This window comes from Labrus bergylta, chromosome 11 (assembly GCF_963930695.1).
Source record: "Labrus bergylta chromosome 11, fLabBer1.1, whole genome shotgun sequence".
Classification (NCBI taxonomy): domain Eukaryota; kingdom Metazoa; phylum Chordata; class Actinopteri; order Labriformes; family Labridae; genus Labrus; species Labrus bergylta.
The window spans coordinates 25,468,523-25,539,503 of record NC_089205.1 but is presented as its reverse complement, the minus strand read 5'-3'; the positions used below and the strand labels follow the sequence as shown (position 1 = coordinate 25,539,503).

The 70,981-nt window shown below is 40.9% G+C and overlaps 4 protein-coding genes across 6 annotated transcripts; 3 read left to right on the top strand and 1 right to left on the bottom strand.

The window, feature by feature from the left end:
• The first annotated feature begins 12,262 nt into the window (after positions 1 to 12,262).
• bcl9l (bcl9 like) lies at positions 12,263 to 39,421 on the top strand. Of its 2 annotated transcripts, none has more exons than XM_020658727.3 (9): positions 12,263 to 12,629; positions 30,264 to 30,339; positions 31,017 to 31,433; positions 33,383 to 33,505; positions 33,869 to 34,043; positions 34,203 to 34,287; positions 34,729 to 37,123; positions 37,218 to 37,472; positions 37,754 to 39,421. In XM_020658727.3, the coding sequence occupies exons 3-9, from the start codon at positions 31,106 to 31,108 to the stop codon at positions 38,941 to 38,943; spliced, it is 4,551 nt and encodes a 1,516-aa protein (XP_020514383.1). In that variant the 5' UTR covers positions 12,263 to 12,629; positions 30,264 to 30,339; positions 31,017 to 31,105; the 3' UTR covers positions 38,944 to 39,421. The 2 variants fall into 2 exon arrangements, with proteins under 2 accessions (XP_020514383.1, XP_020514384.1); XM_020658728.3 differs by lacking the exon at positions 12,263 to 12,629 and adding an exon at positions 29,212 to 29,365.
• A 57-nt stretch (positions 39,422 to 39,478) lies between these two features.
• Positions 39,479 to 42,204, bottom strand: LOC110003036 (C-X-C chemokine receptor type 5). Its single transcript, XM_020658732.3, has 2 exons — positions 41,801 to 42,204; positions 39,479 to 40,805 (listed from the first exon to the last, which is right to left on the bottom strand). The coding sequence occupies exons 1-2, from the start codon at positions 41,831 to 41,833 to the stop codon at positions 39,720 to 39,722; spliced, it is 1,119 nt and encodes a 372-aa protein (XP_020514388.1). The 5' UTR covers positions 41,834 to 42,204; the 3' UTR covers positions 39,479 to 39,719.
• Positions 42,205 to 45,298: 3,094 nt separating this feature from the next.
• On the top strand, positions 45,299 to 56,556 carry ddx6 (DEAD (Asp-Glu-Ala-Asp) box helicase 6). Of its 2 annotated transcripts, none has more exons than XM_065959903.1 (14): positions 45,299 to 45,421; positions 46,155 to 46,741; positions 46,855 to 46,918; positions 47,291 to 47,395; positions 48,277 to 48,406; positions 48,597 to 48,743; positions 49,564 to 49,658; positions 49,794 to 49,916; positions 50,012 to 50,140; positions 50,363 to 50,479; positions 50,707 to 50,770; positions 52,495 to 52,596; positions 52,686 to 52,865; positions 53,311 to 56,556. In XM_065959903.1, the coding sequence occupies exons 2-13, from the start codon at positions 46,524 to 46,526 to the stop codon at positions 52,859 to 52,861; spliced, it is 1,470 nt and encodes a 489-aa protein (XP_065815975.1). In that variant the 5' UTR covers positions 45,299 to 45,421; positions 46,155 to 46,523; the 3' UTR covers positions 52,862 to 52,865; positions 53,311 to 56,556. The 2 variants fall into 2 exon arrangements, with proteins under 2 accessions (XP_065815975.1, XP_065815976.1); XM_065959904.1 differs by lacking the exon at positions 45,299 to 45,421 and adding an exon at positions 45,452 to 45,575.
• A 1,310-nt stretch (positions 56,557 to 57,866) lies between these two features.
• Positions 57,867 to 70,421, top strand: treh (trehalase (brush-border membrane glycoprotein)). Its single transcript, XM_020626432.3, has 15 exons — positions 57,867 to 58,179; positions 58,740 to 58,840; positions 58,930 to 59,071; positions 59,159 to 59,246; positions 60,417 to 60,517; positions 60,698 to 60,790; positions 60,988 to 61,104; positions 61,326 to 61,448; positions 61,550 to 61,599; positions 62,377 to 62,565; positions 62,661 to 62,878; positions 65,690 to 65,801; positions 66,584 to 66,696; positions 66,792 to 66,845; positions 67,186 to 70,421. Exons 1-15 carry the CDS (start codon positions 58,088 to 58,090, stop codon positions 67,321 to 67,323), a joined length of 1,731 nt encoding a protein of 576 aa, XP_020482088.2. The 5' UTR covers positions 57,867 to 58,087; the 3' UTR covers positions 67,324 to 70,421.
• The last annotated feature ends 560 nt before the right edge of the window (positions 70,422 to 70,981 follow it).

The window sequence follows — 70,981 nt, the reverse complement described above, 5'->3', positions numbered from 1 at the left end:
AAGTTCACTCAGAGTTTCAAATACATACAAAAAACGAAATTCAGAATCAAAATGTTATGGGCCCCGGTGGAGATGCTTGATTTACAGTAGAGGAAAGAAGCAGAAACCCAACATACCAGACGACATGGGACATTAATCACAACAGTTACAGCAAACAACCAAATAAAAAAGATGTATATGTTCAGGAAAAGTATCAAGCCATTGGAATGGTGGCCAAGATAAAGTGCTGCAGTGCATCTCTGTTTATGTGTAAATCAAGCACATTTACTACTCGTGGAACAAAAAAAAAACCTGAAATTCTACTTAAAATATTGCAACACACACACACACACACACACACACACACACACACACACACACACACACACACACACACACACACACACTCCTGCAATAGGATAACTCTAACTCTCAGCTGGTCAACCGGAGCTGTGACTTGGTGTAAGAAGGATGCAGTGTTAAGACCAAGCAAACAACCTAGTTTTTAAAAAATGAAACCAATGCCGAAGTGGAAAAAACTGCAGTTCCTTTAGTGTCCACTTGAGGCTGGCTGCAAAAGCCCAATGAAAGTCCCGTTAAAACCATTAACTCCTGAGTTAAAATGCCAAATTTGAATGCCAATTTGAACAGCAGAAATAAACATATTTACCACCTGGTTTCAATAAGATAAATGATTATTACTGTATACGGGAGTGAATCTTTTAAAAATGCATCTGTTTTGATTTTATAAGTCTAAAAGTTATGCATAAACAGAGACCTGGCTGGTCTTATATACAGGTAGATGCTTTGTAGCGGTGACCCCCATCAGTGGGCTTCAGAAGTCTGCTTCAGAAACCTGAGTGAAGTCATCGAGACTGCTTTTATACAGTCTCTGGTTAATACTAAGTGTAATGTCAAACAGGATCTGACTGTGGTCATTTTTTACAGTGTGCTGCTGTGAGTGGAGTTTGCGACATGCGAGGTCGGGGCGTTTTGTAAACCGCAGCAGTACGGAGGGCCTGGCTCTCTCCCCTCTGCTGAAGCAGAAAGCAGGTCCATGTCAGGGAACGTGTGGGAAGGCCTAGACCAGCTGACCTGGAAAGAACCAGATGGGGATTGGGGGGTTTAAGCACCATAGAGGCCTTCAGCAAACAACATATGGAAGGGCTTTGGTGGCTAATGTAGCGTGGAGTATTTATGTACTGAGCACAGACTTGACCACACTGCCCATCAGGATCAGAGGAGCAGATATGACACAAACAGGCCCCGACCTCTGCAGACCGTTTCCACCAGAACGCCTCATCTGGACCAGCCCCCCCCCCCCGGGACCCTCACTCTGCTCCTGGTTCAGCTGTTTAGTGTACAGTAGCTCATACCCACAATCCTCTCTGAGCAGGTGGTCTGTCATAGGCCTCTTTGTTTTTGCACAGTGTCTCATGGCAGCTGAGGACAAGAGGAACAAGCAGTAATCCAGCGCTTTAGGCTTTCTTGGCTGCACTCTGGTTGTATTCATTAAGTCAGAATATCATCATATCAGATTAGCAGAGAGAGGCCGACACACTGGTTTAGCTTAATGCATATTTAATAATGTGGTTTTACAAACTGTGTTTTTTCAAGCTCCATGCCGGGCAATTTTGACGGCTCCACTGGCTGCAGTAGTGAAACATTCATGGTGATGTCACCAGGATGAGAACCTGTCTCTGAACTGCAAGGATGTGATCATTGAAAGCACCATTCCTCTGTTAGTGCATGTTTGAAATCCAGAGGTCAATATGGAAAAACATTAATTTCCACTAAGCCAGGAGCTGAGCTTATATCTCAGAAAAAGACAGCAGAAAACAGTTAGCTGGCCACTAAGAGTTCACTATTTTACATTTTTACTCTGTAAAAAAGGCTGAAAAGAACTAAAAAGACCTAAGAAGAAAGTTATTTTGACAACATAGTGTTTCCTTTACGGTCATAGTCCAACCGAGATGTGAAACAGGGACTTTTTGGTTGAGAAGAAAGTCGTACCCGGTAACTACTGCTCTTTAAAGCCACTTCATAAAAAGTCAACTTAAACATATATTGATATTTGGGTCAACTTAATTATTAGATATGTCCTTTTGACTCATTTTTTTTATTCCAATAAAATCCTGCTTGTAAGTCGTAAAACTTGACATTAGTTGAGATGACATAAAAACATTAAACATGAAGTTACTCTAACCTGTATAGTTCAACTGACAAAGACTTAAAAGTGATGTCCACTAAACTGTTTCTAGTGTATCTCATTTTGTATCTTCTTCTGTTTGTTTAAAAGCTGAAGTGTTTAAACAAGCGCTGAGGTTTTATGAGGTAATGTGCCTGACCTTTTCTTGGCTGAGAGCAGGAAGCTCAAACAGTTTTTCTGTGATGTCACCAGACGACCAGTGGAGACTCAAAAAGTTGAAGATTGATGAGTGATAGATATTTGTTCAGGTTTGTTGGCTCAAACTTACATTATGAAATCTCATTTTTTTTTTAATAACAAAGAAAATGGGATAGGATTTTGCAATGAGAATAAAATACAAAGAACAATTCTCTGAGATTTTTAGTCTTTGACTTCCAACTCTTGTCCCTACAGACTGTGTGCACTTATTGGATGTTTATTTTCAACACAAGTGTCTACTAAATGTATTTGATGTAGCCTATTTAAGTGAAAATCTTGCTTTTTTTCGCAGATGTTTTCGGTTTTAAAGCTCCTGTCGGGAACTTTTTGTCTTTGTTGATTTTGGCGCCCCCTGTGGACAAAGTGGGACATCATCTCTTTGTTCGCTCTTTCCCTTACCTGTGCATGTTGTGTATTTTAATAGAAGATCTCACCCTGCTGTCTTTTCACAGTTTATTGAATATCACTGTTATTTTGTGCTGTGGAAAATCTAAAGAATTGTCTGTTTCACTTTGTTTCACATGTACCTGGGGACAGTGGTTACAGGCGGTAAAAAAAGTAAAAAAAACTGTACAGACATTATAGTTTGTATTATTCAGATCACACACAGGCATCAGGAATCATTTTCTTTGTCTTTTTATAACCAGTTAGAAACTCCTCACAGGAGCTTGAAGGCCTGCGTTATATCTAAAAAGGAGAAGATAATAAAAACAAATAAAAACGTTTGCAGATGGTTTGCTTCATGTTCTGACTTGTATACTGAACTAATGGATAGATATAGAAGTGTATTTAAACCTTAACCTTTCTTTAAACAACTGTACGCTTTCATAACTGATCAGCTGTAACGTTGAGTGTGAGGGGTGTAAATGAGCTCGAACATGCAGAGTCATAGACATGTAAATTGTTCTGGGCAGATCCTGACTTCATTTCTCCTCTTTAGTGTCAGACGACATATTTCACTGTCACTGTGACCCCTGTTTTCTTGTTCAAACTGTTTATGCTGAAGACTTTGTATTATTATCCAATTTATCACCAGATGTACGACAGTAAATTATTACAGTCTCTCAACAGAAGCCAACGCTGTGGCATGTCGACAGTTTAAATGTTGAGACGCTTCCCTAAAAACCCCAAATTAGCTTTCGGAACGACTTCAGACGTGATGGAAAAATGACTATTTTGTTTTCACTGCTGTAATGGAGATGTCAAACATGGTTTAACTCCTTCGTCTTCTGGAAAAATATACATCCTGCGTGTAATTTACGAGCACACCACTAATTTGTGCGAGCGGGGGTGTGAACGAGATGATGCTGGCTGGCACTCGGTGACGTAAGAAGTCACAGTCAGAGAAGAAGAAGAATACGTTTCGACAGTAACGTTTTTAAGAGTGGTTAATGATCCTTTTTATAAATGTTTATCTATTTTGTAAATAAGGTTTAAAGTGCATCACTTCCATAAAATCAGTTTCATCATCCTCTTCAGTAGAACGAACGAGTCTTCACTTACAAATCCTCACGACAACTTAACTGTGATAGTGCATGAATAAAGAAAATATTTAAAACTCAACTGTGACTTCATGGAAACAACAATGATCTCAGCTGACGTCAGTTCATATCTTCAAACATGCCGGGTACATATAGTGTTAAATGCTGTTAATTTATTACACCATCTATCTATTTATTGATCTACAGTGTGATCTCCTTTAATCTTGGATCAGCTATCTCCTTGACATTTCATGACATGCAGATGATTCTGCACTTTTGTAATATTGAAATTAAAAATCAATTGTTTTTGCCACAAAGGACACAAAAGAAATCAATCTTTTCATTTTAGGTTTCACTTCTGTTTGATCATCTTATGTTTGTTTTTTCGGAAAGTTTTCTGACAAACAGCAAACCAGGAGATTTTGGTCAATTTATATATTTATTTATAGTACATAATAGCAAGCAGATGAAAAATGTGTAACAGTAATCTTCAGAGAATCATATTTTCTTTATGGACTGATCACAATTTAGCACTGAGGTTAACAAACCTTAGAAAAGGGAATCGTTCATCATGTCATTGAGAAATCAAAAATAGAGGTGCTTTAAACTCGGCTGCTCTCTGTTTGATACTGAAGCTGGACATTATAAACAAACACCAGCGTAAAGATTTGGACAATATTTAAAATGTTAAAAGCATTATGGACGCTAGCTTCCATTTAGCGATGAACATATCTTTTTCATCAACAAAGAAACTTAAAGTAATGTGCAGCTCCTGGCACTGAATCGATGCGTTAAATGTAGATCAACATTGTTACACTGAGTTTGACTTTTACTTTCATGCAAGAGCAAGTGCACAATGCAATATGGTTTCGAGTAAGAGTCCACTGAAGCCTTCTGACAATCAATCATGTTTGCATTATAAAAAGTTCTTCCTATAAAAGTCACTTTACAGGCAGTTTGACATTCATCTGTAGTCATGACTTGGCTGTACAGTCTCTTATAATCTCAAACACCTCAGTGTAACATCTGACAGATGTTTCCATGTTAAAGAAGAGAAACACACCTTCAACAGGAGACTTATTCTCTCCTCTTACTGTTCCCTTCTGCTCCTTTACAAGCGTCTTAAATGGATACTTGCTCATTCTGAAGTAGTTTATATGAAGGAGGTCAGCAGACCTCTCTTTGGGTGGGAAAGGTGACCGTAAAGTTAACTGTTGCTTTTGTTCTTCCTCTCATTATTTGGACCCGTAGAGTATAATAAGTAGAGAAAGACTTCAGTTAAAAAAGCATGGGGGTATATCTGCAGTACAGTTACATGCGCTTGAGTCTGCTTTTAGATTATTCTTCAGAGACTCAAACATCTTACTTTTTCGTTTATTTTGATCTGATGTAGAATGAAAGTACACTGTACAGCAGCCTGAGTTTGCAAGAATAAGAAGCTGTAGTCAGAAAGTACCCAGGCTTGTTTATTGTTTGCTCCAAATTAAATCACTGACAATGTCCCCTGCTTAAATATTGAGCTTTTCTTTACCCATACAGTAGCCACACACACAAAAACAAACAAAGATAAACAACAAACTAGCTCCAGCCCAAGGCCTATGAATTTTACAGAGGGACAAAAAACTGAGACGGGCTGTATCACTCTCCTGCACTCTTCGCTGCATGTTTTTTTGTAAGGTAAAGACATTAAAGCATTACAGTTTTTTTTTTTTCAAAAACAAACTTGAACCCTGGAGTGCCTTCCGCATCTGGAAGCAGTAGAGGGCTTGTCTAAAAGATAAAAACGATATGAATCGCTGCTGGCAACTCAAATGTCCAGTCTGGGATCAATTACATAGACAGGATTCAGAGTCAGAGAGTCAGAGAGAGAGAGAGAGAGAGAGAGAGAGACAGAGAGAGGAGGGGGAGTACAGATTCTATATCGTGGTCTGCTCCAGCATACACCCACACACACAAACACACACACACACACACACACACTAAACAAACTGCTCTGTGACCTGCAGCTTTGTGCACACAGTACCAGTGTCTGGTTATGGATTGGCTGGGACCGCATGCTGCCATGTTCCCTCCTCGCTAGCACTCTGCATTTAACAAGCGACTGATGGCAGATCCAGATGAGGCCGCGCTCAGCCAGCTGCTCTGTCATGTGGGTTTGGGGGGGAAAGGATTTCTGCTCGGATCAATAGAATATGCTGGTTGTCTCTTTTACAACTCTGTGTAGTTTTATAGAATAAACGAGAACTCTGGACGAACATGTTCTTTATTGAATTTGGAGGATTATTTCCCCCAGCTTTATGTTCAATGTCCAAGTTTGTCTAACATTTCTGTACCCAGAGTACATATGCTCCAGCACCATAAAACATCTGCCAAACAGTCCAAGCGAAATGCATTGTGGGATTGCTTGAGACGGAGGGGGAGGAGGAGGGGTCGTATTTGGAATGAATATGAATAACACAAAGTAAAAACAGACAGCACAGCCAGGAGGGGAGAAAGGGAGAAAGACAAAAGGATTTAATGGGATCCAGACTGTTTGGAGCTCTGGCTGTTTCAAAGAGAGACGCTGCCACATGTACGTCCACACTCGCTGTGTTTGTTGGAGACCCGAGCGAGTGAACCAGGCACTCGGAGCGGCACAAAGGGGTCACAGCAACACCTCCAGTCCCCATAACCTCCTAAAGGGTCAAGCTTCGATTCGCAAATAGTGCAGGACCTCACCTCATGTGGCCCCATTAAACCGCAGCAGCAGGGCCTGCTCTGCGTCTCCCATTACACTCACACATGTAAATACACAACCGCTCGCATGTTACACATTGTTGCACGGAGACATTGTTACGCCTCTGTGTGGTATCAGAGTAGTCCAATTTGTGCGAGTTGAGCTTAAATATAATTATATTCGTTTGTGTAATTAGTGAATTCAAAACAGATTTACCCCCACAAAGCAGATATCTAATGTCAGTGTTCACACGTTATCTTACAGGTGTTGAGGTTTCGTTGGGAAAGTGCTTCATGTATAAGACCTTTCTCTTGTACTTTTTGAGCTTTGCAGTAGCTTTCACTTTCACTTTATTATTTAAAGCTTGTCATATGGGGCCCTGATGGCCTAGTGGTTAGGGCTTGCCACATGTAGAGACTCTGGGTTCGAGTCTGACATTAGCTCCTTTCCGGCATTTCATTACCCACTCTCTGTCTTTCTCTCTTTGATTTCCAACTCTTTGCACTATCCTATCAAAAAAAAAGATGTAAAAAGCCTCAAAAAGTAAATCTTCAAAAAGAAAAAAGTACATTATATACGTAATTATACTCCTAAGTTTGTTGAAGTATTATTCAGAATTTTTGTTAGCTGTTTTAAATTTAATACAGATTATACTTTTATCAAATAACATTTATATAAGTAATTGTGTTCATCCTGAAGGAAAAATCAGATTCTGCACTGATCAAAGACTAAACAATTCTGTGCTGGACGAATCCTCTGCCAACATGGCAGCCAAGCGCGAGTTCCAAATCTGAAACACCTGTAGACGTTTGGACTCGGGTTGCCTTCACCACTGCTTTTTATTTATCTTCTTTTTTTCTGTGAGTCATTCATACCTGTGATTGTGCAAAGCAAAGCTGCCACTAAAGACAGAGACGAGCGAATGACTGTGGCCATGATCACACTTCATCAGAGACACTCTACCGCCATCTACTGTTCGCTCTGATTTTCCACAACAAGAAGAAGTGTGCATGTTATTCCATGTATACTCAGATCACTCTGACCACTTGTGCAAAAGGGGTGTTAAGTTTTACACCAGAGGATAGACCTCTCTGACACTGATACAGTCAACAAGTGAGAAGATAGCTTTGGCACAGTGTGCAGAGTTGGACAGCTGTGATTTTACTGCTGTTTGATCAAATGAGTCATTTAAGAGCGAGTGCGCTCTCCCTCTCAAAGGATGATGGGTATTATTCCTAAAGTCTTTTAATTTGCAGATTAATGGAGCCAAGAAATTAATCTTTTCAGAGGATAAATATTCTTACATTTACCTGAATCAAATGTTTGCTTGATTAATTCCAGGTGTGATTTCACTTATTTAGATAATTTTTCGAGCTTTATTTGTTGTATTTGTGTCAAAACATCTCGTCTCAATGAGGGAGAAATCATTTGAACCTTCGTATTGTCCTGATTTAATGAACGCTCTGCTATCTGTGTAATAATCACCACCTAAACATTAGCTGAGCCTCCTACTTGGACCTATACCAGCCAAACAAATTGGCCAGTGTCCCACACTGAATTGGCCTCATGGGTATTTATGTGTGCCAACATCCTTGATCACAACACAAACAAGTCTGCGGAGATGGGATTGACTTCCACGAGAACCCAGATGCTCGCCTCCGCCTGGTAATCAACAATAAATCCTCGTGTACACAGCTGAGTTGATTAAATGCTGCTAAATCCTCAGATCGGAGGAGAGCATTTCCAGCCGCTCCTCCTGTCTCAACACTGACAGCTCAGACGTGATACACCAAAATCTGATTTCTCCTCAATGAAATCCTCCTCAGCTATCCACCACCGCTCGGTTCAGCTCTTTCCTCCTTCCGTTTTCTGATGCAGTTTGTCTTCTTCTGTGTCTGCTGGCTGCCCTCCATCAAACACCTGCAGGATTTCAAAGACAGGGCAGGAGGAACCACATGATTGTTGCTGACTCTGCCCATCTGGGAAACCACCTGTTTGAGATACCGGTTCAGTGCATCAGCAGCCACTGCAGCCTCTTCTCCCCAATTACAATTACACCATCACCTTAAACACACACATACAAAATCAGCCCTGTACAACAGTCGAACAAATGTGCACACGGCTGCTAGATATTACATTATTTGAGCTATTAATCAATGTCAGCCACAGATGCTGCATTGTTTTGTCCTTCATTGCAGACTCAATGTGATCCCTTTATATTAGATACAGGACTAGGACTGAAAATAACACAGGGGTATGTCACTATTGTAGCATTATTTTTGTATTGTGTTATTTTTTCAGATGTTTCCTTACAGTCTTTAATCCGATGTCCACTCTTTTTTTGCAACTGTTTCACACGTTGCATGTTATGTGTTGCACAGCAGCAGCAGCAGTGGATATCATCACTTTAAGGGTGAGAATGAATAAGAAAGCATGATGACGAATAGTTCAACATGTACCTTATGCAGGAACAGGTTGATGAAATAAAGAGGTGTCATTGAATAGAGTTTGATTTGAGTAAACAACCTGCAAATGTATGACACCTTTGTCCAAGAGCGCACACACACAGAGACACAGACACACACAGACACTTAAGAGCTCCAGCTATTGTCTGTAGAGTACAGGCTGTTCTGACTCGTACTCGTGTTTGCACTCTGAAAGCGTGTGGTAGATGTTGTAGGTGAGGGACTTGACTTCCTACATCGCTACACACAATGGCAGGGGTTGTGTTTGTCACCACGGAAACCGTCCGTTTCTTGGCAACATTCCTATCATCCCTGGTCGACTCTAGAATCAAATCTAATGATGGGATGCCAGCAGTCGACTGAAAGACAAATGTTTGTGAGCAGAGTGGGAAAGCAGAGAGCTGAGAGGGAAAATAATGGTGAGGTAAAGACAACTTCTTGTGTTTTTTTTTGTCCTTACACAAAGGTCTGCAAAGACGTCTTTCAGGTGGCTCTCTACAATTCCATGAGAATATATTTATTACTGCTCTTAACCCCTGAATAACACATATTGGATCTCATATATGGAGACAATACGTACTGATAACAATAGAGAAGATTTAAATATAACTAGAGAAGACCAGGAGGTAAGAATAGAAGAACATATGTGGATTATATATTCATATCAGTACAAGGTAAAAGGGATAGATGTAACAAAAATAACAACAGTCAAATCAATGAAAATATACAAAAAACAACACAACAATATCAGAGATTAAAACTGTCTCTGTGGTATTAATATTAATGGTGAACATAAAATGTTTCTGCAGCATTATTCTAAGTCAAGTGTTTCTAAAGACAGAAAAGGGCATGAAGGATTAAATCCTGTCATCTGTAAAGAAGCGTGAAGAGAGATAACGTGCATCTCTGTCGCTAAATGTCATCCTGCAGCCGAAGCAGAGCCACAAGTTGTTTATCACATTAGTAATTCACCCACTCACACTGACCTCTCTGCACTTCACTCACTGAAACATTTTCTTTAATTAGTCATTTGTCAGAAAATATTCAGCCAGAAGAGATGAGCCTTGACACCCTCTATCCAAAACATGCTTCAGTGTCAACACTCCACACCCATATTTGTCACCATCATTACTCTCATAAATGTAGTTTGGTTTCAAATGTCTTTTTCTTGTTTTGAAAGTCCTCCCTTCAAAACATCTATCTGCGTATTTCTTCCCTGCAGCGCCATCACGTTCCCTGAGGGTAAACCAATTTACATTCTTGTTTTGCTCTTCAGATCCATGCCAGTTTCCATGACAACATAGTTTCACTTTCTCATCCTCTCTATCTCCATCCCCTCTCTCTCTCTCTCTCTCTCTCTCTCTCCCTCTCTGCTGCTCTCTCATTCTCCACCGCTCCTTTTCTTATGTTCTCTTGACCTTCCTCCAATGTTTCATTTTCTTCCTCTCCAAATACTGGGGGTCCTAATTCCCTCCTCTCGTCTCATTTCCTCACCTAATTGAGCTCATTCCTCTGCTTGCCATAAACCAGCAGAGAATAATGGACTCGGATAAAATATATCTCACGGGGGGATAGAACTCACAGCATCTTTTTTTTTTGCATTTTCCTCCTAATGACAAATGCAGTATACGCTGTCTGCAGGCTCTTAAATACCTCCAGGCTGCTCGATTTGGCAGGAAATTATTAAATCAAAAACACGTGCAGCAGAGTCATCTTTCTTTTGATTAAAACAAAACTCTCATTTTGCAATTAGTGCAACTATTCAACAGCATACATAACTCAAAGAACAGGCAGGAGAATGGGAAAACAAGATGCCTCTATCAAATGTCTTGTCCTTCTATTAAGTAATTCAAGCAACAACAACAAAAAAACCTTTTAAAATTCAGCCTGAGCTCCTTTCTGATCTGGCATATCACGACTGAATAATGTAGAGTTCACATCTCTTCCAAATGGCATAATTAAAATCGTAAGCTATTTAATTACTCAATGATTAAAAAATGCCTGGTGCCAACAGGTGTGATGGCGCTCCCCTGGCTGATTAATACCAGCTCCAGGAGAAGGTCATGAAGAAGGTGGATGTTCTCCTGCATGACTCTGACATGTCTGTGAGTCGCAGCGAGTCACCTGTGTGGTTTTTTTCTGATATTTTCACGGCTCCATTCTGACCCACACTCACTGCACGTTTGTGTTTCATTCCTCTCCCACTCAGTATAAATCAAAGCAGCTCACACCTCGAGGGATTTAGGACTTGCCCTGCGTGTGTTCATCCCTAATATTTAAGTGGTTGCATCATAAAAAAAAATCAGACTTTCAGCGAGAAAAAAAAAGAGGGGAGAAGAAACTTCATAGTGGGTGGTCTGCAGACCTACATCCTGGAACTTCAAGAAGCAACTGTTGCTGGTGCAAATCTGTGCAGCAGTGGAAACATCTGGACAAAGAAAACACATGACATGTGCTCTCCTGCTGAACAATTTCTCATGTTTCCTTGATCATTGCACTCAAGTGATAGTAATGGATATCCTACTGTATAGGTGGGAAATGGGAAACCAGGAACTTCTGCTGAAGGCTCAAGGCTAAAACAAATGCACTCCATTGGCGTTAAGCCTGACTAATCGTATAGGCATTACAGCTCAAATTAAAAATAGTCTGTACATATGCAGGAAATGCCTGTGCCTCAAAGTTCACTTGAGGGTATGTTGCAAAAGGCTCTGCTACCCACACCACCAGAGGGAGCATTCAACTGAAAAAAAATAAAGAGCAGCAGAGCAACAACTGGATCTCCACTATGAGTAACTTTATAATGCTTCCCCTGAACATTAAGTGGTCATCATTTTTTTTTTATACACAGTTTCTGATTCAATCCTTCTTTTTTTTTTTAAATGTTGAAAATGATGAGACAATCTCCTTCTGCAGATTCTTTTAATATCATTTTAAAATGTCATGTAGGCTAATATATAGTCTAAGGGGGGGATTTGATCTTACAGATTTGGAACGAATATTTGATCTGATTGATTGGCGGAAGGTGGCTGCTGCATTTTTTTAGTCCATAAGGGGAAAAATAACACCAGGGTGTTGCATCACCATCATGTCACAATATTAACAATGACATTATTATTATTATTTTTTTTTTAAATCTGAGGCAGCACCTCACAGGTCCAGTCTGACATATCAGCACAGTGACATGCGGATTTGCCCGTGTGGCCACTCTAATTATTGTCAGCGGCTGGGAGTGATATGGACTCGCAGAGAAATGCAACGTCCTGCCCTTCTGCATCTTGAATAGTGGGGGAGTCATGAACCGCTGCAAGGTGACGCGTCCTCTGATTTCAACCGAAACTTCACCCTTAGACACGCCGTGTTATTAACCACCGTCCCGAAACCTCCCGTCAAAAACTGCACCCAGCTCGCCTCTTAATCAAACATCGAGGTCGGGAACCGTGTTTTGCGCGGTGGACCGGGCGGAAGGAGAGCAAGCGGTGGCGGCGGCGGCGGCAGCAGCAGCAGCGGCGGCGGCCACTCCGGGGAATGTCGGCTGGCCGTCAGTCCTGACATCGGCCCTCTTGTGATCTCAGACACGCCAGGTACAGTACACACAGCATTTTCAAACACTGACACTGCCCCGACACTGGGCTAGCTGTCCGCGTATTACTCAGCTGTCTTCGTTACGCGTATAACTTTCCCCTTGCTTTTTTTTTTCTCTCTCCCTCTCTCTCTCTCTCTCTCTACTCCGGGTCGCTTGCAAAGGCAATAACAAAGTTCAAATCCCGTTAGCTAGCATTTGGGTCGCTTGCAGATGTGTGCTACGGCAACGTCAGTGTACAAGAGAGTCGGGGCTACATGAATTAGCATGCTAAGTTAGCACCGTGGACCTGGCTGGCGCAGCAAAGTCTCCCTCCGGTCCGTGCGCGCTTTGGGGTTCACACCAGGGGCATGTGTCCTTAAATTCTCCTCACAATGCAATGCGGTGCTTGCTTAACTTTTATACGTTTTCACAGTCTCACCTCCTTCCCCCCCCCCCACGGTTACTGAGCTATTTCAATCCAGATGTGTGATTACTTTTTGTATTCTCGCATTGTACAGTGAGCAGGCTAATCTTGTCAGAGCAGCATTTTGAATGGTTTTGTGTGCTAAAGCAGCTAAAGCCAGTGTTCAGTTCAGGTGACAGACTGCGTAACGATACCTGTCACACACACACACACACACACACACACACTCAGCAGCGTGGGCAATGTGGAGAGCAACATGCAGATCACACTGTCTTTAACTCTGCACGAAATGCACTCATGTCTCCAAACGTTGTGTTTTAATGTGACATTTCCTGCTCCAGCTGTGATTCTCTGAACACACATGACCAGCGTCCTGTGGGGCTGGAATCTTAACCTGAACAAGTTCACCTTATGATAGTAGCAGCACAGTAAATATGATGATGTCGTCCCTAATAGACTGTTATATCAGGGGCATTTTGTATTATTATTATTATAATTTGATAGCTTAATGCTGTGTGATATAGCCTAAAGGTGTTCTCTCTCATACATCCTTTCCCCTGCTTCTCTCTCTCTCTCTCTCTCTCTCTCTCTCTCTCTCTCTTTCTTTCTTTTTGTAATTGTGTGTTTTTCTCAGTCCAGTTAAATCACCTCTTTTCCTCTTTTCCTCTTTACCTCTACCAGCTCAGCCTGTTGAATGTGCTTTGATAATGCTGCACTCAAACCTGTTCACAGAGGGAGATACTACAGCTCATATGTTTGCCTGTTTGTGTGTGTGTGTGTGTGTGTCTGTGTGTGTGTGTGTGTGTGTGTGTGTGTGTGTGTGTGTGCGTGCACAGGCGCTTCATACTGTTTGTGTATCTACAATATCCTGGTGAGCTATATATAGCGCCTAACAGAGTTTGCAACTTGATCCGAATTGTCTTTCAGAGCTACAGCACACTGTGCCATGCTTTCCACTTGAGATGAAATATCTCTTGGTTCACGGCGTCTTTTTCTTCTTGGACTTCTTTTTTTCTTTTGAAACAACAGTCCTCTGCAACCTGTAGGCCTCTGTGCATGCCTCCTCTTCTGTTTTTGCAGAAGAGTTCAGACCGTAGTGGTTCTCTAAAAATGACATTTGGGTCCACGTGTGTACACTGATGCCGTCAAATATTGTTGGTCGACGATCAACAGTTTTAAAATGTTACAACGCTTTTAAAAAAAAAGATCTTTATTCAAATTTTAAGCTCAAGCTGCCACGAGCAAACGAGAGTGCAGCGACGGTCCATTTAGATTCACAGGTCAGCAAATGCGGACGTTTTTTAAGGCCTTTTGCGTTAAAGTTTCAGTTAATGTTTTGTGCAATTTCGACAGTGTGCAGGAGTTTGCTTGCAATTTTTTGCGAATGAACGACAATACATTTCCCAATATTGAGTGCCTAATGCCTAAAGGACCATTTTTGTTTCTTGCTGTTGTATCAGAACGGGTTTGATATCATTTGAGTTTTAGAAACGTTTTAAAGTTGAATATTCTGGTAGCACGACGCCCTTACTGTGCACTTCCTTTGGAGAGTAAAAAGAGTGAAGGAAAAGGTGAAGCGTTCTACCTGTTACAATAACAGAGGCTACATCGAGTGTGTGCCTCCTTTGTTTTGAGTTAATATGAATGAATAAGCACATGCATGGCAGCCGCTGCATGGCCCCACACACACACACAAACACACACACACACACACACACACACACACTGCTCCTGTGCATGCAGAGACAGATTTGGTGAGCCGCTGACAAAGTGCTTCTTATCTGGTTAGGTGATCTGAGAAGTTTGGGGTGAGTTACAGAGAGCACCGCTAAGGTGAGCTATGAAAGAATAATGTGATATTGAGAACGTTTCCACACGACAGGATACACTAAGGCATTTAAGTACCCCTCTATAGGCGGCGTGTAAAAGAGAAAAGGCCTTTTCTAATCCATAGGAAGCATTCAGGTTAAGCATTTTAAGACACTTGTGACACATGCAGTGTGCTTCACATTAATATCGCGCTGTGTGTTGTGCTCTTGTGGCCTTTCTGGGTGCTCATCCTTTGCATGTTTTTGCATACACTCTTTGCAGACAAAAGTTGCCTGTCCACACGGCTGCTGCACCTCTGCCTTTTCAAACGACATGAATACATAAAGGCACATTCAGAGCAGTGAGTTCAGGTTCTTTTAACAGTATAGTTTGTTCGGGCAGGTGAGAACAAAGCAATTGGAACTCAGGTAAGCTCCTGATCACTAAACTGACAGGCCTGTAGGTCTCGGGTCTTTTCACAAGCAAACTGTGGTGCTGCTTGCAAGAAGTGAGAATGTAATGTGAACCAACCACAGGATTTAACCCTCAGATACTGTACACAGTTTCGTTTGGTGCAAGAAGGACGGATGTTCACCTCTGTTTGTCAGCACTTAGTTATGCTGAGGAGGATTTGAGTAACAAACTGAGCTTACAGAAAGTCATTTTTACATGTATTTCAGAAAGCTGAGCCGAGTGTATCCTGCATGGTTTTGTTTCTGTGAATGTCCAACAATAATTAGATACTCGTGAGTCTGTCTGTGATGTTTGTTTACAAGCTTGAAACTCATCTGTGTTGAACTGGATGAGTCAAACAGGAAGACGCATCAAAAACCTTTTCAGACACAAAACCAGCTGTAGGCGTGATAACAGAATCCAAAACCAACGAGGGTGTGTTTCTTTTCTATCACGAGGCCTAAGCTCTGATCAGATCTAACCAATCATCAACGATTTTAAAAGTAATACTAAACATAGTTCATCTAAACACTGAGTCTGCTCTTGAAACGTGGGATCTGAATGCAGCGTTTTAAACAGAAGTCAAGTTAAGGATGAAGAGCATTTCAAAGCATGCTGGGACTGCACATCATATTGCTCAATGATAATATTAGACTAAGGTTCCTCACATTATCTTAGAATGTCTCTGATTTTGTACAAGACCTGGAGATGTCAGTGCATTAAAGAGTCATCAAAAAGCTATTTCAGAGCATGTCAAGCAGTATTGGCTCATTGTGCAGGATGTATTCTATGATCGTGTTATGCTTTTGATGTTAACAGTAGTCGAGGTTCTCCTCTTGAGTGTGACGTCATGAAAACATGTGGTGAATGAGAGGCATCAGAGTGTGCTGATGTCTCTAACACCCAAACCAACCTCAACCCTGATTTGAGCAGAGTAGCTGACATTGTCATTCATGTCATCGAATGAAGATGAAAAAGCGTTAAGACTGAGACATGTGAAGGATTGTATTTCTGTGAAGGTTTGATATCACTCTGACTTGTAAGGAAGGAACCTGGTGGCGAAGTGCTGCTGTTGCAAACTATTTCATTAATGCAGAAAATCGTGACCTCACTTTTTGTGAATTGAATGTTAAAAACTCCAGAAGTTTGTAGCTGCTTGTCTGACTTGTACCGCCTGCTGTTTGAATTCACAAAGGTATTTTGTCTTTGTGTGGCTCTCATGGAGCGCTCTGTCTTTAAACGTGTGCACCATCATTTCCTCTGAGCACTGTGTGTGTGTGTGTGTGTGTGTGTGTGTGTGTGTGTGTGTGTGTGTGTGTGTGTGTGTGTGTGTGTGTGTGTGTGTGTGTGTGTGTGTGTGTGTGTGTGTGTGTGTGTGTGTGTGTGTGTGTGTGTGTGTGTGTGTGTGTGTGTGTGTGTGTGTGTGTGTGTGTGTGTGTGTGTGTGTTGCAAATTGTATTAAAGACACAAACACAGGCTCTTAAGATTCTGCATCCGGATGCATCATTTGTCATCACCTCTATTCTCTGAAGCTTTCACCTCTGTGACCGTGCTGCATCATGGTTATGGCATGTTAAAGTAAAGACAAACAGACCTAACAAATCAGGTAGAGAACATCACTCTCAGATCAATGTTGTTCTGCCTGTTTTGTATCCATTACCATGTATGTTCATTCCAGGTGAAATTTCCCTTCGCTTTTCTTTCATATTTTTTCCATCAGAAGTTTCTCACCGCTTGCATCATTGCTTCAGATCAGAATAACTTACCTTTTGCTTCAACCTTCACTGGATTTGATTCAGGTATGACTGGCTATAGGAGCCCTGTGAGGGTTTTGTGTAACTTCTGTTCTGCTCATGCTTTAAAAGTACCGTTCTCAGATTGGACTAATGTCAGGGCGAGGTTTTGTTTTTAAGGTCTGATTGTGTTTAGGCTAAAGTATTTTGTTTCTGTTTAGTTCAGTGTTGTTTTGGGAATTCGACGTTGTGTACAATCCCAACACTCAGTTTTAGGTCTAATTGTTTAACTTTACAAATCTGAAAAAAAAAAGAAAATAATCAAATCAATTTCTCTGCACAAAGTGGAGATAAGTGACGTATAACTTCCTCCTGTGGGAAAACAAGACGCTGTGTCTGATTGATCAGGCTGGTCGTCCTCTGTTTAGCAGACTGCTAGGTGTGTGTTAAGCTTGAATTGCTCCTGTCCATCAGCCTGCATTGTGCTGTAATGCCTTCTGTCTGTAGTGAGGCTGCAGTTTGGTCTTTTTTCCTCGTTCTAGTTGGCTTTCTTCCCAGCATGTATTGGAAAAGGATGCAACCCTTGACCCTCTGTTCAGAACGAGTTCAGCACTTCCCTCTCTGAGCTGAGGGTAAAGCATGAACGATCTGCCTGCAGTGTTTTCTACACTAAATGTTCAGCAGAGGTCTTTATCAGACCCCGATCAGAACATGTAGGACACCACATCATGTATTATCATAGCTCTATACATGTAGTTAAAGCTGGAAAAAGTGGACTACCTGTAAACTTTCTTATTATGGTTTTAGGCAGTTAAGACGTTTTTCATCCCTTTTTAGTTTCTATTTTTTTTTATCAGGGTCAAACAGGGGCTCAAAGATGCACCGGGGTACCTGAGTGTAATCCCTCCCCCCCCATAGAGCTAACGATATAAAAGCACTGAGAACCTCACGTTCCCGCCTCGATCGCAGGTTACTACAAGTTTCAACATGAGTCTCTGTAACCAAATAGAAAGGTCAGTAACCGGGTAGGCCGGGTAGGTTTTAACCATATAAGTAGGGATGTGCCTAGGCGACTCATTTCAAAGTCGATGGGATGCAAATACTGATTAGAGCTCTCAAGAACTGCCCTCAATGTTGTGCTTTGCCTCTGGTCACTTCCTGTCAGCACCTGTGTGTCCAATCAGACTCAAAGCTGATCGTTTGCTCTTACTGACATTGTTCCTTTTTTTCTAGATCCTTGCTTGTGTTGTTCTTACTCTCTGATGTACGTCGCTTTGGATAAAAGTGTCTGCTAAGTGAATTGTAGAAATATGAACTCCATTTAACCAAGTAGTCTAAAGTTAAGAAAACACACAGAAAACGGTCAAAAACTGATTACAACTTATTTTAAATTATCGTGGGTAAACTTGGTTTGCTGAGTTTGGCTAACGTTAGCAGTATTAGCACTGCTGGCCTTTGGTTAACATCCACATGCCTCTGCTTGAGGTGGTTACACATTGCTCCGGTCAAAGTTTAGCCTGACACAGCCTACACTTTTATCTCCATTTTTTTTTTTTTTAGATCAAAATACTGCAGACATTCAGATTCCTACGAGTTGCTGTCCGTTCACTGCTTGTTTACATCCAGGCAGTAGAGTCAGAAGAGAAGGCTACAGCTACAGCCCCGACTAGTGTCAGGCGGCTGCGTTACATCTTTGACCGGCATTTAGGGCCAACAAAAATATTGGTAATGCATTTAAGCGACTAGTAATTCTGGTGTCGACTACACAGGGTGGCAACATTTAATTGTTTAGTCGACTAAAGGTGCACATGCCTAGTTGTGACTAGTAGTTACGTTATGAAAGCCTCAACTAATGTAGTGTTTCTATTGTGTTCATTTAATGTTCAAGAAACCATTCAGCCCTTACATTTAAAAATGACTCACTAGTCACTAGGTTACTAAATAAAATTCCACCCGTCAATATCACCTTTTAGACACATTTGATTATGGTGTAAACCTCGTCTTTACAGACCTTCAGTTCACTTTGGTTTCCAGCGTTCTCTGACTTTGCATGTGTGGAGACGACTTTTCATACAAAGATAAAGCTGCTGCCGGGTTGTTCAGGTCGCAGTAGCCAGCTGTTGTCCTCAGTGTGGCTCATCTCTGCTAAAAGTCGCTTTGAAAACAAAGTTCACGTTTTGGGACCCTGGTTTTATGTAGGTTGGTTAACCCTGGGGGGAGTCCTCTCCCTCACTATAATCTCCCTCTTCCTCTTAAAATGACATTTTGAATAATAAACAAGTCATTATCAATGCCTCGCCTTGGCATTGATAATGACTGGATTTACATTACCAGGAGGGAAAGAGCTCTCATGTTTCTGTGGGCGTGGCTTTGATGCATTCAGAGAACTCACCCACATCATCACAGAGCAGAGATAATAATAATAATAACACAGCCTTTCGTTGTACAACAAACATTAAATACATATTTGAATGCTTTACAAAGACTATATTTGTGCCCAAACATCCCTTATCTCCTTTGCTTGTGTCACTCCTTTTCTATGGCTCATCGTGTTCTTTCCTCAGAGTAAGAAAAGGTGCATCTTAGATCTTTTTTATCATCACTGTGCAGTGAGGCCTGATGCATCAAAAGACAGCGACGCTTTGAGATCTTTACAAATGTCTCCTTCCTTTTTTTTTTTCTGTGGCCTTTCCTGAGTTGCAGGGCCTTCACTCACTCTCTCTCTCTCTCTCTCTCTCTCTCTCTCTCTCTCTCTCTCTCTCTCTCTCTCTGCACATCGCCTACTTGTTAGCCTATATTTACTCAGCCCAGTGACATATTTTGTTGCCACAGCAACCTGCCACAACCTCCCTACTGTGCTTTGTGTTGGCTGTTCGTGTCACCTGTGGGCTGTCCCACAATGCACTGCCATACTATTCAAGCTGTGAGTGAGAAGGCAGCTAAGATCTCAGACATGTTTGTGAATTAAGTTCCCTCAACTTAAGAACGCCTTCTTTTAACAGCTCGGACTGAATCGTTTCTTGTTCTCAGATGTTTATTAAATGGATGTTGACCTGCAGTAACCTCTTGTTATGCTTGTTGACTGACGCATTCCTACTACAGTAGGCTGCAGAAAAACAGAGTGCATGCTGGGAGAAGAGAACAAGCGTGTGATTGAAGATAAAAGCAGAGGAAGAAAAATAAAGTTCTTTCAAGGATGTAAAAGTAAGAAATAGATTTGTCCATAAGGCTGAATGTAGTTAATAATCCATGAACGGGGTTTCCTCGCCCGTTACACTCCTACTCGTCCAACTGAGTGCTCCGACCAAAAAATGCCAAACATGTTGTAAACTTTTTTTTTTTTTTCTTCCTGCTAGATTTTTGAACAAGCTCCAGTTCTGTCCTTTTCTAACATACAGCCTCACAGCGTCCATCCAACTTTAAAGTTAAAAGTTTGAAATCTACAGCCACTGTGTAAAAAGGACTCGCACTGGCTGCAAAAGCACAAAATCACTTTCCCAAGACGAGCACTAATTTCTTTTTCCCACTTCATTATTTGGAATCTTTTTGCTATAAAATCAGACATGGGTGGGCGGTGCTTTCCAATTAAGTGACCTTTCAGAGATCACATTGTTCAGATCCCCATGAGGGAAATATTTGTAACGTCATTCTTCAAAGAGTCTGAAGGCTGTAATGAAGTGAGTGCTGGCACCAATAATCACTCAAACTCTCATGATGGCTGTCACTTGGAAGCAGTTTCACATTATTGGTCTCCGTTGGTTTTCCATCACTAAAAGTTGGCACAGGCTTGATGGCTGATTTAACATCTCTGAACCTCCACACAGAGCCCGCCTGTCATCATCCTTATTAATTTTCCTTCACTTGTACAATAATGAAGCTACCCCAAGCTGAAAGAGCCATTTTCCACTTTGGCTTAAATTTCAACTTGAATTATTTCAGATTTGATTCCAGCCAGGAAGAATTAAGTATTGGAGAGTAGTAGCAGACTTTTCCTCTGTTCACACTATACTCTTATTTTTAAAACCGTGTGATATACTTTGATGTACGACTCAGGCAGACTTTTCTAATACGCTGTGGAGGGATTTGAACCTCAGAATACAGTGATAGTACTCTGCTCTATTCTCTTCCCACGGCTCTTGAATAAATCCAACTCTTTATACCAGTAATACACCAATACTCAGATACAGTTAAGTCATGAGCTGTAAGTGTTAAGCACCAAATATTTAGGTGGAAGTTTTATCTGACATGCTGCGACTCGACCTCTACACATCCCGCTACAGTCACCAAAATACTGCCAGAGCCGGGTACGCTGAGGTAAACTGAGCAGGTGTGTGTCCAAATTGTTTACGGTGAGAAGGCAGACTCGGAGGGCAGAACAAACACCTAGCTGTGGGAGTGTCACCCACCTGGGGGGAGGGGTTACTGCCCTTTGTGATGTCATGAAGGCGACATCTCAAACGGCCTGTTTGAGGACACATTTTCTGAAAAGTGGAGCAGGCAACAGCTGGAGAAGATGGACTTTTCTCATCGTTGGGGGGTTTGTAGACACACTGGCGACACATATTAGTGTTAGAACAACATAGTAAAGTGCGTTTTGCATAATATGTGACCTTTTTAATGTCTGCACGTTTTAAGCTTCTCAGGACATGTGTGACATTCCACTTTAAAAGCTGACTGTTGTTTGAAGGACATCGGGGATATTGAGCAGCAGAAGCTCAGAGAGACACACAGCATGTGTAAGTTGGTGACACGTGGGGAGGGTGTCATATTTGGTCTTGTTTGAAACCTTTGTGTGTGGACTTAAAAGAAGTCATTTTAGCAGCCACACAGCCTCCATGACACATGTGTCACATAGAAGCAGGTGGGGCGGGGGGAAAACCCATCAGAGGTGAGGTGTCTTTGAGCAGATTGTGGTAAACCAGAAAAGAAGGTGACTTGTTAACGAAGGAAGAAAAGGTTGAATATATGGCGGCACACACAGATATCTAACACGGCAGAAAATGTTTTACATTAAATACTTGACTTTCACACTCAGTGGAAACTGAGCTTTAGGAGGTGAGAACTCGACTGCACCGATGTAAGTCATGATTTATATGAATGAAAGATTTAAAATGAACACAACCAAAATGAGTTGTGGAACATGCAAACCGGAGAAACTGCAGTATGAAAGATGTACTAATGGTTTATACAGTTAGTACATCTGTGATAATATAACGTGAGAAAGCTTTGCAGAGGGCAGTTCTATGACGGGGAACTTTCCTTTACCTGCTAGCTTAGCTTAGATAACAGCTTACGTTGGCATTCAACCATTTCTTTTCAACATTATGGTTTGTTTTTGAGTCTTGTAAAAAGATTTGTTTATCCTCGGGGGGGAAAAAAAAGTATAAAACGAGAACCACATTTGAGCGTCCTTGTCTGAGCAGGACATCAGTGGAAAATGAATGAAGATAAAGTAACAGATAATTAAAATGTATTTGATGTGTTCTTAAAAAATCAGCCAGAGAAATTGCGATTTAATTCTGATTTGTCATCCCCATCTCGTTAAATTTGCTTGAAGTTGGACCAGAGGATGGTAACACCTTGTTGACATTGTTGCCCGGACTGCATGCTTGTGACCATCAATCACAAGACAGCCACAAGCATACCCTGCTTTTATTGTGCGTATTTATCTAAATAGGACCACCATTTACAAAATGAACATCGTGCTGTTTTGAAGAAGACTCATTAAGAACATCAACTCATTATGAAAATGTTTACTGGGGTAATAAATCAAGTGACAAGTCCTCTTTTAGTCTCCTGAACAGACGTCTTTGCAGCATGCAGTGGAGTCCGATGATTCTGTTAACAGTCATACATGTCGTGTTATCCACGGCCTTGTCCTTAATCAGAGCGCAGAGGGGCCGAGCACTCATTTTCTTCTTTTTTCTCGGGCTGGCGCCATGTGCAAATGCAGTTTGTTAAGCAGCTGATGTAAAAAGAAAAAGCCTGAACTGTGAGCTCTGTGTAACTGTGTGCTGTCCTGCGTCATACACATTATTCATTCATCAGCACTGTTAAACAGTTTGGCCTCGGTGTTTACTGCTGTCGGTCCACAGCAGCACTGTGGCATCTGTGTTTTGGACTTGGCGTCGTATTTTGTTCTCACTGCTGGCCCTGACTTCTCCAGGCTCTCCGGCTCTATTAATACCAGCTCGCTCTAAAAATACAGAATACTGTGTGACCCACTGGGACTAAATAGGAGCTCAACCTCTTACCGTATAGGCTTACCGACATATACGACACACACACCACACGCACCAGTTATAAACTCAGATTTTCTTAGAATACAGCATCACATAGAACATGGATATTTTCCACAATCAAAGGAAAATAGCTTCAGGCAAAAACATTGAAATCAATCAAAGCTTCAGGCCGTACAGAGAACAGTGCAGTTTGTTTCCACTGATGATAAAGGAATGTAAGAGTGTGTGTGTTTCTGTCTTTGTGTGCAGATGTACTTATCACTATAGCCCTAAAAAGGAATTGGCATTGCACAAACAGACCACGTGTTACGGATTTTAATACCCATTGAATGATTTCCTTAATTCGTTCGGAGCAGCGAGTTGACGCATCTGGAAAAGATCCAACTGTTAAATTGAATTTGTTTCCCAAAGTACTTGTGAAAATATCAAATGAGGAAAAAGGAAACGGGGAACATTTAATGCCCAAACACATTTGTTGTTTGGATAACAGCTCACCTTGTGTTAAACATATGCCCAGCTAATATCTGCTATAAAGGACAAACTAAACAAACATCAACATATTTGACCAAAGGCTTAATCATTCTCTCACATAATTAACAAAAATAGGATCAAACCATGTCCATTAGGGCTTAAATATTCAAATACATTGAGGTTGTATTTTTGTATTTTTGTTTGTCTGCTGGCTCCCTGTTTCATGGGAACACAAATGATTTGTTTGTTTGGAAGTGCGTTAACATAAATTGTAAAGACGCAGACTGTTGGTGGTTTATTTGAACTGTCAAGGTTATAAATGTAGGACTGAATGTTTGAAGGGGGAAGAGCTCATTCAGAAAACTTCCACATAAAAAAACAAGGCCGGGCTGGATTATCTGAACGACCAACATGTTGGTTCATTTTTGATCATCATGTGTTTTCTGACTTTAGCCTGCACGATCTGGAAAGAGTTACTTTAACTACGTTACCTCACGTCTCGTTCAGCTTTATGAAAACACAAAACGTTATCATACTGGATGTAAAAAAAACAAACATGGCAGCAGAAAGAGCCACCATGGCGTCACTTTTTAGACCCTTGAACTCCCTCCGTTTTTAGACATCACTGAAGAGCTTCATGAATGTTTCCTCTGGTTTGTCCTCTCGCTTTATCTTAACTCTGTCTCAGCACAGCCTTCTCTGCTTCTGTCTTTCTCTTCTTACCTTGGTCAGCAGCTCTATAGCCTTTTAAAGTGACGTTGGCAGGTGTCATTGGAGCTGAGCTTTCAGTGCCATCCTACAGTAAACGTGGAATACCTTTGGTGGTGGTGAAGCGCTTTGAGTGTGTGCTGGTGCAAAGGTAAGGGTAGAGTAAGCCCAGAGAGCCAGGGAGGCATTTGATTGGTACTCTCCACCTGGACCTCACATCAGTGATAGGTCAGGGTTTTTACAGGATGACAGCAGCGGGAGATGACGGCTCTTTATTGGTCCTGTTTCAGAGCAAGCTTAACGAACTGAATCTCATTTTATTGCATTTTTAACCTCCTGTGTTTCCTCATTAAGAATTAATGATCGCGTTTCCTCAGTCCGTCGGTACCTGTTTTTATCTCGTTATTTTACCTTAGTTTTTGGATCGTGGGGTCGGGAGTCATGTTGTTGCTGTTTGATTTATGTTGATGTAGAAACACTTCGTGCTATATTGCTGTATGAAAAGTGCTTTACGAATAAAGTTTGATCTATTGATGATTTTTTGATTGCTGTCGACGGTTTAAAGACCGTTTTATTGAATATGACAAAGTGTATGCTGGGTAACATTTCCAACCCTAGCTTTAATAAAGCTCAGTTCAGTATAGCGCCTCTCATTGACACATTTGTTATGTCATTGAAGTTTTGAGCATGCTTGGAATGCATGAGCCTCGGCGAGAATGAGAACACATTTAGTTTTGATCTGAGTGATTACTCAGCTCGAGTAGAGCCGCACACTTTCTTAAAATGACCTGCATGTGTTTATTTAGTGACTGCCAGGTATTTTTACTACGATACAGTACTATTTTTTTATACTTTTTAAAATAAACCTGTAAGTTACCGGCAGTCCTGCACAGAAGCTTTAACTCGAGTTCAGTGTTTATTTCTATCTTCCTAACAAGCAGTTCAGCCTGTTATCTACTGAGAAGTGGACATTAGAGTAAACCCAAAAGTCAAACTTCACCCATGTGTTTCTTTTTTCAAGCTTTAATTACATACAAACACTTCCTACATGTGTTTCTCAGCGATCAGTCAGCTGCTCGTCAGTCTGGTGATGCCTTTATGAGTCAGTCTGTGTACACGAGAGGTTTGTGTCATTACTCATAGGAGCCTGTGACCTTTCCATAACAAGATTTACTGGGGTCTGTACTTCAGCAGAAGTGTGTCAGCGTGTGCCTTTGCAATGTCAGATTTGGGTCTTTATCAGGTTTCACTCATCCATCATCTCTCCACTTCACCTTGCCAATGTTTGGAGGGCGAAAGGGCACGCTGACTGTCAGGTCTAGGTCATCGTTCCTTCTTCTTCTTTTTTTTACCTTACCTTTGGTTTAAGGTCTTAGAAACGGTCTGGTGAGTAAGTCAAAATAGCACTTTCGATGTGCAGATACATAATAATAGTAATAATAATAATAATAATAATAACTTTATTTATATAGCACCTTTTAAAAACACAGGTTTACAAAGTGCTTTGACAAACAGCAAAAACAAACTAAACCAAACACAGAAGAACATAAACAACAGCAAGAACAAACAAATACAAAATACTAAAAATAATTCAATACAATTCAACAGAAAAGAACCCAAAGTGCACGATACACAACAGACATATATAACCCGACCATCACAAGAACATCACAAGAACCATCATAAGAATCATCACAAGAACCATCACAAGAACCATCACAAGAACCATCATAAGAACCATCATAAGAACCATCATAAGAACCATCACAAGAACCATCACAAGAACCATCACAAGAACCATCACAAGAACCATCACAAGAACCATCACAAGAACCATCACAAGAACCATCACAAGAACCATCATAAGAACCATCATAAGAACCCAACAACACGAGCTGAGACCAAGAGGAGCAAAGATTTAAAAAGAAACTAAAAGAGATAAAAACAAATAAAAAGATAACAACAATAAGAAGGTAAGAGCAGAAAAAGAAATAGAAACAAGTGGTTAAAGGATCAAAAAACCCAAAACTATAATATTAATAAAAATAAAAAGTAAATATGAAACATAAATAGACTTAAGTAAGATAAGAAATGACCAAGTTAAAACATAAGAGGAGATTAAGATATGAGCATAAATACGAGATAATAGCATAAATAAAAGGACAGTAAGAAGTAAAAGAAGATAAAAATAGTAAAACCAGTAATAAAAGACATTAAGAAGACGACATCACATAAAAGCAAGTCTGTAAAAGTACGTTTTAAGAAGGGATTTAAAAGAATTGAGGGAATCCTCAAGTCTTATCTCCTCAGGGAGGTCGTTCCAAAGTCGAGGGGCCCTGACTGAAAAGGCCCGGTCACCTTTTAGTTTTAAGTCTCGACTTTGGAACGACCAGGAGGCCCCCACCTGAGGATCTAAGACTGCGGGCTGGCTCATATGGTGTCAGTAGCTCTGTTATATAGCTTGGAGCCAGCCCCGTCCGTGCTTTAAAAGTAATGAGTAAAATCTTAAAATCGATTCTAAAACGTACAGGAAGCCAGTGTAATGAAGCTAAAATTGGAGTGATGTGATGTCGTCTGTTAAAACCAGTAAGAAGTACATATACATGCATATGTATTTCCTTACCTTTTTACAAGAGGTCAAACTATTGGTAGCCAACCTACAGGAGAAGCTGTTTGATATTCAAAGTTGCAGCCTGTGAGGCCAGATTGAGAGATGCAACCGGACCGACATGAACTCAAAAGCGAGACTGAAAACGAACATTCAATCCTGCTTTGGCAGAAACCGCTTGACTGGGTAAAGAGGAGGAGAAGTGAGAACACCTCTCTCAGGGGACATTAACTCTGATTTTACAGCCTGGATTTTATTGCAGATTAATTGCATAGCAGCCGGTTGATTTGATTTAATTCCATCATTCAAATGTCACCATAATTAAGTACTAATCATTCCCAAAGTTCACCTGTTAAATGTCTTGTTATGTGTGGGAGTTGAGGTCGGGATGTAATGAATGCAGATGACACCAATTAAGTTCAGTGTTGGCACTTCAGGTGTGTCTGATTAGTCAACACCTTTTCACAAAGAAATATGAGAGCTGATGAGGAACATGTAAGTGACAATGTGCTTGTGTTTCTACTAATGATAATTATACATTTCATTACTTTTTTAACAGTTTTAAACCCCTGTGAGTTTTTTTCTTGTTCTCTTTGACTGCATCAGTTCAAAGTGGATCTAACACTGAACAAAATCAAAGAGCGAACAAATCCTCCCAAAATGATCCAAATGGAAAAACACATATTCAAAACGAAATGCAAGTTCACATCAGTAGTTGATACTTTGTACAGGGATCATTTATTCTGAACATTGAACGTGCCATGCCACAGGTCTTATTGGGATATAGGTTCTCCTGTTTGCAAATCACTGATGCCATTAACTCCAGATGTTTCAACACAAACTTTGTCCTCAGACTCTTCCGAATGAAATAGTTTTTGTAGTCTGTAAATTGAACTTTTATTGGTTTAAACATGGAAATGTGCTTAGTTTGAGAGATTTGACAACACCAACAGACACAATTCAGTTAACATCATGGAACTGACAAAACGTGTGAGTCAAGACAGAATCTAGTCTAGCTACTGCACCAGAAGGTCAAATAAGATCACTTATATATGAAGGCAGAATGACTTTTCTAATCATTTCATTCATTGGTTTGTTTCCACTTTACAGAAGTTTAAAAAAAACCTTTAAGTGAAAACTCACCCTGAAAAGGCGTTTGCTGTTCTTCAAGTCACTCAGTACGTTTACAGACGAGTTAAGGTTAAAGCCTGGTAAAGTCATGTGATTGGACTACTGTGCTCGTCCCAGTATACAAGTCTCCGGGGAGAATCGATTTATTGACAGAAGTATGTCCCGCTCCGCCACGGTAGCTTTCCATTTAGCCCCCTCTCAGCTAGTTACTATTGGACCTTCTTGTGGTTGACCAAAGCTGCCAATACATGAGCTGTGTCTCCTCGTCTGTCCAAAAATGGGTAGTTCTCTCTCTTGCGCTCGCCACACTGATCCTTGTCTTCTCTTTTGCTTTCTTCTAACCTCTTCACCTCGGCCCGTGCACTTGGTACGATTTCAGTGGGACCAACAGAATAAATTGACTTTTTCTAAACTTTGAGTAATTGTACTGACTGTTGTGTTCCTTGTGGTTGAGTACATAAAAAATAGACCCACATGTGGAAAGGAGCGAGGATAATGAGTTGTCAGGCCGTACTTCATGTCTACCAAATGTTCAAGCGAGACCAAAAAGTTTGAGAACATTGGATGGATTAAACCTGCTTCAAAGATTCCTTCAGTCCAACCTCGACTCTCCCCATATAACTCCTTCACCTTTTTACCCAAGCCACCTTGTTGATCAGATCAACTCCAGCAGAAATGACAGTGAGCGTCCCAGATGTCCAGCAGCCTGGTAATCACTTTAGATAGGTCTGTCTTTTCTTAACTGTCTGCTGGAAGGTCAGCAACTCACCATATGATTAGTCTGCCTCCACTTTGTGTTGCACAAAGCAAGTGAGTCACACATTGTCAACAGAGCGACGTCTGACTGTCCCTGCTCGAGTTAATGAGTGATGAAGTCCTCAGCTGAAGAACAAGGCTCCTCTCTGTGCTGACTTGAGTGTGTGTGAGTTAATGACTAATTACAGCATTGTTTTTACCATTACCTATCAAGGTGAGTGAGTGGTACAGATGGTTCGGTTAGAGCGCGACAGCTGACCTGACGGACTCTGCTGCATGGGATTGTGTCATCGGCCAAAAATGGAACCCAGTGGAACTGTTTACATGCGACCTGCGTTAGTCCTTGTTGAATATCTCAGCTTGGTGTTTCTGAGCAGTCTGTGATGACTGTTGTGACCAACTATTGTTCACCAGCAACAGGTGTGGAGGGGTCTTGTTGAAACCTGCAAAAATACTGGAGAACTGTTTAATGCTGTGTGCACGAGAAAACGTCAGTGGACCATGCAGCAAGAGAATACGTCCACAATCGGTGTGTAGGCTGTACTCGGAATTCTTCAACACAGAGCAACACACTCCAGTTGCAAAGGTTAAAATCAGAAGCTCGGGGTTACAGACACAGGCAGGTGGTGGTGTCAAAAGGGCGTCAGCTTGCAGCTTTGGACTTGACCTCTGATTGAAGCCTCATGTAATATAGGAAGTATTCTGAAAACGTCATGTTGACCTCGAATTGTGCGTAGTTTGAGGCTTTTTTTTCCCTCTTACTTTAACGGTAAATCTAGGAGCTGATATGAGACACATGCCTTGTCATCACTCAAACACCCGAAAGTAGACTGAAAGCAAAAGCTGATAAACACTGTTTTTTCTGTCTGAATAGGCCTAAATGCTTATCTTGAATAAGAAGGGAATTAATTCTTGTCAGTTTTTGCTTAAAATGAGTGAGAAACCGAGAGAATGAGTCTCCGAGTGAGGGAGGGAGAGAGAGACAGGTATTGCTTCAGAGCGTGTTGTGGAATGTGTGGTGGGGTTTTTGTGGTTTGCAAAGTGTTCGGTAAGGGGAGGGACCGAAAAACACTGCCGAGCTGCTTCTGAGCTGCAGGTCCCTCCCCGAGCATGGAGTCAGTCTTTGCTCCCTTTCTCTTAAAGGAACAGCGTCTCTCTGGCCTCGGTCTTCTATCAGTCTTGTGCCTTCTTCTGTCTGTTCTCTCGTCTTTGCTCATGAGGTTCATGTTGACCCACAGGCACAAAGTGACAGATAACACGGACTGTAGAGATCGCTATCTGTTTCCACTGATGTTATTACTCTGTTGGTTTCCCCCAGGTCCAATGTGTGGTCAGTGAAGTGTCCTAAAAGAGCAGCATGGCAGTGTATCAGTTGAGCGTCTGGGTGAGATGAGGTGAGTCAACAGGCTGAAACGTTTGTTTTTTAAAGGCCTTACCTAGAACCAAAGTGTGTTGCTAATGGTCCACCCAGTACAGGCCAAGGATAAATAATTTTTTCAGTAACTCATGACATAGCTGTAGCCAAATATGTCCAAACTATGTCCTATTATTTAACATTTCCATCTAGCTACTTGTCTATTTTCCAGGTTAATTTAAATATCAAACTTTGTAGAGCAGTCATCTTTCCACTGAGGTTGTCAAAGTGTTGATACTTTGCAACTTTTTAATACCATGTGTTGTAAATTATACTATCTCTGTTATTTAAACGATTGATAGTATTGAAAAGTACAGAAACAAACAAAAAACATGTTACATAAGACAGCTACGTAAGAGAGGAATAATTCTATTAAAGATGGCAGGCGATCTCCAGCACATGAATTCCACACATAAGCAGGAGTTTGCCTGCAGTTTTTTTGTTGTAAAAAAACAAGAAATGACCCAATATTGGGTGCCTAGGACATCTATTTTTGTCGCCATGGTAGCAAAACAGGTATCTATAATTTGATTTTGACCAGAAGTTATCAAAGTTTAAAAATCTGGTTCAGTGACAACTTCTTTTAACCCCATTTTCCATGTTTCATTCTGAAATCCTAAAAAAATGTCTAAAATGTTTTATTCTTTTCTCCATCAGTGTCACCTGTAAGAAATGTGAGCTCCACTGACAAACAGACACAGCTGTCCTCCAAAACCAGACCTCCACTTCAATCACCAGCCAATCAAATGCACACAGACAATAAACTGGCCAATCATGGCAAGCAGGTCACCAGTGACAGCCGATCCCAGATACCTGGTGTAAACCAGCAGGCTCAGCAGCAGCAGCAGGGAGCCGCCGGCCACCTGGGTCCAAAGGGCGTCGGTGCCGGGAGCCATGGCGTCAAAACCAACCAGATCTCCCCCGGCAACCCTGGGCTGAAGGCCGTCAGCCAATCAGTGAGCAGTGTCGGAGGGATGCTGAAAACCAAATCAAAGCGGGAGCGGAGTGTCTCCAATGACTCTGGCGAATCAAGAAATGCCATTCCTCCAGCTGTGGAGACAGATGCCAAAGGAGGTAAGGCATTCAGAGTAAACTGCGTCAGCACCTGAGACGTTCACACGCTGTGTTTCTGTTCTTAGTGTGCAGAAGTTCACTTCCTTTCCCTCCCTATCAGCCCAATCTCAACCCGATATACCAGATAGCATGTATTCACCTCCTCCACAGCAGGAAGTGAATGTAAGGACTGAGAGGACAGAAGAACTTGTTTTCGCTCTTTCTGAAAATGCCCTGACCTTTCAGTGAAGCGGCAGAATTTCCCCTCTGCTTTTTGATAGTGTGTGCTGTGCCGGCGCTGCGATGACGTGTCTCAGAAAAAAAGCATCTTCGCTTTCAGTCGAGCTCAGAGAGACAAGCAGGTCAGAAGGTTGTGAAAAAGTGAGAGGATGTTATTAAAGCAGGAGACAGTGAGTGGGAGGGAAGATTTAAGGTACATTTGTGTGTTTGTTTTTTGTTGATGTGGTTAAGGAACAAAGTGTTTAATTTGCATCTGTTTGCTGTCGTTTATTTAAGATGACTGTAGGTGAAATTATTCTGATTTCATGAAACTTCTCTGGCCATGACTTGAACCTTCTCTTGAAACACACACAACAACACACGCATGCACTCTCACACACACCCTGACGCACAGAGGGAGAGGTGTGGTCTCAACACAAAGAACGACAGAGGCTGAAAGAGGAAGAGAATGAAAAGGTAGGGTGGAATCGTTTCAAGGGAAATCGTCTCCCTCTGTTTGACCTCCCACCTTCCCACACGCAAAGGCACACGCACACAAACAGCACACACACTCACTCCCCTTCTCTTTGAAACCTGCCTTTCCTTTCCATCAAATGATTCTGCCACCAAACCTTGAAACCTGTAGAGAGTCGGTGACAAACATTGTGAACTTGTAGCGGCAGTTTCGCAGTAATTGCTTTTCTTGTCAGCATAAACCAGTAACTGTTGAAAACAAAGCCACCCATTGAAAACAAAAGATATCTCCTTACATATCTCCACTTTGTGTAGAGATAGAAGCTTTTTGTCTGCTGTCCTTTTCTATGAATTGTCAACTTCCTTCCTCACTGTACATTCACAGTATTTCAAGTCTGTGGTGACTGATCATCATCTGACAAAGTCGGTGACTTCTTTGATATCACTTTTTGGTTCTGCTGCTCCTTCTGCAGGTCACTTTTTGAAAATAGCCCAGCTGCTACAGGTTTCTTGCAGCTTTTTGCACCCACTGGTGGACGGCAGTTTGTGCATCCACAATATCATTATTGTGCAATGTCCTCAACACGGGCTCAACAACATGCACCTTTCATACTGCTGTGAAATCACTGATTTAACAATTAAGTCTTTTTTTCACATATTCTAAAATAAGACAAAACCTGTATTAGTCATTTGAAGTTTTTTTCCTCAGTGTTCACTCATGTTCGAATTTTGTTGCACAGGCAAAAAGAGCACATTTGTAATCATGTCATTTCTGATCTTTTTAACAGCTTTTCCAATAAGAGCAAAAGCATCATTTCTGGCCACAACAGTTGGGAGCATGTCGGCAGAGCAAACTTTTCCAACATGGGTGTCTAAACCTGAGTTCACATCCTAGGTTTCTAATGATTTCAAATGTTGGCACAGATCAATACCATGGCTTTGTTTAACACAGTCCATCATTTTTTTATGGCACGACTGTGGTGCTAACATTGCATAATAATGCAGGAAAATATTGATTTGCCATTAGACATCATATTGAGTTTTAAAGTGATGTACAACTATACATGAAGCCAAATACTGGGACGCTCTAACTCCCAATAACTCCAGACTGCATTGAAACAGAGCGTTGTACATTTTCTTCTGTCTTTTAAAAAAAAAAGAAACCTTGGTGTGTTTACACCACAAGACTGTTCAATCAAAAAGTGAATGAACACATATAATACCCTTCTAAGGACAATATTGTGACAGTTGTTACTTATGTGTGTCGTATCCTCCAGAGGGCGTTATGCGCAGTAAGCGGCGCTGTGTTCTGGAGAAGAAACAGCCATACAGCGGAGATGAATGGTGCTCTGGACCCGACACAGAGGAAGATGACGACAAGCCAAGAACTGCAGCCCCACGTGAGTCTCATTGTTGCCTGAATGTAGCAGTCCTCACTAGCATCAGCTATATTGTGTCCCAAACTGTGAAAGGCTTCATGAATTACTTGTAGAAATCCCCTGTCATGTCTCGGGAGGTTTTCTCTGAAGACAACAGGTTAGAGTTGTGAATTAAACATGGATGTTTTCAGATCTGAACACACACTGAAAGGAAGAGGATGTCAGCTTTCAGCACTATACTATCCCTTTTCTCTTCTGACTTTACATCTTTTAGCTCCATCTAGTGTTAAGATGTTGAAACCCCAATGGGTATGCTTGTATTGCAGTTATATTTCAAGATAGCATTATGAGTATTTAAACCAGTGTGTTTCTGATTTTTCTCAGGAGAGTGTGGGCTGGCAGGTCAGATCCAGGGGCTCTCTGATCGTCTGTCTGCAGGGCCATTATCTGAACCTGCAGCTGCTGTAATGGGACGTAGCGTGGGTCCAGGGCTAAAGGCAGAGCCACCTCAGCCTTCACAACAAGTGGTGTATGTTTTCACAACCAGCCTAGCCAACAGGTAGGAGTACTACAGTATAAATAGGCATGACTGCAGACATCAAAAATGACATTTTCTGTCCATAATCTATCAGTTTTATAGCTCTCTTATCAAAATCTACTAATTAAAACTCATTTATCTAACTGCTCACTAACTCAATTTGTATTTGTTATTTTACAGTGCTGCAGAGGCAGTAATAAAAGGACAGAGTGATTCCATCCTTCTGTTTCACCAGCAAAATGTTCCACACACCAAGCTGGAGCAGGTCAGACATTCACAGCTAAGCGGCAATTTCAACAAAATGTCAAATACATGCTTAAGCTTGAGAGAACAAAAGTGTTTTTCAGTGTAACAACTGAAAGTGCAAAGCATGTTCAAATGTATATTTGGTTAGTTATTTTTGGCGCAGATGTGTCCTTGTTCCCTTTTTTATTAGCAGTTGTTCTGACTGGTGTGAACATTTGAACCGAGAAAGTAAATACAATATCCTCAATTTCTTTCTTAAATTCAGTTGTATACACTTCATTATTTCTGATGAAATTACAAATTGTGTCTCTATTTTTTGTGAGAGACACACACACATTGGCCTAAAAGAAAAAGAACTCACAGACATGCATTAATGAAAGGATGTCAGAGTGAGGGGGCTGCACATGTACTGGCCACCCATATTCATATATTTTTCATGTTTTGTTTTTTTTTGTCACAGGGCCACGCATCAGGGAAGCTTCCTAACCTATCTGAAAAGGTGAACTCCAGCAGCTCTCCACCCATAGGCACCCCTAAATCTCAAAGTGGAACTCCACGGCCAGCCTCTGCAGGTGTTGTCGGCCCATTGCATCCTGCAGGGACACCGACGTCGGCTGGACACTCGGATAATGAATCCTCTCTGACCAGACCTAACAGCATTATTGCCCATAGATCAGAAGGGGGGAATGCAACCACATCAACAGGCCCAGGACCAGGAGGTGGGGAAGGTGCAGGAGGTGTAACACTTCCGGTTGCCACTGTTTCCCCATCTGGGAGTCCTTCTATCCTATCTGCACACCTTCAGAGTGATACAGGCCTGAGGACTTGTCCAGGGAACTCAGATTGTCTTTCCAAAGAACAGCTGGAGCACAGGGAGCGCTCTTTGCAGACACTCAGAGACATAGAAAGGCTGCTTCTGCGCAGTGGGGCGGGTGGAGGCCCTGGTGACACTGTAGGCTCCAATAACAATGGCAGTAATAACTCCTCCAACTTAAATAATAACAATAATGCTGATAGGAGTGGTATTCTTGAAGACAATGACAATGATACTAATAGTTCTGGAAACATCAGTAGTGGAAATATGCTCTCATCAGCCTTGGCACCAATGGGAGGAATGAAGAAATATGAAGAACCTCTCCAGTCCATCATTTCTCAAACACAGTCCCTGGGTGGACCTGGTCTTGACAGCCCTCAAATGGACTCTCAACATAATCTGCCACAACACCCCCATCACCAACTGTCTTCGCCTGGGATCGACATGGGTCCCCTACTTGGACCAGACGGGCTGACACCAGAGCAGATGGCCTGGAGGAAACTCCAGGAAGAATACTACCTAGAGAAGAGGAGACAACAGGAAATGCAGCCCCCCAACCATCCCCAGCACTTTAGAATGATGAGTGAAATTGGCATGCATGGAGGTCCAATGATGATGAGAGGCCCCCCTCCTCCATATCACAGCAAGCCTGGAGACCACCAGCAGTGGGGTCCTGCCAATATGATGGGAGGAGGGATGGGTGGAAATGCACGGTTGATGGACATGCACCAAGAGGGACCCCGTGGCCCAAGGTTCCTAGGACAGATGCAGAGAGGGCCACCTGGTGGAGGTGGATTTCCTGGTAATGCAGGGGGAGTTTTATCAATGGAGGGTCTAGGACCCCAAAGACCCACCAGACCAGGGATGATTTGGATAGATGATATTCCCAACAACATAGGGGGTGGAGGTCCCTTTCATGGCTGTTACCCAGGTGGACCTCCGCAGCACTTGCAAGGGGACCCTGAGCATTTATTAACACGTGAAGAAATGTGTCGGATCATGGAGAAACGGCAGTTGCAGGGGCTTCCCAGGTTTGAACTTGAAAGGTTAGTTAAACAGCAACAACAGGGCAACATTGGATCAAGAAGTATAGATAATTCTGGTGGCCCAGACTTTGCAAATTTAGGAATGGGCCGGGGTCCACCTCCCAACCGAGGTGATCCTATGGACTTCCCTGGCTCACGGGATATAATGGGCTCTCCTGGAGGTGGTCCCCAAATGAGAGACTTAGTGGATTCTCCTTTGGGGAGCAACCTAACAATGAACATGAACCAACAGATGAATATTCAGCAACAACAGCAAATGATGCTATCTCAGAAGCTCAGAGGGGGTCCTGCAGGAGGGGCGCCTTTAGGTGAAATGTTTAGTCCTGGAGAGATTTCTCGAATCAGGGCTACACAGAATGGACGAGGAGGAAATAAGGGAATGATCCCTGGACCTGATGGGCCTTTTCAGTTTCGTAATCAAGGCCCCTTCTCTGGGGGTCAAGTGGAAGGACCATACCTTCAACAGCCTGGCCCTGAGATGTTTGGGGCTGATCAGCAAGGTCCTAATCAGATGGGGGGAACATCGCGACTTAGTCATATGCCGATGAGCGGGGGCCTCAGGGGAGCAGACCTCGGCCCTCGGCACCTGTCTGATCTAGCAATCAATGTCAATCCCCTTACCTCTCCTTCAGTGCCTCCTCCTCATCAGCTTAAATCTCCATCCCTCAACCAGGAGCCATCTCCTCTTTTACCTTCACCCTCAGCTCCAGGACTGAAGTCACCCTCACAGATCTCCTCTGCTGGGCATCATCCCCCTCTTCCCCCTGCATCTGGAGCTGGGACTCCTTCCTCTTCTTCCATGAAATCCCCCCAGGTAATGGGGTCTTCCAGCCTTGTGATGCACTCTCCGTCTGCCTCTCCCGGACGACTCAAGTCCCCAGCAATGGCCTTGGGCTCTCCAGGGTGGGCATCTCCTAAAACTGCTCTTCCAAGTCCAGGTGGTCCAATCGGTGGGAAGGCAGTGGGCAATGGAGGAAGTAGTTCTACTGAGACAGGTACGCCTAGAATAAAAAGATGATTTTATCACCCTAGTAATGCTGTTCTCTGTACTTTTGCGACATTAAACTGTTTTTTTATTGTTCTTTGCAGGCCAATCACTTCCCCCCAGGAGTTCCAACTCTACCCCTATAAGCCAGCCTGGATCTATGAATCCAAGTATGCCATTTAACTCTTCTCCAGATGCCCCACCAACTCAGAATCCTTTATCTCTAATCATGTCTCAAATGTCTAAGTATGCCATGCCCAGTTCTACTCCTCTCTACCATGATGCAATCAAAACAATTGCCACCTCTGATGATGAGATGATGCCGGATCGACCTCTTCTATCTGGTGTCAGCATTGGAGGTAAGAAAACGAGGATTCATTCTGTTACAGCCCAAAACTTCACAGTTTAGGGCTATACGCAGAGAGATAAGAATGGAATGGTCCTGGTTCAATGTGTCATTTGCAAATTGGTGCCATCAAAAGAAAGACTGGATAAATAAATATAATGTGTTATCCCTTAGACTGGTGTTAAATTGGCTACAGAACCCTCTCTCAGCATAAACCCACAGATAATGAAAATATTCAAGTCAGTAGTCAATAGTGTGAATTTTTTTAATACTCTGGCTTTGTTTTATCACCAGGAAACATGGGCAACCCCCAGACATCCCAGATCCTTGTCTCCCAGGGCTCCATTGGCCCCCATAGTGACCCACAAAGTCCCATGGGTATGGTAAGCCATGGTCAGCAACACATGTCCCATGATGCCTCAGGACCTGTGCTCTCATCCCCAAACCATATGGGCATGCCTGCCATGAACTCTGCCATGATGGGAGGCGGTGGACCTGATGGAATAGGGCTGTGCAATATGTCACCTATGTCACATAACCAAATGGCAGGATTTCCTCGCATTCAGCAACCATCTCATGGGCCCATGCACTCCCCTATCGGAGGGATGTCACAGAATTTTTCTCAGTCAAATGAGGATATTCTACAATCTCAGCAGTTACACATGCTCAGCAAAGGTCATCCCCACCAACGCCCCTCCCACCCTTCAGACTCATTTTCTTCTTTGCCCATGGGTGATGGCCCGGATCTGAGTGAAGTCATACGGCCTTCTCACACGGGAATCCCCGAGTTTGATCTCTCCCGCATCATTCCTTCTGATAAACCCAGTAGCACTCTGCAGTATTTCCCAAAGAGTGAGCCACATCAAAATCCCCATCAGGGACCCCCATCCCAGCAGCCTACTCCACAACAGCTTCTCAAACAGTTGTCCTCTTCCGGTCCCCCTCACAGCAGCGGCCCTTCGTCCAACCCCCACCTAGCAAACCTACAGAATATGATGGCTGAACAGCAGCTCGCCTCTCACCCCTCTCATGGTGGATTACGCCAAAGCATGGGTATTCCTCAAGGGGGTTCAAGGGGTATGCTTTCTGGCGGGGGCATGGGCCCCATGTGCCCCCCTGGACATATGATGGGAAGGACAGGCATGATGCCACAACAGCTCCAACAACATCAAGCCATGATGGCAAATAGCCTTCTCCACCATCCCTCCAGTCCTTACCCTGGCATGATGTCCTCCCAGCAGCACCCACACAATCTGATGGCACAGCAGAACATTATGATGATGCAGGCCAAGCAGCGGAGTGTGTCGATTTCAGGGGATCCCTTTGGCCCCCAGGGTCCTTTAATGTCCCCACAGGGTCCCATGATGGGCCCGTCCCACCCACAGTCTGGTATGATGGGCCCCCAGTCTCTCAGACAGCGTGGAATGTCTCTGGACAGTCCCATTGGCTATGGCCCTGGAGGGATGGCTAACATGCCATTCTGATCCAACAAAATAAATTGTAAAAATGCCCACTAGCTAACCTTCCCATTGTGTCCAAGTTTTTTCATCAATGTTATTTCTGCAATTTGAAAAGATGAACTGTAAAAACAATAATTCACTGATACTCCTCAAATTTTGGATTTAAAAAAGTTGAATATTTAAAAACACTGTAAAACAGTTCAATAATAAATCTGAAGCCATTTTCTAAAATACTGTACAATATGTATATTTAAAGATGTGTGTATTTGTTGTGGGAAGAGAGTGGCAGTCAGGAGAGGAGTGCCTCAAATTTCTATTTGTTTTAATATCATTGATTTATTTTCTCCAACTACCAAACTGTTGTGCAAAGGAATTATATATATAAATAATATATACTTGCTGTATATAAGATGCAATTTGTGATTGTTTGCAGTTGTTCTGTATAACTGTGTTTTAATAGAAGTCTAAAAATAGAATAATACTGATCTCTAAGGTGGTTTTATTTTGCTTATTGTGTTGTCAGTTATTTTTGTGGTATGACAATGACAAGGAGACACAGTTGCTGTATACATGTTTTTTTTATTGAATTCAATTAGCATAGCTTAAATACAAGCAAATGCAGGTTTCAGCAAATACCATTTTTTTCTTGACTGGGGAAATAAAGCATCTTTTAAATGCAAACAAAGTAGTAATGGTCAAATATTGTCTGAACAACCAATACAATTACAACATTTTCAGTATTACGCATAACATACTGTAAAAAGAAAGCATTTTAATTGCGGCTTGCGTAGTATAGGAGTTTACGACATGTGGGTGACGCTGATGGATGTCGTTCCATCAGAAATGGATGGTCGACTGCAATGCCGAGTTCTGGTCAAAGGCATACAAATACGACCGCAGCCAAGTTTACAAAGTAACTGTATTAGCTCCTTGCGGAACCGCACACCCACAAAGGCATACAAGAAAGGGTTCAGGCAACAGTGAGAGAAACCCAGGCTCTGTGTCACATCAAGGACTGGCGCCAGTAGAACATAAAAATCACAGCTATTATATGAGATCAGCTGCAGGTCTACCAGTGTTTTTATCAGTAAGGTGATATTATATGGCAGCCAACAGACACAAAAGACAATAGTGACAAGTAAGGCCAGTCGAATTGCGCCTTGCCTCGTTTGGCTTTTCTGGCTGTTGAACAAAGTAACAACCACTGCTGTGTAGCAGTAGCTCATGACAGCCATAGGAAGAAAGAAGCACAAATGATCTAAGACTCTACTGGTCAAAACCCAGTTGTGTGCATGGATTCCATCTTGATTATAATAATAGAAACAGGAGAGCCTGGCTGTGTTTCTCCTATCCTCTTTCACAGCAAGAAACACAACATTGGGTATTGTAACAGTCAAACAGACCAGCCATAATATAATGCATGTTAAGTGCACTGTTCTCCGACGTCGAGTTTGCAAACTAGGAATAGCGTGAACAATAGCCAAATAGCGATCAAAGCCAATGCAAGCTAGAAGTAAACTCCCACAGAGGAGGTTAAGATTTTTCATCAGGCCCACCAGCTTGCAGAGAAACTCCCCAAACAGCCAACCAACAATGTTGTCCACCACACTGAAAGGCAACGTAAAGAGGAGCATTAGATCAGCAAAGGCAAGGTGCAGCAGGTAGATCTCGGTGAGGCGCAGCAGGCGCCAATGACTCAGGAGGACTGTTGTCATCAGGCCATTCCCTGCTACACCCAGCAGAAAGATCAAACTGTGAAGCACAGGTTGGAACACAAGCTGGAACGTCTGCAGGCCCTTCTCCTCAAATCCACAGGGGACCGGTGGGTCTGTTGTATTTTCATAGACGTAGCCTGTCAGATTGTCAAGTTCTTCAAGGCCGGCCAGCTGTAAAATACACAGAGGCAAGATTGAGAAAACTGTTCTACAGAATGAAACATAACATCACACTTGATTGATTTATTTCATGATGTTTTTCTACAATACTAAAATAAAGAATCATTACACAAGTCGAAAGGGATTTTGAAGAAATCTAGTGGTTATGGTTTGGTTACCTGCAGGTTTGACATTTAAATTGTCAGGCAGGATGCACTGAATAGGCCGATATGTTTCACTTCTCCTTTCTGAGCAAAAATATGTTCAATGTATATGTATACATCTGAATGAAAAGAACACGTTTTTTGCTTTATCAAGAACAATCAGGTAAATATTCCTCTGCTGAGGAAATCAGACGACATCTGAATGGTCAGTTTAGACCTGGGGTACACATGTGTTTCTTGTTAAACAGAAGGTCTTCACAAACAGATGTTTTTAATATTAGTGTTGAACCAGTGACACAGACACGCGCAGAAAAAGTTACTGTATATATTCTGAAAATGAAAATAGAAATATGGATCAAATGTGACACGGTGCGATATAAAGAGGGTTTTAGATAAATGGAATTTGTGGTCTTAAAGTATTTCCCCTTTTTAAAAAAACATATACCTGTACAGTACATTACAGTAATTTCTTCCTCTCATTATTCCCTGGTGATCTAACAGGAAGAAGCTTAATATACTTAATGCAAATAAGCCACGTCTGTGTCTGTGAATTTTAGCAGTATTTGAAATGCAATTATAGGAAACAGCTTTATGACTGTGACTTTGAAATGCCAGATGCTGCTGAGGTTTAAAAGATTTATGCATACTATCTTAGCTACTTGAAATTTTCCACCAGCAATTTAAAAAAGCATTTACATACAGAATTAATCACAGTAAACCTTACCTATTTCATAGCTATGACATTCCTATAGAAATAAAAATATAACACATCTGGATATCTATTACAAAGACTTTTAAGAGAAGATATTTTTATTGAACATCAGCTCTGCATGTTTTTCTTACCTCAAAAATGGTAAAGGTTTGTGTAACAGCCATGAGGGTAAATCTCCGTCTCCTGAATGTAGATCTCACTCTGTCACGATAAGAGTTCTTGAACGTTTGTGCTTGTTCTGCATTTGCTCTGCTGTCTTTGTTTGTTTCAAAACACTAGTCAAAACATGCAAGCATGCAAGAGCAGTAATGCATGTCCAAGTTACTGCACCCACTTGTAATAATATCCAAACTTATGCTGAACGGTTCTTGAGTATTTTTTTGCAAAAACAACACTTAAAAAGTCTTATCTGTATACCAACCATCCGCTGACTAATATGTTTTGGTCATCATATATCATCTTGCGTTGCCACATGCATTTGTTTTGTTTTTGAAAGCAACAGATGAAGACATAAAACAAGAAGCGCAAGCTTGTTAATAATCTGACTTAAACTTCTTGTAAGGGGTTTTAGCTGGGTATAAACCACCTGAAATAAATGCTGATGCAACTTTGTGAGCAAAAAAGAAAACAAGACCATCAGTAAGAAGATAGATTATTTTTATATACTTATTCTGCACATCTGTTATCCCTGCTGCTGGGTAGGTGTGAGACAGATAAACCGCAAGCTGCAAAAAAGGGGCTTTTTCAAATGTCCCATGCAAATTAGTGATTATTAGTTGCACATTAGACTTTCACCACAAAGAATTATGAGATTTTTTTGTCAAGAAACAGGATTCTTGCATGTACAGGACAAAATCAGCAGAGGCTTCCAACTTATAGGGGGCACAAACGAATATAAAACAGTAAAGTTCATCAAAGGAGTTTTACGTTTTTAAGTTCCTTAGAAAAGTATGGCCTTGTGACCAGAAATGGTTGTTTGTATTTGGCTGGTTCACCAGATTAATTCATTCAGGAAAAGCCATCAGAGCTCTGAGCAGCTTTGTCCCCAAACCTGCAGCTTCCAGGTGTGAACAGGACTTTCCAGGAAAAGAGAAAGCTGTTCTGGAGACCTTTGGTCGAAAAGGGGCTCATTACTGTCAGTAACATTACTTTAGTTTAATGAAGGTGAAGAAAAGGTTTGTATGTACATGATCAGTTAATGTCAAACACGTTTCCAGTTGTAAGTTGGAACACCAGTGTAATTTTTTAGGAGCAGCACCATCTTCAAAACAGAAAAAAAACATGAGCCAATGATATTCCACGTGTTTTGATTTATGCAGAATGAGTCAGCTGTTGAAAATGTTTGAATGCTTTTCAGTCCAGTAAAATCTTGTTTATTTAGGTTGCCCAAAATCACAATTTTCCTCACAGGAAAGACGATAACCCTCACACCATATATCCAGATAAAGAAAACAATAACAGAAAAAAACTTTGACAAGTAAAAAATAAAAAAAAGGAAAGAAAGACTCTGTAAAACATGGCCTATGTGTTTAAGATTTGGATGACTACGGTATCTTCGTTTTCACCAAATTCAAAAACAAGGTTCAGAGATCTTTACTGGTTATTGGAAACTCTTCTAGTTATAAGTCACCTGTAGCCTACAGGCCTACTATGCTTTAGAGATTAATTGAGGCTAACCTGCAAGAGAGGTAACAACAGAGTGTAAACCAAATTTCCATCACTGATTAATAAATCAGCCTATGTAAAATTATGTATAGATATAAGGATTGTATAAATATATAAAATGTAAATATAGTACATCAAATTGTACAAATAGATATGTATATATAGATATAGATATATGGATTGCATAAATATATAAATTATAAAAAATCATATATATCAAATATGTATGGAAAATCATTGGATTGTAAATATCAAATATAGTATCATAAATATAGTATAGCAAATTGTATATAGATAGATTGTATATATAGAGAGATTATAAGGAACACAGGAAGTTAATTTAATTTAATAAATATTAATTATTGAGCTGTGGAAAAGGGGTAGGATTAAATAAATGTTATACTTCTTCCTAGTCCTTTTCAGGCATATCACTTGAATATATGTAATTTTCTTTTTCTTTTTTTGTGAAATAATTTGAACATTGTTTTTTGTTTATTGTATTTTCATGCTTTTCATTTTGTTTTGTATTTTTGATATGTTTGATTTTATTTGATATGTCTGAAATAAATTGAATCAATCAATCAATCAAAAAATGACATTAAAAAAGTATGAGAACAACATCAATAGAGAAAAGGACTACCAGCACCCAGAAGGGCCTCATATCTAAATTATATTTCATAGGATATATTACACACCACATAAGCTTTATCAGTTCAGTCATGAGACATCTCCCTGCTGCCCTAGGTGCAACAATCAAACAGGGGATCTAATACATATGTTTTGGAAATGTGACAGACTGAATGATTACTGGAACTTTATATTTGACCAACTGTCCAAAATATTTTCGAAAGAGCTGACCCCAAACCCCCGCATGGCTATTCTGGGCGATGCTACAGTGCTGATAAAATTTGACAATCATGAAAAGAAACTTATCCTACTGGCTATGACCACAGCAAAAAAATGCATTTTATTGCCACTGGAAATCTGAAACCCCTCCCCCAATCAAGCAGTGGTGGTCAGAATTGCTATCGTATTGTACACCTGAGAAAATCATGTATTATGTGAAAGGACAACAAATGCAATTCCAGAACGTTTGGGGTCGTGTTATAGATTATATCCCCATAATGGGGGATCAAGTAGAAGCCTAATTTGATTAATTTATCAAAGTGTGACCATGATTATGTGTTTTGGTTTTATTTTTTATTTATTCTTTTTGTTGCCCTTTTTTTTATTATTGTTATTGTTGTTGTTGTTGTTGTTGATGTGAACATCAGTACGGTGCTGTTGTAAGACAGGTTTTATTCACCATGCACCTTAATAACGTATCATTTAGTATTTGCCTACTTGCACATAGCTCTGTATATATATATTTATTTCTCGTTTACTGCATATAGTTCTGTTTACATCTGGTCACTACTGCACCTAGTTCTGTTTACATCTGTTAGTCCGATCACTGTCCACTTATATCTACTCTTTTATATTTTGTATTTTTAAGTTAAGTTTAAGCTTTAAGTTGTATTTAAAATTGACACTTTATATTTAGGTTAAAATGTTTCGTTTACTTGCACTGTTGTTAATTTACTGCTGTGTGTGCCTTTGAATTCCCCCCTCGGGGACAAATAAAGCTTTTTGAATTTGAATTTGAAGGTTAAAGATATATGTTACTGCTGCTGGTACTGTCTTGTCTGCATGGTGTCTATTGTTTAGGGTAAAATTAATTAAAATAAAATAATAAATATAAATAAATAATAAATAAATAATATATTTGTGTAATTTAATGACCTCTTGGTGGAATAAAACAAGGGAAATATAAACGGGATGATTGTACAGAATATATAAACAAAACAAACAAAAAAGAGTCGGGATCGATAAAGTGGAAATTTAAAGAAAGTCCTTGAGTTTTAATCGGGGTTAACCCGTTGATTTGAAATGAAATCAGCTGATAAATTGGAGGGGGGCGGGTTCAAATACGAGCGGAAGCCATCTTGAACGGTTGGTTGACATGACTCTTTTCGCAGTCAGCTAAAAAAAATTGAGTACACCTTACAAACACCGCGTAGGGAACCGGTTACTTCAGGTATTTAAAGGTAAATACACGCGCACCTTACCAACACATCCCTGCGTATTGTCACTGTCAGATATTCCGTCATTTTTGAGGCGACCTTTTCGGGTTAACTTCTCATCGTTGACCCCTTTCATGCTATCATGCTATCATGCTAGCACGCAGTCCTCTCTGCTGAGGTAACGTCGATTTAAATGAGTTAAATGTTTTATATCGAGTTGTTGCATGTTCGGCAACGGTGGTGAACATGTAAAAAAACAAACGGGAACACACGCGTAATGACTAACATAGTGGATTTAAGTGTTTCTAATCCGGTATTCAATCATTGCTTACCGGACACAGCGTTAGCCTTAAGCTAACGTGCTAGTTAGCATTCTGCGGCAGCGCAGGTAGCTGGAATCTGTCGTAGGTCCTTTTTCTACTTTGACGTATTTAACAGATAAAACAATGCTTTTTGCCAGACATTTTATCACTTAAGTGTATTCTGCAGACGGATTGGACACTCTGTATGTTAAGAGTTTGTAAATATTATGATCAAAAGGTAATTAAATATCATATAACATCAACGCTGTAAGTCGGTCAACTTAGGCCAGTCATCTACGGTTACGGATGTCAGTCAATTAAATAACACCTACACGTCTCACCTTCAAGTCAGACAGCGGGGTTTTTTTCTTTTACAATACGCTTTGTTTAATTAAGTTGCCTTGTAGTCTTTGCCTTTTTTTTTTTAATAACGTCTTTGCCTTTTTATGTTTCAGGGAAAGAAGAATGAGAAAGACGCAGCGGCGCAGTTGAGCTTCACAAGATGGCTTGCTGAGCCCTCCTGGTGAATGGTTTTCTACACAACTTACGGAATTTAACATAAAAGATTTAGCCCTTAATTACTGGGAAAATAAAAAATAAATGCTTAGAAGTTGCAGGAAGTTTGAAAGGGGGGATAATTGGAGTCACCAAAACGAGAACATTGTGGAGGAACCTGCCGAGAGGAGAAATTTGGACAATTTTTTGAAGACTCAATAATAGAGGACAATCAAGCTCTGAGGAGTCCCAGGAAAGTGGACTCTATTCATCCAGAGACTGTTAAAGCCTTCATTACTATTGGAGCAGAAAAGAAAAGCTACGTAAACATGAGTACTGCCAGGACAGAGAACCCAGTGATTTTGGGCTTGTCAAACCAGAATGGACAGCTGAGAGGCTCAGTGAAGCCTGCAGGAGCTCCAGGTGGAGGAGGAGGAGGAGGTGGTGGTGGAGGAGGAGGAGGCCCTCAACTGCAGCTTAACCAGATGAAAGGAGCAATCAACAATGGTAACTCCCAGCCGGTCCCTACAACTAACGCTGTCATCAAGTAAGTTATAAAATACAATCATTTTGAAGTTCTCTGTGCATTGGCAAAAAAAAACAATAAAACTTCATATTCTTTGTTATGCTTTTTGTTAACAAGATTTGTATCCTCCACAGACCTGGAGATGACTGGAAGAAAAATTTGAAATTGCCCCCAAAAGACATGAGGATGAGAACTTCGGTTGGTACAAGATGTCTCTTTTGTAATTGAGTGGAAAGTCCTTAAATCTCTACCTGCCTTGTTTTAAACTGCAAGTGCCAGATATTTCCTAGCAAACACTCATTTTTACTACTGCTAAGCGGGAGTCTTGATTACAATTACTTAATTGTTCACACTTTAAATGTATACAATTGTTAAATTAATATTGCATTTTTTCTAACATTTAACTTTTTTTATTTTTCATTTCTTTTACATTTTCTGAATTTATGTAAAATCTTTTTGTTGTAATTTTTATGGTCTTTTATATTTAGTATAATAATCCTGAAATTACAACCGTTAATTTTAAAGTTTAGTACATCAAATGCTAATGAGCTTTCTTTTTCATGATTCTAGGATGTGACTGCAACAAAAGGCAATGAGTTTGAAGATTATTGCCTGAAGAGGGAGCTGCTCATGGGAATCTTTGAGATGGGCTGGGAAAAGCCATCTCCAATCCAGGTACATGCAGACGATGCTCAGATTATATCACCTTTTTAAACTGGACACAACGGAGCATGCTCTTCAGCGAATACATTTTAAAAAAATATTTAAAAGGTTTTATTTGTTTACAAAGGCTTTAGGGCTATTATAGCACTTTGACCGTGGCACTTTGATAACCTTGATACTATTTCTCAATTCAGATCATGTGAAACATTAACTTTATATGGTCAACATTATTGCAGTTTACAACTCTTTACAGAGTTGGTAAAATGTTGTCTTTAACTAAAATGATGTTTTAATGGGATGGAATGATAGTTTTCCACTGAGCTCAAAGTTTGTTAAAATGGGGTTCAAGGATTGCTCAGTAGACTGGGAACTGCCTTGAAATTACTTGTTAAAATCCACAGGATATTTTCCTTCATTACTGTTTTCCCCAGGGAAATAAAAATAAATAATTATTTATTTATTTATAACAATAAACAAAGTGCACTGTGTATAGCTCTACCCTTTAGGGTTGGATTGGTATGCTTGGCACCCCAACAGTAAGGTAGCAAAAAGGAAGTACAGTACGGATCACTTATTTTGGTACCATTCCCAATTTTTGACAGTGGGAATAAATGCGTACTGAACCGTAGGTTATAGGGTTGGTTGATTGGCTTTAATGCATTCAGGTAAAACCCCCCTTGCTGGTTTGACTGGTGCACCAAGCAAACTGAGTTAGGTAAGAGTGGGCCAAAAGACCAGAGTACCATTCTCTGCTTTTTATCGAGTCAGCCAACTTACATAAACGAAAATGAAAATCAATGTGGTTACTTGGGGTATTCATCTGAAACCTGTCAAAGTTGGTTATAATTAGACCTAAACGAAGCACTATTATGATACTATTTATTTTTACACAGGAGGAAAGTATTCCCATTGCACTGTCAGGGAGAGATATCCTGGCCAGAGCCAAGAATGGCACGGGAAAGAGTGGAGCCTACCTCATTCCCTTACTTGAACGCATTGACCTGAAGAAGGACTGCATACAAGGTGAGAGCTGGTTTCCTGTCATAGTTTCCACCCTGTTAATGTCTGAAATCTCACACCTGGATTGAGATGGAAATTAAATGTAACAAAGTAATGAGTGATGGCAAAATAATTTAACTAACACTACTAAGCTGGCTCTGATTGTTGTAGAATTGTGCATACTCAACACATGCATGTTTGTCTGTTCTTCCAGCAATGGTCATAGTGCCCACCAGAGAACTGGCTCTGCAAGTCAGCCAAATATGTATCCAGGTCAGCAAACACATGGGTGGAGTGAAGGTAATGGCAACCACAGGTGGAACCAACCTCCGTGATGACATCATGAGACTCGATGAAACAGGTAAATGTCCCTGGTGTGGACGTGCATTACTTTGCCTCTCTTCATATAAAATACTGTGTTCATATCTACCTCCAAAGACTCCTGAATGACTGATTAATGTAGATACTAAATCTTTCATCATTAACCCTCTCTGAGAGAGGCTAGTTAAAGTTTTGGGATTGCTTGTAGCATATTCTTTCTATAAAAAAAGTGTACTGCACAGAGGTCTATGCAAACATTTCTAATAAATACATTCTGGATGTCAGTCTGTCTCATGCATTAACAAGAAGCCTGTATCTGATGTGGGGATCTATCAGCGGGAATGATGGGGTCTCTGTTCCCTGTGGTTGTATATTTGCATTCTGAGTATCTGGAAAAACAATCTATATATACAATTTCATTACAAAAAGCATGACATGAGGCAGATGTTAATTTCTTATTCTCAGAGGCTTATTATTGCCTACACTTGATCTGTACCAGTAAAGACTGACGACTAACTAACGTGATGCCAGCAGGAATCACAAATTCAACAAAAAACTGGTGGTTATAACGCTAAATTCTTGGCAGTCAGGGCACGTTGATTGAAATATGGCAACCGTTCAAAACACAAGCTCTTTAGCTGAGTGAATACTGCCAAATGATTTCTCTAGAATGTTTGAATACAACTTTTTATACTACATTGTCGTCAGTGACTGAATAAACCCTTTGTATAGATCAGATGCTCGTTCTTTATACAGCCACTCTGAAAGCTTTGTGCTTTTCTATCCATCCATCCAGCCAACCTTGAACACAAACCCTGTGTCACAGATATTTTTTCACCACTATCTTATTGTTTTTACAGTACATGTGGTCATTGCCACTCCTGGGAGGATTTTAGACCTCATCAAGAAAGGAGTGGCTAAAGTCAATCAAGTGCAGATGATTGTTCTGGATGAAGTGAGTGAAGTTTGTTAGTTGTGTTTGACCCCACAGTAATATTAATGAATGAACTTGTGACATAAATTTAATATTTCTGTATTAGTCAGCTCTGAATGTGCCTCTCTGACCCCCCCATGATTTTCTGCTCCACAGGCAGACAAACTCCTGTCTCAGGACTTTGTAGTGATGATGGAGGAGATACTGGGCTTCCTGGCCAAACAGAGGCAGATTCTGCTGTATTCTGCAACCTTCCCTCTCAGCGTGCAGAAGTTTATGGTACATTCTTCTACTTTAAGGAACTGATTTCTAAATTTCTCAGTTAATAAACAAATCAGCCTTTTAAACTACTCCTGTCCCGATCTTCTGTATAGAACTCACACTTGCAGAAACCATATGAGATCAACCTGATGGAGGAGCTGACACTGAAGGGTGTGACTCAGTATTACGCTTATGTAACTGAAAGGCAAAAGGTTCATTGCCTGAACACCTTGTTCTCCCGGGTAAGTGTTGTCTTTCTTTGTTTTTAATTCACTTCAGTTGAAGTGAAACTGAAAAATACCCAGATGACTTCCAGCTTGAATTCAAGAGGCTGCTTTATAATCTTCAAACATTGACTCTTTTACATTTGGATATGAAACTAATATAATTATGAGCTAATCTTAAAAATGTGATACCTTTTTATTAGGCATTGAAAATATTGTATTTCTTTTTCTATTTTTCAGCTCCAGATCAACCAGTCCATCATTTTCTGCAACTCCTCTCAGAGAGTGGAGCTCCTCGCCAAGAAAATTTCCCAGCTTGGTTATTCATGTTTCTACATTCATGCCAAGATGAGACAGGTCAGCTCAAAGTCCTGCCTCAGAATTACCTGCCAACAGTACATCCGAGACTTGACTGTAGTGTTTTCTGCAAGGTTGACAGGCTATAGCAACATGGTTACATACCTTTTTACATAGTTCCTTTCCACAGCTCAAAACTGAAAATACATTTCCCTGCTCTCTTCTATTATGTATAAAAGAGGTGGAAATGTTTTACAAATAAGCCTTTTCTTTCTCTTGCTCTCCAGGAGCACCGCAACCGCGTATTCCACGACTTCAGAAACGGCCTCTGCAGGAATCTCGTCTGCACTGGTAAGTAGCAGAGCCATCTGTTTATTTTACAAGCAGAGTTGTGAAAGCTGTGTCGTTGTTTTGAGACTGTCAACATATCATCAACTACCTTTTTCCCAGCTAAAACCAGTGTTAACAATGTGGAGTTACACACTACTCAAGTACTGTAATTAAATCTCTCTAAATTCAGTTCTTTGAATGGTTGTCCCATCTGCCTCTGCCCTTTGAAAAGTGTCGAGTCACATTACAGCTGACCTTACACTTAGACACACACAGTATAGAGAATATAAGGCTTCAGTAGTTTAAAAAAAAACAAAAAACCTTTAAAATAAAGAGAAAAAATATTATTTAATAGATTAGACTAGATGTTTATTGCCATTTGTACAGGACAGTACAAGAACATTGGATTTTTTTTGTGCATTTCTCAGAGATAGCTCTGCAAACAAGGTAAAGGTATAAAAAATAGAAAGGCAATATAAACATGAGTAGAAAGAAGTAAGAAAAAATAAACTGTATTACACTATAATATAACTGCAATAAAAACAAATCAACCAAAAACCCTCTTACATGACCTTGTGTTGACATAATGGCTGGGACTGTGTGCACACTTTATGGAGAACAGCTCACCTAATCCTTTCTTGAGAGCCTTTTCAGAATGTTTTTAATTTGCGTGGCTGCTTGACACATTCTAATTGCTGCATGTTGAGTTCAGCTTTAAAGGCAATGTGTTTACCTGTGATCTGCACCCACAGTAACAAAATTACAAATAGAACGTTTACCAAAAGACAAAGTGGAAGCAGCACGTTGAGCTGTTCAGTTTTAAACAAAGTTGTTGTGCCACTGGAATTATCAGCCTAAAACATTTTGATTAGCCCTCTGAGGTCGACGCTGTTGTATACCTTTATGAATGTTGTCTTTATATTATCAGTTCTAAAAATGGAACGGTAAGGCTTATCTACTTGATGAAAAATCAACTCGCTTCATTATTCTCGGCAGCTTTCCGGTGATAAAGTATGTGTGTTTCTGTGAAGTCCAGGAGCTTTTCTATTAAGATCAGTGGATGTTAAGTGACTGTTAAATTAATGTCTGTGATCAGCTGACATATTCTGGCAAATGAGATGCAGGTGCAGCCTGTAACGGATGCAACAGCCTGCTCTCAGCACTGAAATGCAAAAGATGAAATTGAATGGATTGATGCTATTCAGCTTATTCTAGTATCAGTAGCTCTTTCCTCCTACATAAATACATCACAGCACATAAATATAAAAGATAGAACTGCTTGAATGGATGCATTACACGGTTGTTTACAGAAGGAGACCAGGCGTTAAACATTTTGGGCAAAATGTCTTGAGACCCCAGTTGCTGGCCAGCTTTGGCACTCCAATCAGATTGGGGTCTAAAGATGGAACATATATGACTTGTGCTGCCTGAAGGGGGACACCAAATACCTGTTTTAGAATGCATTGTTGACTTTACGATAAGATAATTAAATAGTAGTTTTTTTATTGTGAGTGTTAAACTCACAATCTTTGCATATACATGTGTATAGTGATACTTTTGGTGACATGCTCCAGAGGTAGGTAGACATTGTTGCAGTCATGCAAATGGTGACAAACAGAAGGTATTGTTTTGTATGTTTGTCAGCCTGTGGAAAATCATGCATGTTTGATTAAAAAAATGTGCTTGTCTTCGTGAAGTTCTTACACTGGGGACACAACATTCTCTCTTGCTTTGTTTTTATTTAGATCTCTTCACAAGAGGCATTGACATTCAAGCTGTGAATGTCGTGATCAACTTCGACTTTCCCAAGCTGGGAGAAACATACCTTCATCGCATTGGTAGATCCGGTAAGATCTTTTCTTTACTTTTTTCCCCCCAGCTGTGCAGCCTCTGCTCATGTCACAATATATCTAATATTCACATCCTTTATATCCAGGCCGCTTTGGACACTTGGGTCTAGCCATCAACCTCATCACTTACGATGATCGCTTCAACCTGAAAGGGATTGAGGAGCAGCTCGGGACAGAGATCAAGCCCATCCCTGGCATCATTGATAAGAGCCTCTATGTGGCAGAGTACCACAGTGAGAGTGGCGAAGAACTCAAGCCATGAGCCAGTGAGTACACACTAAACTCCCAGGAGGATTCACGTTTGAAATAGGTTTCTGTTGTGACTATCGAAACACACATGGCAGGATGAGACATCTTCTAATTAGACTGATACGTGGAAGTGATCACACTTTCTTTGGCATGCTGCCTCATTGGTGTTGCTTACTAGCGCTACTAAATGTAACACAGACTTTTCAATAGATTTTCAGGCCAATGACTCAATGCCTCTTTTGTCACCAAGAATGCTGTGGAATCTGTGGCTAGCTGTAACAGTTACTGATATAATGAAAATAAAAAAAGAGAGACTGCACAGAAATTGAATGATTCTCTTGAAATAGAAGTGACCTGCTAGTTTTGACCTGTTTACCATTCACTCCAGCAGAGTGATCAAAATTGTCTAACAAGTGTTTGTTATAAAGAGTTAATTTAAGGCAATCCTCTCTCTCTTTGCAGATCAGTCCATCCTCCATTGCCCCCTTTATACCTTTTTTTTCCTCCCCCACATCCCCCCTGTCTGGAGTTCCTTTTTTATGTACAGTTTCTGTCTGTCCTCCTTTTTTTTTTTTTTTTTTTGATGCCACCATGAGGAATGTGTATTTTGATGGACGCGTTTTGGAAGAACTCATTTGCCTTTTTATTGGGCTCAGTGCTGCATCACCACCACCACCACCACCCTGAAGACACAAGCACCTGGAGGAAAGCATGGGACCAAGTAAAAATATATCGATGCACAGTGTGACGATTCATATCCACCGATGACACAAAGCCAGCACCAACAGACCGCTCCATGTCGCCCTCCATTCTCCACTTTTTATTTTGGAAGTTTTAACCAATTTGTATCAAGTGCCTTAACAAGCAGTTCAACTCGTTCTTAAGTAATAACCCTCCATTATCCGCCATTATCTCGCTCGCCTCATACCACACACTCACTTTCACCTAATTGAAAATTTGTCACACTAATTTAATGTCCGATGGCGTAGGTGAATTCATCACAGCTTTTGGTTGGGTCATCTGTTTGAGAGAAATGGAGATAATTAGGAGGGAGACTGGTCTGAATTACCTTTCTGCTGGCTTAGCTGCACTTGCGTCTGGCTGAAAAATGAGGACAAAACTTGGATTTTTCCATGGACAGAGATGCTGGAATTTTTCCAAAAGACAGCCAGACTGTCCAGCTGCTTGTGGAGAAGCTTGTGCTTCCAAAAGACCCAAACCCTTTCCTCTGTCTTCAGCATCAGAACACTAAATATGAATGAGCAGCCTCTCAACACCATGAGTCATGAGGATTCCTGTTTCGGTGGAGTTAAATTGTGGGGAGCGTTTTTTTTTTTTCTTCTTCATTTTTCTTTCTTGTCCTGTGTTTCACCTTCCTGTGGATGGCCATACTAAATTCTAAGAGTGCAGCCGACATGTGGGGCGCACCTCACACTTTGTATATACCTTAATTTTAAGATTGTTTTAAACAAGTTCAAAAGGCTGGCCGACAAACTGAAAGCTTTCCCCCTTCTCTCTCGTTAGCACTGGAGACTGTTTCCTTAAATGCCAGTTTGTTTGTTCTGCAATATTGGCCTGTGAATTTATTTATAATTTTAGAAATTGCAGAAGTTATTAGAATCTAAAACATTGAAATGACCTTGTGCATGAAATGTTTTTGGTGGCCGAGCTCATCACTGATAATCTTTTAGCCCCTACAAATTGATGGCCAGTGCAATTCTTGAAAGCTGCACTTAAACTGAGAGTTAAACTTGTCGCCCGTTTTCTCCTGCTCCCAGTGTTAACGAGTGTTCAGTCGAGACAGATGGCTTTGATAAGCTTGTGCATTTGAGTAATGAATTCTTTGTTATCACCAGCCTTAACTTGTGAAACTGACTCTTGACGCACTCTTAAGATCTCCATTTACAATGAGTGTTATTTAAAGAGAAAATATTATATCATGTAGTAGTACTACTTGCTGCAGTGCAGCTGAATTGGCAGAGAATTAGTTTTCTGGGGGAGGTATTTGCTGTTACGTTGATCTATATGCTCTTTAAGCACAGCTACATAATTTCACTAATGTTGAGCAGGGAGCTGTGGATTTATTTTCCCCCGTTTGAAGAATGTCAGCCGAATGCATCAAAATGAACCATCTGACCTAACATGTAGCAGGAATTAGTTCTCTGTGCATTCCAAGTTAGCTGGCTTTATGAAACCGGTTAACAAAAGATGCCTCACGAAAACAACCTGAGCAGGTTGAGCAGCACTTAGCACACAGATGGGTTCAGGCAATAACGCTGACTGCACTGCTTTTTGTACACTTGTGCTGCCCCTGAGAGAAGTGTAAGATGGTGCAACAAAAAAGAGAATTGGCACAGAGGGGGAATGGGCATGAAGGATTTCAGAATTTCTATCAGTCGGACTGCTTGTTTAAAAAAAAAAAACAACTTTAGCATCCCAGGCTGCTGAGTTTATTTCTTATTTCTCTGCCCTTTATTGCTTTTGATATTTTGGGTTTGGGTTACAGTTTGCAATTTTATGCAACATTGACAACCTTTATATTGCATTAAGGTTTTCTTAGCAGGCGTTTGCAGAGCTGAAACCTTTCTGCAAATGAGGTTCCCTTAGTTATGAGATGCTCTGAACCGTTCTAACCAATGAGAAGTATTATTGCACATTTAATTTAAGCTCTTTTTAAACACTTTAAAACAGATCAGTTTAAGCTTTCACCTGTATTTCTCATTGTTTAGGACTTTGACCCCTGTTCTCTCAGCTCCATGGTTGTCCCCTTTTAAAGAAAAAACTTGCTCATCTGATTTGGCTGTTTTGGCTTATTGTTTGGGTGGGAGGGTAGTGTTTTGTTATAAAAATGGAAGAAAAAAAAAAAACTCTAAATTAAATTGAGCACAAGTTGAGTGAACAGGGGTTAAATCTATACAGGCACTTGGCAGCTGTCTGTAAGGTGTCAGCCCTCCGGTAGTAGCAAATGCTTTCAAGGCAAAAGCCAACAGTCCTTTAACATCGAATATGTTGTCACCTTTAATGGGGTTCTGCTTGACTGCCTGTGGCTGACATCTTGAGAACCTTTAAGACTGAGACAAGAGCATCTTTTCCCAGATTGGCTAAATAATTGGATCATTTCTGTAACTAAATTGTCTCATTCTTTAAGGTCTTTTAAAAAAAATTGTTGGGTGGGTAAATTAGTGTTTTTGCTGCCCTGATGCACATGTTCATCCTCTCCTGATAGTTCTGACAAAAACATCCTGACACAGCTTTTGTGTACAATTTGGCCGTCCTGTAACCTTTCTGTCGAGGAGGATGTGAGTGGAGTCTTTTAAGGGAGCTTTTCCAAAACGTGTGCATCAGTGAAACAACGGGGAGGAGCCTACGGGCTTTACAAAAACAAGGATATGATCAGAAGATCCAAAGTTATGGAAGTGGGTAAAAAAAAAAAGTTCAAAAAAGTTGCCCTTAAATTTGGATTTTTGTTTTCCTTTCGAATGAAATGTTCAAGTGGAGTAAACCTTATTTCAAAAGTCTCCAAATTTAAGTGAAGAATTTAAAGCCTGAGTTAATTTTCTTTTTATTTGATGGAAATTTGGTCGTTATTTAATTGGCAGAATTTTTCAGTGATGCTATTTTTACAGTGGAGTTCAGTTTAAAAGGATGTCATCAGTATGATTGGATGTGATTGAAAGTTTGGTTTAAAATAAAGCTCACTGAAATTTATTCTGTCTGACATTTTATTGTGTATCACTGCAGGGTCCTGTTCCACATTTCTTCAGCACTATGTGTCTGTGTGTTGCTGCTGTTGTGTTCTTCTGTTCAGTCTTAAACTCTGACTTGGAGGGTAAACGAAGCCAGATTAGAGGGTCAGATGGGTCTGTTGAGCCAAAAGTCTGAGTTTTCTCTATCATTAACTTGACCCTTCTGTAAACCTGGCCAGATTACCATGGCAACTTACTCTAAACTCAACCTGGTCAGAGTTTGGGCTTTAAATCAGTGCTGTCATTTTCTGTATGGAAACTTTTGAATGTTACCTTGGTAACGTTTCTGAAAGGAAGCCATGCAGTGACTGAAGACATCACAGAGCCTTTACATTCAGTAAGTGATGAATATATCCCCTTCCCTCTTTCCTACTTGAGTCGAATTCACTTTGAATGTTCAGCAGATCATTCCCACACTAAAACTACAGTGAGGGGACAGCTCCCGTGTGCCCCACGTTGACAAAAAGGATGTTTTATATTTCTGTTTGCTGCAAAGCACTAAATCCATCTTCCTGTTTTTAATGCCTTTATGTGAAACTCAATGCTTTCATTTGAAGGTCAAACAGAGGCATCAGTTGTGTTTCGGGTTCGTTTGTAACCTGCTAAAAACTCCTCGCATGACCTTTAAACAACATTGCAGTTTTATATCTGGTCCTAATGACCTGCAAAGTCTGTTCCAGTTGGAGCAGAAACGCATAATAAAATAATCTTTATGTATTAAACATATAGGCTGCTGAAGTCAAATCATAGACAAACGTTTTTCTGACATATCCGCCGCCAGCACCGAGGGGCCACGCGGCCTCGGGTGCGGGGATCTCAAACCGGTAATGATCCTTCCGCAGGTTCACCTACCATAACTTAAGCATTGAAGGAAAATTTGGCCAATTACATCTTTAATGAAGTGATAGACCAAACCTGACTTAATTACAATCCTGATTATCTTCACTACTGCTGTAATGATGTTAACCATTGTTAAAGCTTGAGTTGCTTACTAGTTGTCATATAGTAACGGGAAGAATCCACAGTTTATTGAAATGAAAAATATAAATGAATATCTGATTAAAAACAGAAGCCTATGTTTCTGCAACATCCCCTCCCCTTCAATTCAGCAGCGTTGCTTTTTTTAAAGATATATTAACCATCGCCTCTCACCTTTCAGACTGAAAATAATTGTATATACATACATCTTATAAAGTCTATGTTCTCATTATTATATCAACCTTACAGAGGCAGACAGCAGGGGATGGTGGTTTATTTATGTGGAAGAAGTGTCAAATGACGGCCTCTTTCATGTGAGCCTGAAACCGAAAGTGAACCCAAAGTTCATGACCAGCTTTATTGTGAAACCTGTTATCTCTCCCTGTGACTTCAGACTTTACTCAGAGACAGCCTGCCTGGGCATGGAAACTCAGCCCTCTGGAGGTTGTTGACAGACCACAAACTAACTCGTGCTCTTCCTTCACCTCAGTTTCACAATTAATATATTTACAGTGATGGTTTCACAGCTGGACATGAGGCTAGTTCTGTTTTCATCTATGGCTTTTGTGGCCTGCACACAGAGTGCTTTTCCTCCACCATGTGACAGGTGAGAAAAAGACCCAAAGTTTGTGAAAGGCTTTTGTTTATGAAAAGAATCACTTATGAGTTCTGTAGGTACTGAAGTTAATATTTACATGTGGCTGTAAAACAAGTTAATTAAAAAAACTGTTTTGAATGCAGCTCTGTTAATCCTGAATCTTAAAACTATTTCTATTAACTTTGATCTGCTGCTAAAAAAACCAAAAAACGTATTGCCAAGCGTTGATATTTTTTTGTCCTTGGACAGAATTTCCTTCACACTATGTTTTTCCTTGAAAGAACAACATATAACTCGGGTTTCAGAAAGGCAGACAGTTATCCTGGCAGCTTTGATTTCCTGTTTAGAAATCTTTGTAAATATTGAGTTAGTCCTTTTTGAAGCTAGCAAACAAAATATCTCATAAGATTTCTTTATTGTGAAGTTGTCAGCAGACCTTTGCCCTCACCTGCTTATTTACAGTGAGACTGATTTTATTGCCTCCCTGCAGGACTCTGTAATTCTCTATGACACAGATGGCCTTGTATCTTATCTGATTAATAATTTACAACTCTATAAATGAATTTCAGTGAGATATACTGCTCCGGGCCCATCTTGCATCAGGTACAGGCAGCTAAACTGTTTGATGATGACAAGTACTTTGTTGACATGAAGCTGAGGGAAACTCCTGGTGAGTCTGAAGTCTATGAATCAGATTGTTTTCATGACGTCTGTTATGTGGATGCTTTAGTTTCTCCCTTTGTTTTCTTCTCTCTGCAGATGTTGTTTTGTCGGCTTTTCAAAACCTGTCACAAGAATCACCAAACATCCCGCCTGCCAAACTGCAGGAGTTCCTCAGGACGTACTTCGAGAAACCAGGGACGGAGTTTGAGTCGTGGACTCCATCAGACTGGCATGACAAGTGAGATCCAGTTAACAAAGACGACTCATAATAAGATTATCTTTTATCTGTTCTTGGTTGATGTGATTTTTTTTTTGATTTGTGCAGCCCAAAGTTCCTGGGAGGGATAGCAGACCAACAACTGCGGAGCTGGGCTGGAAAGATCCATCAGCTGTGGAAATCTCTCGGCAGAAAGGTGATGAGAGTTAGAGGATGAATGATTGGTCCAATAAACCGCCAGAGTTTTGGTAACTGAACAATCATTCAAGTTACTTTTATATCTTCAAAATTCACTTCTTCAAGTACCTGAAATGTTTATTTTGACTTTTTGGAAATGATGATGCACATTTTCACTCTTTTTTCCTGATATTGTTGTATCAACATTTTCAAGGTTTGGATTATTACAGAAAAATGATTGATCGATTAAAATAAGTAATTGGTGCATGACTATGGAAGCCCCAAAGGGACATACAGCACATGCATACTTTTCATTTTACTCCGCGTCCCGTAATAACCATTTCAAAGATTTGAACATAATCTATCTAGTTATCTCGGGAACACATCGCTGGTTTTTCCGAGATCATTTCTCGAGATCTTGAGAAAACGTCTAAAATGAACTTAATTATGAGAAAACCAGCGTTTTTACCCCGAGAAAACGAGATAAATAAGTTGAGGTTTCCAGAAAACATAGGTCCACATAGGGCCTGTGTACAATTATATTGGATTTAAAGGGGACATATTATGAAAAATCCACTTCTACAGTGTTTTTAAACATATATTTGGGTAACCTGAGTGTCTACTGACCCACAAAATGTGAAATAAATCCACCCAGTCCTTTGTTTGTGGTCTGCATAAGTCTTACAACACAGAGAAAAATGCTCCGTTTCAAATTTGCTCTCCTTGTGATGTCACCGTGGGATTCTGGGGGGGAGAAAAATCCCCTCCCCTCCGCTGATATCTCCACCCATGGACTCCATCCCCAGCCTAGAACAAAACTTTTGCACAGATCGGCCATTTTTATTCTCGCTACAGAGGAGTGATGTCTATAGAGAAAACTCAGGGGAACTCATTGAATTTAAAGAGACACACACACCAAAACGGAGCGTTCTGAGAGAGCTGGTTTATACAGGGTCACAAACCTCCTCTGGTGCTTGATTCATGTTATTATTATTATTTTAAGAAAATCTTGGTTTTATATCATTCAATCATTTTTTATTTTTTTTTGCAGTCTTTTCTTTATCTGAAAAAAGGAAAAGTATCATCGCATAACCATAATGTGTTATTTTGAATTCATGTTCCTGTTTATATGGCCAGTAATCCTTCTATGTGTGTATTGAGTCCAAAGAACATAAAATGTGTTGTCCAGATTCGTTCCAGTGTTGAGGATCACCCTGAGCTCTACTCCCAGATCTACACCCCCCATCCTGTCGTTGTGCCGGGGGGCCGCTTCAGGGAGCTCTACTATTGGTGAGTGAGTTGACGAGGCTCGTCTCTCGGCTGTCTGTCTGAGCATCAGTAGAAGAGTCTCAGCGGGTCACAGCGAGGAGAGATCAGAGCCGGGGCCCAGGCGCAGGGGGGGGGTCTCTGCTGAGTGCCCACCCATGTGCCGTGTGCAGACAGTGACGTGAGCCGCTCTCTGCCCAACAGGGACTCCTACTGGGTCATCAACGGGCTCCTGCTGTCAGAGATGACACACACGGCCTACGGGATGATTCAAAACTTCCTCTACCTCGTCGACAGGTGAGCCTCAAAGCACCTTTCATCTTTAATCGCACAGAGAATCACGCAGCACGCTGCAGGTCGTCCAGCGGGGCTCATTCTGATGGGGCTCATTCTTCGGCTTCGGCTGTACATTTTGCATACGGAGCTCTCGGGAGGGATTTCAAGATTTTGGGCAATAAAAAGTTTTTTAGTTTTTTTTCAAACCCTTCCTGCAGATATGGCTTCGTTCCAAATGGTGGGCGGATTTACTATGAACGGCGAAGTCAGCCTCCATTCCTCACTCTAATGGTGGAGAGCTACTATCAAGCAACCAAGGATAAAAAGTTCCTCAGGTGATAGTTAGGCCTGAGCTGACGTCCTGCCAGCTGCATTATTATTCCTCAGACACACCTCTTCTCCTCCTGCAGAACAGAGAAAAAGCCTCGGTGCTCGTGTCTTTTTTTTTTTATATACCTTTGCTGTTTTGTTTTTCCTCACACCCTGACTCTTGTGTGTACTGATAATAAGGAATAGAAAGCATTTAGTATTTTATCACTTTTTTTACACGGTTTAGAGCCGCTTTACCGACTCTGGAGCGGGAGTACCAGTTCTGGATGCAGAACCGTTCTGTGGCTGTGAGAGTGAACGGGTCAGAGCATAAACTGAACCGGTATTATGTGCAGGTGGGCCTGCCCAGGTATGTTCAAAAAAACAAACAATAAATAAACAAAACCTAAATATGTGTATGTTGTATGCTGCACCTCATTATAAACTAACCACAACTTCTATTCTCACTAGGCCTGAGTCCTACACTGATGATCTGGAGTTAGCCCAAGGACTCACTGATGGTAATGTCTTATTAGTGTTCATTTTCTCTCTGGATGAATATTCCCCTTTCAGAGCAGCAGAAATATTACCCTGCTATGGTCATTTTATTCCATGAGAGAGAGAAAGGAAATGAATGTTCGTAATTGCTCCTTAGCAGAAGAAGTGGAATAAATTCCCGGGATTCAAGGATCATCTGTGCAAAATAAATTGCTCTGAAAGTACTTCAGCACCATGTTGTGATGAATATTTCATGTTCAACACAGCCTGTCTTTTGAATCCCCCCGAACTGTGTGACCAGACACTTTGGGAAAAACTGAAGAAAAAGTTGTTTTTTTTGTTCACTAAAATATTGAGATTTTATATCTGAGAAACAAATAGACAAGGTCAAGTCTTTGTTTCCTCCTCCTTAAGAGACATTTGATTTGTAGTCTCAGAAGCTTTCATTACAAACACTGAAAGCGGTAATAAGCAATAAGTAAGGTCTTTGAACTGCTTTTTGTAACATAACAATGAGTAAGGTCTTTTACCTGCTCTTTTGTAATGTTAACAGACAAAGAGTAAGGTATTCTACCTGCTTTTTGTAAAGTGTCTCGAGATAACACTTGTTATGAGTTGACGCTATACAAATAAAAATTGATTGATTGATTGATTGATTGAAACAAAACATGTGTTATTCAGAGGCTCCATTTTTTTTTTTTTTTTTCAGTTTTAAACAGGACAGTCATGAATAAGTAACCACATTTCAGATGCTGATTTGTTGTGGCTTTTCTGGATTCATGTTTTGTTTCTTGCCTCAGAGCGAAAGGAGCAGCTGTGGATGGATCTGAAAGCGGGTGCAGAGTCTGGCTGGGACTTTACATCCCGCTGGTACAGTGACAGTGACGGCACCCTGGGCTCCACCCGCACCAGTCAGATCCTGCCGACTGACCTCAACGCGCTGCTGTGCCTCAGCGAGAAAACTCTGGCTTCTTTTCACAGGATACTGGGTGAGTGCAGTGACCTTGGTGCTAACTTTGGATTGCACCCTGCATTTAGCTCCCAACTGGTTGTTATATAACAGTGATATGCTGTTTGCTGACAGGTGATGGTGACTCAGCTGCACAGTACGAGCAGGCTGCAGCCCGCAGACTGCAGGCCATAGAGTCCGTGCTGTGGGATGCTGAGAGGGGAGCCTGGTTTGACTTCAACCTGGTGACAAACTCCAAACACTTTGAGTTCTACCCCTCCAACCTGGCACCTGTCTGGGCTCAGTGTTATTCTCAGGCTGAGATGGGAGAGAGGGTGGTGCAGTACCTGAAGGTGGGTGGTCATGCAAGGCTTTGCATTTATCTCAGTTTACAAATTAGTGTGAATATATTAATTTTTTACTCCGTGGATCAGTTCATCCGAAGGACAAGTAAACACACGTTCCCCTCTTTATGTTCCTCTAAAGAGATGAAGCTATTCAGAAACTTTAATTTCAACTTTATTGTCCCTATAGGGAAATTTGATTTGCAGCCAGGTGAAAAGAAGAAACATAGAAAATACTGGCACATGAGAACCAACATAAAAACATGAAATACATAAATAATAGAGTGAACCTACATCAAGGAACAGGAAACGGAGAATGTATCGAACGTCCATAAAAACATTCAAACCAAAATAAAAGTCATCAGTCATCAGGGTCATAAGTTAGGTAGGTACAGGAGGTTTGGTTTTGCTTGAGCAGGTGTGAGATTTTGTCTCTCACTGAATACTAATAATATAAGCACTGAAGAATACAACAATGACTTGTCTCACCAGGAACAAGGTCACTGAAGCACACTCCTCAAACTCTTAAAGGTAGCATGTGTTTTGATCCAGTAGATGTCGCCCTTGAGCACCATCATGAAACCAAAACAAACTGCTGTTTAGCGACACCTCAGCTATTCTGAAGCCTCTGCTCTGCTCCACACCTCCAATAAATGAATGAGAACGCTGCATAATTAAGAACCATTAAGCTCCAGCAGCGGACAAAATTGTCCTTGAGTCGAACTGCAGTCACCCGTGTCCTGCATTGTTGTATTGCACATTAATTTAAACCGATCTAAAGACACTTAACGTAACATCCAAATAAGCAGTGAGTATGTTATTCTTCTTTTCTCTCCTTGACTCCAACAGCTTTTATACGCAAGGCCGTCCTGTCCATGTAAACATGATGTAAACACGGCTCCAACAACAGCGCAGCCAGCGGGACTCACGCTTCTCACTCATTGTAGAGAGTCATGACTCAGAGAGACATTTTACACAGGAGATACTTGATTTCTGCTGTTTTTATGTGTAAAATGTTGCACAGTCTCCCTTTAATGAGGACTACTTAATGGGAAAATATAGAAGAAAAAGCCATTGCAACCAGAGACTTAACTACCCCTAGCCTCCATTAAAGAAAGGTGGTATAAGAATGTCAGAGCTGCTTAGAAAAGAGGACAAAGACTGCGTTGTGAGCAACTATTTTGGGCTCATTGAGAAACAGTCTCCTGTACAGTTACATCAGCTCCGTTTTAAATTCTATGATTTAACAGATTCAAATGTTTCAACGTTGTTTCCACTTGCGACAGTAAAAGTGGTATACAAATTGGAATAAATGATGCTAAACGTTTCCTTTGTTCAATCATTAATCATCCACTTTTGTGGGGTCCGGTGGAGGAGGCATCAGGCTAAACAAGTCGACACAGAGTCTAAAACACAATGAACATCTCTACGAGAGTTTAATTATAAGAAATATGACCCCTGAGTGTTTATCTTCATGCAATAAGTGTGATGATAAGATGAATAAACCTGAAGGATTTCCCCTCCCACGTGTTCCCAGCTGCTCTTCTTCTGTTGGTCACTCTAGCGAAAGTCTCTACACTGTCAACCAAAAAGAGAGAGATGTATTTTTTGTGTTTTGATTTCATTAAGGCACCCTCTTGTTTTGCATTAATTTCACAGTTGGACATCTGTGTATGCAGATAGGGACCTTCTTCTGATACAGCCAATCAAAGCTTACAGTGAGCAGCAGCTACGTCAGAGTTTTATCTCGAGCAGAGCAGACAGCAGCAGCTTCACTACTCAGCAGCCCACATGAGCTTTCCCTGCATAAAGCTCCCTATTATCAAACCCACAGACATAAACACACATGTTGACCTGCACCATAGCGTGTCATTAGAGCAGACAGACAGCATGCACTTCTGACTTCAGTCTGCAGGCTGAATCCCAAAATCAACTGTTAGTGCACAAGCCCGTTAACAAACGTGTGAAATGTGTCTGCAAAGGTCCTTTGGTCTCTTTGTGGTCCTTTTCTTTTCATTCCTACTAACATGGTGATGTCGCTTACATGTAGGCTATAGGGGTTCCCAAACTTTGCAATGCTAAAGACCCCTATATAGCATTACCCTCTTGTACAGACCCCTTCTCTTTCACATTTTGTTACATTTCTTCCTCCTTCCTGTTCATTATGATGGCAAAAAACAAAAATAAGACATTCAACTTTTTAATTTATCTCCTTATTTATATTAAAAATTAACAATCTTATTTATTTCATTCAATATCTTTTGTCATTTTGTGACTTACACAAATAAAGAGTAGAAGATAATTTAATATGCAGGGATTCATAACATCTCAAAAGACATTTTTTAACTGTAATTTTCACAAATTATGTTGTAAATAGATTTTTATTTTTGTTCCATTTCCCTTCCTCTTCCCTCCAAGTTTCTGGGACCCCCGTAACAAATCCCCCTGTGGGGTCAGCGCCCCCTCTTTGAAAAACACTGGGCTATAACAGAAGCTTTTTAGCTATGAGTTGTGCACAAACAGACTACACAAAGACAGTCCCCTTTAGCTGGCTCACATAGAAAAATATTTGATATCCAAATTTTTATTTTCTTTGTGGTGAAAGCCAAAACAAATAAGTTTACACTTTCATTTTTTAGAAGTGCTCATGGGTAGTCGATGAGGGAGGAGATATTGTTGAACCTACAGAGAAAAGATGTTACATTTGCTTGATGAGTTGTGCTCATGTGATCCCAGCAGATGGCGCTCACACACTACACTGGCTTTCATCTCCCCACGCTCGTCTGTGTGTGCTCTTTTCTTTTTTCATTTTCTGTACAGAGGAGCGGTGCCCTCCAGTTCCCCAACGGAGTGCCAACGTCTCTGAAGGAGTCCGGGCAGCAGTGGGACTATCCCAACGCGTGGCCTCCTCTGCAACACATGCTCATCGAGGGTGGGTGGAGAAAACACCCCGTCTGCCACCATGAGTCTCCTGAACCCTTACTGATGAGTCACATGTTGGTCAAGATGATGCTCTGTCGGCCTTTGCAAACCAATTTCTGAAAACACACAGTTTGTTTTATACATTTGGATTTTGTTTGATCCGACCTTAAACTTCCCTTTGTGTATTTTTAATGCAAGAAAGCAGTTTAGACTTTGGACCTTCAGGTTTTACATCAACACTCTTTAAGTTCCCCTGTGGAGCTTCTTTAAAACCAAACAACATCCACCTTCACGCTGAGATTAAAACAATACAAGACACCTTTAACTGGGTAAGAAAGTAGAACAAGTTCCATAAAGTCATCATAATTATGATTGGACTTCATATCCCACCACCCACAGACATCTGCCCTGGTGCTGCTCTGCCACATTCACTGCAGCCTGATTCATTTTTTGCTCATTTTTAAGGACTTTCTGCCTCTCTCAGGCTGTACGAATCAGTGACACATAATCAGAGTGACAGGTTATTGGCAAATAAAAGTTGTTTCTCTCCTGTAGCTTTATGACCCCTGTCCTGCTGAGTTATTCTAAAACTTGGGGACTATGCATTTCTAGGAATCACACCTAAAAAATCACCCACGTTAACTGAGACTCGGGTAGTTTTGTTTAATTTTCACCTGCTTGAGTAGAGCTGAGCAACATGTCACTTGACTTTTTTTTTCACTTTGAGCTTCCTGAAATGTAAACAGACTTGTCTTAGCTTTGTTGAATGACTGAAGTCATCTTGTGTTCCAGGTTTATCCAAAATGCCTTCAGAGGAAGCTAAACAACTGGCGCTCGAGTTGGCCCAGCGTTGGATCAAGACAAACTGGTTGGCGTACATGAAGTACGACGCCATGTTTGAAAAGGTGAGTCCTCTTTAAGGTTGCAGTATTTCCCGCGCTCGTGTTGTGCGGTGATAACACAGCTGCCTCTGAAGGTGTCATTCGCTTCCTCCTAACAGTACGATGTGAACGGAGATGGCAAACCCGGCGGCGGTGGAGAATATGAAGTTCAGGTATCTTCTTTTGTGTGTCGACAGTGTAACACTAATGTGCTTAGAGTCACACAGGTCTTTCTAATTTCATGCAGAACGCTGTCAATGTTCTTTACTTCTGCTTCTTAACTTGAACACATTTGCATACTTATGTACACAGAAACGCCCACTCCTTCTCGCTTCTTTGTCATTTTCCAACTTTTTTGTATCATTTTCCACCCTGTTGGATCTCGTTATCTGTTTTTTCTCTTCCATTTACTTGTTTGTTTTTATTCATCACTGGATTGTATCACTCTCTTTTACTGCTTTGATAAAGAGCAATAAAAAAGTCATTTCTTGGCTGTGTTGTCTCTTTTTTAAGCTGGGATTTGGTTGGACCAATGGCGTGGCCCTGCAGCTGCTGGACCAGTATGGTGCGACTCTCACCTCAGGAAGCGGATGTGTGTCCTCTTCCCTCCTGCTGCCTCTGGCCATCTCAGCCGCCCTCCCGCTCCAGTGAATCAAAGGTGACAAAAAAGAGCCTGACTGGAGGCTGGGTTTATTTTTTAGTCTTTGCCCTGCACTAAATCAGTCCCATCCTCCACCTGATTTCAAACAAACACACTGACAGTTCAAAGAAGACTAAATTGTTTATCTTTTAATTTGAAGTTTCTATAAATCCCATCGGATCGTTTTCATTTTGCAGGAGAAACGGGGTGTGATTTATGATGACTAAGAGTTCTTTGGATGAATATTTTAGTATTTATCCTCAGAGGTAAATAATCTTTAATATTATTTAGAAGCTGCAGAATGTGTAGACTCTCCTGGACTCTCTCCAATGACACCGGCTGTTAGTGCTTCCTGCTGCTCCGATCACAACATTAACTTGTCTCAGATATTGAGCTGACATTACAAACAGTCGTTCACCTCGTCCAATTAAAACGTTTATTGCTGAACTCCCTCTGACGCTTCTTCTTTATGCATGCAAACTCGACTTGAAATGTAAACCGGCTCATGTGAGCGACAAAATGTGAATGGAATAAACGTTTCAAACATAGCCGTTCCTCCCACTTCTTCAATTTCCACCATATCACATGTTTGATATAATGAAGGATTCCTGCACACTGTCAGCACTCAGTTTATCTTACAGCAACAATATGTAACTTTTCCTCATTAAAAACTGAACTCTTTCCTTTTCTATCTCTAAGTTAGATTTATAAGTTTGGATCCCTACAGCCATCCAATGTAGCCATTTAGCCACAGACTATAGACAGCATGGTGACAGCTGAATACACATACACTTACTTCACATGAAAACCTTTGGCAAATAAGAAGCCAGCACAGTCTTATTTGTGCATAATCCAGTAGTATTACTGTACCTTGTTAGTTGACCTTGTTCTATGGCTTCTTACAGAGTCTTTGGTGGGGGCCAATGTGCACCAAACTGAATTCCTACATATTGTTCCTTTCAATAATGTAGCATTTTGGATCCAGTATTGGGTATTAAGTTAGCATATAAGGAGCAATTCGTCTCCTTTTTAGATCATGTCCTGTCTCCTGAGACCCCCCCCACCCCACTGTCTGACAGGGAGAGTCTCCTGCTGTGAGGTGCATGTGTGAACAGGCAAATGTTGAAGACTTATACATTTTTAGGAGTGTACAGTATGTGATGAAGGCTTATGACAGATTATGTCTTTGTATTGTTTTCATGTGAATTCCCGTAGAAAGGGCTCTATCATTGGATACATGGACTCTGCCACTAACAATGACAGAAGCAACAAAGAGAGGTCAGTCACATTGGTTAGCTGTTTCAGAAAGTATAAAATAACAGAAATGTATCAAACCAGTTGTTGAACTTTCTAAATTCTCACAGATGATAATTTTCAAAATTACAAAGATAGTCTGTAACTCTTTTTACATCAGCAAAATATGTTTTCTAAAATGATTCAGTTATACACACACAAAGAGTTTGTGTTTATAATAACGTTACTTCAGTTTGAACACCGACTCACACCACAGAGAGTGAAAAAGAGCCAAAGGGTTTGTAAATATTTGATTTGTCACTCACACAAACGTTCTGTTAATTCAAAAGAAACAAAGAAGAGTCAACTTTCTTTTTTTTCCCTTTTCTGATTGTTCCAAGCCAGTCATTCTGTCTTTTCCATTCCTGCTTACATCTCTGGTGAAATGCAGGTCAAGCATGAAATTAAGTCTATATAGATATTCAAATGGTTGGCAAAAAAAAAAAAGTAATGAGAAATTTGCTTCCTTAAGAAGAAATTGCATCCCTCCTAGCAGTGAGAATATGAGGTCTGAGCCGGCATTTCACTGCATCTCCCTCCTTAGCATGACTGCACACAACAGATTGACTCTGCAACTTAAATGGGCAAAAGGCCAAGAGGTGCAGCGGTCCGTGCAACCTCAAAGATCACACCTCAGTAATGTGCTATTGTGGATCTCCATCTACATGTCATATCACCGTCTTTATATACCACCACCACACATAACACTGTGACAGCCATACAGCAGCAGCTGTGTGCTTTATGCTGTGCTTAGAGAGGTTGAAGCAGCAGGCAGCAGTCATTATGTTTCAGCCCTCGCTGACAGCAGGAACTCAAGTAGAACCTGCTCCTTCTGATAACTCTCACATTACCATGCCGTTTTAGCACAAATGTGTTGTGTTCACTTAATGAGATCGAGCTGTAAAATGAAGGGGGGAAGCTGTCCGGCAGTTAAGTGGTGATGAGGTGAAACTACATTGTGTTTGCGTTTGAGTGTGTGCGTGCGTGTGTGCGCTTTTAATTACACAAATCTGAGGACGTTTTTTTTTTTTTCCCCCCTGAGAAGCACGTTCCATGGGCGGTCCATGAATTGTAAAGCAGCGGTGACAAGTGCATTACACGTTGTTGTGGAAGTAAAGGTCAATGTGTCTTGTACTCGCCAGTCATCCAATGAATGCTGCTGCATACAAATAAAGCACAAAGTAGTTTGTTCAGGAGTGCTACACAGAATCTCAGGATTTAAAGAGGTCATATTATGCCCTTTTTGGGGTTCGTATATTTAATATATGTACCTACTAAAGTATGTTCACAATAGCTAAGGGGGGCTAGAACCGAGCGTTACATGCAGCTAATGCTGCAGCTAACAGGAGGACGTAGGAGAAGCCACGTTTCCGCTGACTTTTAATTTTTGCACATAGATGTGCCTCAACAAGCAGAATATGGGACCTTTAATGTGGTTCACGACTGAAGACAATATTTATTTACTCAAGCGTGCCCCAGTTCAAGACCTGGCTAACTGACCTTACTTGTGTACTGCACATGGAGAAAATCCGGAATGGCATGATGGCCAATCTTAACAAATTTTTCAGCATCTGGCAGCCTATTTTTGGATTATCTTGCCCGATTGGACAGAGATCCCGGACAGTAACTGATTGCACTGCTCACGCTTACCCCTCTTTAAACGTTTGTGTTAAGAAATATTGCGCTAGTGATGCAATGTAGCATCGTGTCCCGCGATGTAAACCCTGTTTTGTTTTCTGTTTGTTTTTCTCTCTGACTTATACTCTGTAAAACATTCTGAAAATCTTAATAAATACATGGTTTAAAGTGTCTTTCATGGATTGTCACAAGTGTTCTTTACTGTACGTCACTTTAAATATGTCTCAATTTATTTATGTTAGGAGATACATTTTCAGTCTCAGCCCCCGGTTTCTCTTCAGATCAGCATGCAGGATGATGTGTGAAATCTGACCAAACAGCAGTGAAAGTGTGAAAATGTGTGTGCATGAAGGACGATAGAGGTGGATCTGTGTGTCAGAGTGTCTGTGTGGCTGCAGACGGTGGTCTGTGCTTCATTACATTTCCCCGCCTTCACTCGATTCCTGCAGCACACATCACAAAGATCCTCATTATCCACTGAGTCCTCGTGGTGCCGCTGAGTCCTGCTCGGTGCTGCAGAGACCTTGCTCTGTACTGCCCGCAGTCTGTGAAGACCCATGTGCAGGGAGGCTGCCTGTCTATCCTCTGACGGTGAATCAGAGAGTTAGAGATGGTTCCGTGGCGTCCACTGACTCCCATTCAATAAGCTCTGATCAATAAGTCATTGTGGGATCATGCCTGTTTTACTCTCTGATGTATTTGCCTAATTACGACAGTGACCCGTACGACGTAAATTGG

Coding starts and splice junctions, on each gene's coding strand:
- bcl9l (XM_020658727.3), top strand. CDS start 31,106: ATGCACACAGACAATAAACTGGCCAATCATGGCAAGCAGGTCACCAGT. Junction 33,506..33,868: donor GCCAAGAACTGCAGCCCCAC/GTGAGTCTCATT, acceptor GATTTTTCTCAG/GAGAGTGTGGGCTGGCAGGT. Junction 37,124..37,217: donor AAGTAGTTCTACTGAGACAG/GTACGCCTAGAA, acceptor TGTTCTTTGCAG/GCCAATCACTTCCCCCCAGG.
- LOC110003036 (XM_020658732.3), bottom strand. CDS start 41,833: ATGGCTGTTACACAAACCTTTACCATTTTTGAG. Junction 40,806..41,800: donor AAACCTTTACCATTTTTGAG/GTAAGAAAAACA, acceptor TGTATTTTACAG/CTGGCCGGCCTTGAAGAACT.
- ddx6 (XM_065959903.1), top strand. CDS start 46,524: ATGAGTACTGCCAGGACAGAGAACCCAGTGATTTTGGGCTTGTCAAAC. Junction 49,659..49,793: donor AGATGATTGTTCTGGATGAA/GTGAGTGAAGTT, acceptor TCTGCTCCACAG/GCAGACAAACTCCTGTCTCA. Junction 49,917..50,011: donor TCAGCGTGCAGAAGTTTATG/GTACATTCTTCT, acceptor TCTTCTGTATAG/AACTCACACTTGCAGAAACC.
- treh (XM_020626432.3), top strand. CDS start 58,088: ATGGTTTCACAGCTGGACATGAGGCTAGTTCTGTTTTCATCTATGGCT. Junction 60,518..60,697: donor TTCAGGGAGCTCTACTATTG/GTGAGTGAGTTG, acceptor TCTGCCCAACAG/GGACTCCTACTGGGTCATCA. Junction 62,879..65,689: donor GGGTGGTGCAGTACCTGAAG/GTGGGTGGTCAT, acceptor TTTTCTGTACAG/AGGAGCGGTGCCCTCCAGTT.